At 63.2% G+C, this 56947-nt stretch overlaps 2 protein-coding genes across 2 annotated transcripts; one reads left to right on the forward strand and one right to left on the reverse strand.

Annotated features, from left to right (window-relative positions):
* The first annotated feature begins 8516 nt into the window (after positions 1-8516).
* On the forward strand, positions 8517-12583 carry CCDC201 (coiled-coil domain containing 201). Its single transcript, XM_087820884.1, has 3 exons — positions 8517-8612; positions 10561-11022; positions 12497-12583. The coding sequence occupies exons 1-3, from the start codon at positions 8517-8519 to the stop codon at positions 12581-12583; spliced, it is 645 nt and encodes a 214-aa protein (XP_087677010.1).
* Positions 12584-19752: 7169 nt separating this feature from the next.
* ADCY1 (adenylate cyclase 1) lies at positions 19753-52180 on the reverse strand. The gene is made up of 20 exons (XM_087821452.1): positions 51548-52180; positions 47032-47181; positions 41928-42046; positions 41599-41710; positions 37527-37654; positions 36076-36234; positions 35152-35293; positions 34553-34705; positions 32539-32733; positions 32332-32429; positions 31849-31933; positions 30612-30701; positions 30005-30261; positions 29631-29757; positions 24975-25091; positions 24181-24327; positions 23064-23162; positions 21510-21624; positions 20361-20485; positions 19753-20091 (listed from the first exon to the last, which is right to left on the reverse strand). Exons 1-20 carry the CDS (start codon positions 52178-52180, stop codon positions 19753-19755), a joined length of 3390 nt encoding a protein of 1129 aa, XP_087677578.1.
* Between the last annotated feature and the right edge of the window lie 4767 nt (positions 52181-56947).

The following is a 56947-nucleotide window of genomic DNA, read 5'->3' on the forward strand; positions in this document are numbered from 1 at the left end:
GGCGGCGGGCGGGGCGGGGACCGGGCGGAGGGTGCCCGCTGGGCGCCGCGCGGCCCTTTTGAAGGGCTCGGGGGCCGGGCCACGCGCCCTCCGAGGCCAGCGATTGGCGAGCTGCGCGCCCGCCGCCCGCGTTCAAAGTAAGTTTGTTTTTCTCGTGCGCTCGGCCCCGCGCCAAGTGAGGGCGGAGGGAGAGTGGCCGGAGAGTGACCGCCCGGCTCGGCCCCCCCCCCCCCCCCGTCTCCCCCGGGGGCAGGTCTCACCTGGGCGCGCGGCTTGTTTGGTCCAAGCGCAGCCCCGGCCGAGCCAAGGAGGCCCCGAGAGGTCGGCGGGCACGGCCAGCCCCCCGCGTTTCCAAAGGGGAGCCGAGGCCCGGGAGAGGAGGGGGCGCCGCTCAGGACCCAGGCGTCCGGGGCCTGGCTGCTTCTCAGTGGCCAAGCCCAGAAGCGCAGGATGGGACCCCCCCGAGGGACTGAGGGAGGGACTGACCGACGGGGGTCTGTCCCAGGGGAGGCCTCCCAGTCTCACCACAAGCCAGAGACCGGCCTTGCTAATGCGCCTCCAAAGAGCAGGGAGCTGGGGGCGCAGGGCCGCAGGGCGGCCCCCAGACCCCAGGCCGCCTCTGACCTTCTGGCTCAGACCGAATGTTTATCAAGAATCATACCAAGGCCGCCTCTTTATTAAAATTCCTACTTTGTGCACATTCTCTTGGGTTGCAAGAAAAATGTGACCGTGCCTTCAGCGACCGTGAGGAACGGCCCCTCGGTCCTGCAGGAGCCGCAGGTGTTCCCCCCGGAGCCTGGTCCCCGGCACCCGGCAGCTCCTGTCCACTGATGGAGAAAAGCCTCCAAGTCAAGGATGCAGGTTAAGTAAAATTTCCGAGTGAAGCCAGAATGAGAAGGAATCGGATGTGCCCTTGGCCCAGCCCGTGTGGCTCAGCGGTTGAGGGTCGGCCCATGAACCAGGCGGTCAGGGTTCGATTCCCGGTCAGGGCACAGGCCCGGGTTGTGGGCTGGATCCCCATCGGGGGGTGTGCAGGAGGCAGCCGACCTGTGACTCTCGTCAGTGACGTTTCTCTCTCTCCCTCTCCCTTCCTCCCTCTGAAGTCAGGGGCCTATTTAAAATATAGAAACATGTGCCCTTGCGTGTGTGCAGTGAGCCGTGTGAGTAGCCGGGTCCCTCTCGCTCTGATGGATTAAACTCTTAAGAAGAACTTGTAGGAAGCTGATACCAGGGCCTGCGGGGAGGGGGGTCAGGAGACTGGGGGAGCCCCCGGCGTCCCCTGCGCAGGCCTCTCCTGGTTCACGGCGCCCGGTCCCTCCTCCGTCCCTACACTCAGGGACCCACACGACCCGTCGCAAGAACAGCACGATTAAAGCTGACGGACGTGCTGACCCCCCTTCTGGCCCTTGCCCTCAGGGCCTCGGGCACGTCCACTGTGGGTCACGGTCTCGCCCAGCAACCATCAAAATAAGGTCGTGAAAAGGAAGTTCAGGGTCACGTTTGTCATTATTTTTCCAGGACAAAGTTCAGTGTCGGTTTAGGAGCAAACGGATGCGTGTCCCCCCCCCCCCCCCCCCCCCCGGTCAACACTAGTTTGATGTTGTTTTGATGAAATCCTCCACGATTTCATGCCCAGAAGCATGTGTGCTCTGAGCACCCCCCCCCGTTAATTCCTCAGTGCACCTCCAGGAATGTTTTCTTAACAACAAGGAAAGATCATCAGGAAGAACCTGGGCCCGCCCACCGCGTGCCCACAGTCTGTGTCCTTGCCCGGGACGTTGCCCCCTCCCTGAGGTCTCGCCTGTTCCCTCACGTAGTGGACGTTCTTGTCCAGGGGTCGATGTCCCAACGTCTCTACCACTTGCCTCAAACAGCAGCAAAGCAAAAGGCCTCCAAACCCGACCCTGCTGTCCTCTCCTCTCGCCCCAGAGGCTGTGGGCCACCTGTCCACCTGTCCTGGGGAGCAAGTGGCCACAAGCCGAGTCACAGGGAGGTGGCTGTGCTTGTGGTCATTTCTGGGAGCATCCTGAACCCAGGCCCCTTGGCCCCTGGGGGTCTGACTCCCAGCTGCCCGATAGGGGGAGGGGCGCTCCCTGGGGTCACCCTCCTCCCCTCATCCCAGCCCTTTGGACTCCGCTCAACATCCGGCCTTAGGGTCCCCTCTCCATCCCAGAAAAAAGTTGTCACTTCTCCATGACTTTCCCCTCACTGTCCCCCATGTTCCAATTCTCATCACCCCACTACATACATCAGCCTGTCACCTACACCTGTCACCCACGTCTCCCTGTCACCCACATCTCTCCATCACCTCTGTTCTCATTCTTATAAGGCTCCATCCCGGTCCCCTTCCCATGTCCCCCCTCGGAGCCAAGGGCCCCAGCCCCAGCACCGTGCAGGGCCGGGCTCTGTCTGCACCGTCCTCCCCTCATCAGAGGACAGGCAGAGGGACCAAGCGGGCCCCTCAGGTTGGTGCAGGTGCAGAGCTAGGTGTGGGGGGTATGGGGGGTCCGGCGATGCCCAAACTGGTCACAGCGCCGTGTCGGGGAACACGCTCCATCCGGGGCTCGTTATAAGCTGGTCCTTATGGGAAGCGCTTCAGGAGAGGGTTTAGGGTGCGGCCGGGACCAGCAGGAACCAGGCACCAGCCCTGCCTGGCGCTTCCCAGGGAATTTGCAACCAAGGAAGCCGCAGACGGGGCCCAGTGTGCGGGGCAGACGGCCGCGGGAAGGCAGGGGCTGGGAAGAGGGTGGTGTGTTCGGGGAATGACCAGGAGTTCCTGCCGGGAAGCTGGAGGAAAGGGCCCAGGTGTAGGCGGAGGGGTTTGGGCTCATCACGTAGGCAGCCAGTCGCCACCAGACGGGTGCAGGCTGGGCTGAGAGTCAGCGGCCAGGAGGGAGCCCCAAAAAGATTCCTGGGCAACTTTGGAGGCCGGAGACCAGTTAGGAGACCCTGCACTCCGATGACCCTCAGGCCAGGCACTGACCTTGTCCAGACATCAGACACGGCCCAGAGCAGAGTCACCTGCCCGCAAAGATCCAGGACAAGAAAAACTAGGAGCAAGTACTTTAGGGAGGGAAGGCGACTTGTGATACCTGCGGAGGAAGGGGAGGCAGGGACAGGGGCAGGGGCAGGGCCAGCAGAGGTCGGTGGAGGTCCAGGCACAGCTGGAGTGGAGACAGGGGCCGCAGAGCATCTCAGAGGTGGCCCTGCCCCTACAGGCCCCTTCCTGAGGCTCCGCCACATCCTCACGCCTTCGGGATACTCAGGGCTCTCTTCTGCCCCTCTGACCCCTCAGGACCCATCCTCTCTCTGAGAAGCCTTCCCGCTGGCTCCCAGGTAGACTGAGGCCCTCCGTGTCCCCGAAGCCTGTGACTGCCTGGGTTAGAGCCGCACTGAAGAGCCGCATAAGCCTGTGTTGTCCTGTGTCTCTTGCCAGGCTGGGTGGGCTCGCAGATGCCCCTGCCCAGCACCGTGCCCAGGACACTGGTGAGCACCCTGCCCACGTGACCGGCCACTGGAACCCAAGAGCCGGGTGCCCTGGACCCAGGGGTGGAGAGCAGGGGTGGCGGGGACAGGGGACCCAGGGGATCCCAGGCTCCCTCTCGGGAGGCAGGCGAGCACACCAGCCCTTTCCAAATCCAAGCCCGTGTGCATCTGAGGTGGGGTCAGGGTGCCCTGGGGGCAGGGTTGAGAGGTATTTGGGGCCCATAGGGGACGTTTTCCTTGAGGCCACATATGGCCTCTGTTGTATCAACTGAGCTACACTGGAGCTGCAGAGCTGAGCAGATGGTCCCCCTCCCCTGTGGGGAAGCCAAGCAGGGCACACCCCCAGGCAGCCCCAGTGCCACCCCAGGGGGCGCCGCATGGGTAGGGCCCCACTTAGTGTCAGCCAGTCCTTTCAGGACACTTCCCAGCATGCCCGCCCTGGGTGGTGGCACCTGTGGGGTACAGGGTCTCCCCCTGAGCGAGGAGCTGGCTCCAGAATGTGAGTCCCAGGGGTGGGTCCCCGGGAGCAGTGGACCGTGACCCCCACCCAGCAAGACCACCTGGGCTGTCACCTGGGTTTCCACACCCTGGCCCATTATTAAACCTCCCCGGCCTCAGTTTCCTCGCCTGCGGAGTGGGGGTGGGGCGGTCCTGGCACAGTCAGCCCTGAGCGCGTGTGAGCGCCCGCGGCTCTCAGCGAGGCGGGGGGCTCGCTGGGTGATGAAACCGAGCAGGGGCCTTTCATCAGTCACCCAGTTTCCAGCTCTGCCTCCGCACAGCCCGCTGCTTACTCACCGGCAGCAGAAAATTGAGCAATCGGTGTCCCTGCTCTGAAAAACAATGCGGGGTCAAGGGCAAAGCCGAACTCTCAAAGGGAGGGGACGCCGCAGCCCAGGGGACCCTCAAAGGGAAGTTGTTTTTAACCTGGGGAAAAACAAAAGTGTTTTGCTGTGCTCCCGGGCTGATGGATTGACGGGGGAATGATGTCAATTCCAGCCAAGGCCGGAAGGGCGCCGCTCCCCAAACTGACGGCCCGCCCACCTGCGCACCTCTCTCCTGTCCCGTCAGCACAGCCCAGACCCCTGACCTGTCCACCGGCCCAGCAGCCCCTCCAACATCAAGCCCCTCGCCACGAGCCCTGGCAGCGGGACCCCTCCCACCCACAGGCGGCAGGTGCTGACCTGGGCAAAGAGCAAGGGCCTGGCACAAAAAGGGAGGACAGCCTCCTACATTAAGGGGGGACAGCCTCCTACATTAAGGGAGGACAGCCTCCTACATTAAGGGGGGACTGTCTCCTACATTAAGGGGGGACAGCCTCCTACATTAAAGGGGGACAGCCTCCTACATTAAGGGGGGACTGTCTCCTACATTAAGGGGGGACTGTCTCCTACATTAAGGGGGGACAGCCTCCTACATTAAGGGGACAGCCTCCTACATTAAGGGGGGACAGCCTCTTACATTAAAGGAGGACTGTCTCCTACATTAAGGGGGGACTGTCTCCTACATTAAGGGGGGACAGCCTCCTACATTAAGGGGGGACAGCCTCCTACATTAAGGGGGGACTGTCTCCTACATTAAGGGGACAGCCTCCTACATTAAGGGGGGACAGCCTCCTACATTAAGGGGGGACTGTCTCCTACATTAAGGGGACAGCCTCCTACATTAAGGGGACAGCCTCCTACATTAAGGGGGGACAGCCTCTTACATTAAAGGGGGACTGTCTCCTACATTAAGGGGGGACTGTCTCCTACATTAAGGGGGGACTGTCTCCTACATTAAGGGGGGACAGCCTCCTACATTAAGGGGACAGCCTCCTGTGTTACAGTCTCTAGTCCTTGGTGGGGGATCTTGCCCACATCAGTGTGCATTTGTGGGGTGCAGCCGCCACGAAGGCAGGAGAGTCCCTTGGCCCCACCTGCAGGGTTTGAGTTGGAGGCTGCAGGCGGGCGGTTCCCAGCGTTACTCCATCTCTGTTTTCACTCGCGCTTCCCCGACGGCACGCGACGCGAAGCTCTTCCCAAGCGCTGTTTGCCGTCTGTGCTTCTCTGGGGATGTGTCTGTTCAGGCCTTTGCTCGTGTATCAGTCAGGTTGTGGGATTCCTTGTTATATTTATACACAAGCATTTCATTTTGGGGAGTGCTGGTGTCAATGGTCTTCGGGCTTTTTTGTTTTTGTTTTTGTTTTTTTAATCCTTCCCTGAGGATATTTTTTCCATTGCTTTTCAGAGAGAATGGAAGTGTGTGTGGGGGGGAGAAGCGTCAACGTGAGAGAGACACACTCATTGGTTGCCTCCCGCACGTGCCCCAACCAGGGCCCGGGATCGAGCCTGCAACTGAGGTCCATGCCCTTGGCCTGAATCAAACCCAGGACCCTTCAGTCTGCAGGTTGACACTCTGACCACCGAGCCGAACCAGCTAGGGCGATGGTCTTATGTTCTTATGTCAAGTTCCACTTGCTCATTGCTGGTATATTCAAAGGGGTTGACTTTTGTGTACTAATCTTGCATCCTGCAAACTCGCTGTAATAGCTCAGTTCCAGGAGGGTTTTTTGTTTTGTTTTTTCAATTCTTCCAGACTTTTTACATGGACTGTCATGTTATCTGCAAAGAAACAGAATTTTAATTCTCTCTTCCCAATCCGTATACCTTTTATTTCCTTTTCTTGTCTCACGGCATCAGCTAGGACTTGCCGTACAATGTTGAAAAGGGGTGTAGCAGGGTCAGCCCTGCCTCATTCCCGATCTTAGCGGGAAAGCGTCCAGCTTCCCACCGTTGAGTATGACTTAACTGTAGGTTTCTTGTAGATGTTCTTTATCAAGCTTTTGAGGAACTTACCCTATATTCCTAGTTTTCTGAGAGTTTTGATCATAAGTGGATATTGGATTTTTTTAATGCTTGTTCTACATCTATCGATGTGATCATGTGATATTTCCTTAGCCTTTTGATGTGATGGATCACATTAATTGAGTGTGGAACCAGCCTTGGACACCTGCTGTAAGTCCCACTTAGTCGTGGTGTATAATTATTTTCACACCTTGTTAGATTCGATTTGCTAATATTTTTGTTGAAGGTTTTTGCATCTATGCTAGTGAGAGATATCGGTCTGTGGTTTTTCATTTTTGTAATGTCTTCATTTGGCTTGGGTATTAGGGTCATGCTGGCCTCATAGAGTGAGTTAGGAAGTGTTCCCTCTGCTTCTATGTTCTGGAAGATTAAGAGAATTGGTATAATTTCTTCCTTAAATGTTCAGTAGGGTGTGGGGCCAGCTTCTGCCACAGGCCAAGCCTGGAGCCCCTGCAGGGCCTGCGTCCAGACCCTGACCTTCTCCCCAGAGGGCTGCCCAATGCGGTGGGGAAGGGCCCTGGTTACAGGTGACTCTGTGTGACAGGCAGATGTGACGCGAGACACACACTGTACCTTTCACAATGTTTTCATTCACAAACACAAACACAAACAAAAGAGCCTCACTGTCCTAAAAGCAGGGTGCTTGTGTGCCAGGAGGTCAGGGCACCCTGGGGTGGCCTGGTGCAGTGAGAAAACAGGACACCGGGACGGTGTCCAGCAGCCCCCACATGGCGGGCTCTGGGACTTTGGACAAACTGCCCCTCTGCGGCCCACAGTTTCCCCACCTGGAAAATGAGGGACTGTGCCAGGTGAGCTCCATTTTCTTAATTACTCTTTACTAACTACACGTTCTTTTCAGAAAAAGTGAAATGGATTTAAGTGATGTTAAAATTTGCCTATAATCCCACCGCCTAGATATTACCAATGTTACCATTTCCTTCTGGTCTCTTTCTGGCTGTGTGCGCACATGTGTGGTGTGTGACATGTGTGTGCTGTATGTACGTGTGTGTGATTTTTGAAATGGCATCACACTAGCTGTCAGTTGCATAGCCTTTCTCATGTTACATGCCATGGACATCTGCCTGTAGGTGTGCATCTGCATGCCCATGCTCACATACATGTACATGCAAGCACACACACACACACACACACACACACGCAGGGCTCACACACAGCTTCCTGGCTGCAGAGTGTTCCTGCCCTTGGATGGGCCTAATTTATTGAACCCACGTGCTTGTCCTGGCTCTGCACACTGTCCCTAGAGGGCTCTTAAAGACGGTGCCCCCTCCCTGACAGCCGAGACAGGAAGAGAGAGACGGCTGGGCTGGTCACCTCCTGATATTCCTGTGAGTGGGACCCCTCCTGCCTCAAACGTTTGCCCCCCATGACTTGCAGTCAGGAGGGCTGTGTCCCCCGGGGGCCCCAGCAGCAGGGAGAGGAGGCGCCTTGCCCCTGCTCCAGGCCAGTTGGGCTGGGATGGGCTGTGCTAAGTGGGCAGGATGGTCTGTGGAGAGCCCCTGCCTCTGATGACCACCTTCCACGCTCCCAAGCCTTCACCAGCACCCGGGTTCAGGGATCTCAAAGGATTGGGATCGTGCCTCAGATCTCACCTGAGTTTACAGAGAAAGGGGAGAAAAGGTGCCAAAATCCCTCTGCCCCCCAAAGCTCGCTGTGGCCAAGTGCTGGCATCGGGTTGCTTTTTCCAGCACTAGAGAGGGGCCGGGGCCAGGAGCACGGACCGTGGGGTCAGACGGTCCCCCTGCTCAGCCTGGTTGGCCAGGAACCACCAACGGCCTTGAGCAGCCCCCCACCCCACCCCCGGGGCTCAGTCTTCCCCTCGCTGAAATGGGTACAACAGCCGCGGTTGGGCGGAGGGGAGAGGACGCGTGGGAGCGATTCACAGACGGACGCCGCCGCTGCGGGCCTCTCACCGCAGCCCCCCCCCCCCCGGGCGCTGCAGGGGGACCCCCCCCGGGCGGCACTGAGATGCCAGTTAGGGGTCCCCAGCGCGACCCGCAGGTCCGTCAGCTGGCGCCGGGGCCCCCGAAGGACAAAGAAGGACCCGGCCGCAGGGCTGGGCGCCGTGGTCAGCGCAGCCCCGCCTCTGACGCTGCACGTGGAACGTCGCGGCCTCGGTTGCCTTGGAGACCGAGCTGGGGCGATGGCCCCCCAGTCCTTGGGGGTCGGATGGTGCCTGGACTACGGGGTGCACAGTGGGGCGGCGGTGCCCGGCTGCAGCCAGTCCGCAGGCCCCTGACCCGGGGACTCGGGGCGCACCTGCGGGTAAGAGGGGGCGCCAGGTGCAGACCCTCGGGGCTCGCGGCGCCGCCCGCGCCTCCTGCGCCTGCGCGGCCACGGGGTCGGCAGGTGAAAGCCGCGCCCAGGTGAGCACCTGCCCACCTGCCCACCTGCCCACCTGCCGGGCTGTGCCCCGCGGGGCCTCGGGAGCGGATGGAGCCCGGGGAGCAGGTGCGCCCGGCGGGGGCGGGGGGCGCGCTGGGGGAGGCCGACCCGCCTGGGCTCGGGTCGGGGGCCCCCCCGAGCTGGCACCGGGCCTCTGGGTCCCCCGGAGTCGCTACCCGACCCCGTCCCGAGACCCCTGCCCACCCCCCTGGGCCGCCCCCACCTCCCCCCGGGTGCCTGGGCCCCAACCCCGGGGGGCCGGCTCAGCACCTTCCGGGGAGCCGGCCGGGGCCCGGGGGCAGCACCCCCACCCCCTCCTGCGGCTGGTCGCTGTCCGGGGCTGGGCCTCCCTGGGAGGCAGGTGCGGAGCTGGGCCCCAGGGGACGGTCACGCCTGACCTCTAACCCCGTGCTTCGGCCGCCCAGGCCCCGCTGGAGGGACCCTCAGCCACCCGCGCCGGTCCCCTCGCCGGGCCCAGGGGCTCTTGTCTCCTCTCACCTGTGACCAGGTGAGCGGCAGGCGCCAGGTGAGCGGCAGGCGAGCCGCAGGCCCCTGACCCCTGACCCCGGCCCTCCGCGCGCCCCCACCGCAAGGAAACATGTTGTTTAGCTGCTTCTAGAACTTCTCCAGACTCTTATCTTTCCTCGGTTTTCACATAAAAACTCCACCCAAAACGTGGAGCTCTTTTCTTATCCGCATATATTTTTAAAACTTTCGCAGATAGGAAACTGTTAAGGCCTCTGTGCGTGTATCCGTCAGGCGGTGGCTTTTTCCTGGTTTATCCTGTCTCTTAGTACGTGGCACCCTTTCTTTTTTATTTTTTATTTTTTATTTATTTTAATTTTTGCTTCACAGAAGGTTTTAAAATTATATGTAGTGCTCAGCCTTTGCTTTCCTGGCCTCTGTGTTGAGTAATCATCAGAAAGCCGGCTCCTGACAGTTTACACAGGACTCGCCTGTATTTCCTTCCAACACTTTTATGCCTTTGTTTTTTACATTTGAATCTTACATCCATTCGGAATTTTCTTGGAAAACGATTGACGTAAGATTTTGTAAATTCCTTTTTTCTGAGTAATCTAATGGCTTTTTAAAGAGTACAGTTGCAACCCCTTGTCACGTATGTTAGGGCGAGGCACGAGGTGGGGACCTGGTGGTTCTGGGTTTTTTCCAAATGACCAACCAGCCAGAACAGCACGAAATGAGAAAAAACCGCTTCCCTGCTGGTGTGAAACCGTCTCTCCCGGGAGATGCTCCCAGCCTGTGCCTGGGTCCTCTGTTCTGAGGCTGTATTTGTAAAAACACTAAACTGCTTTACCTGTGAGTGCTCAGTGTGTTACAATATAATTCTGTCAAATAATAGAGGGAGGGCGTCCCCAACAATGTATCCACACTGTAACAGCTGATGTCTCAACTTTGAAAATGTATTTTAATAAACACTGCCTTTATAATTATTCAAAGTGTGTGTGTATACATTTTTGGGGGACATGCTATATGTCAAATTACCAACATGTGATCATCGGTCTTAGTTCACGTGTGTGACTTCTGAAGGCAGGTCCCAGACCTTCGGCCTCCACGATGCCCTGGGCTATCACCTGCAGGCCACTCGACCCGCGCACGTGACTTCACTTGTGTGCAAACACCTGTAGTGTGTGTCAACGGTTTTGCTTTTTTACGTTGAGGTTAAATATTAAGCTGATTTCATTGATGTTACGTTTGTACTTTCTTCCAAAAAAAAAATTATTTTTACAACAACACAGCCTGTTTTCCGATCCTGTCCTTAGGGGTTCAGTGACCGTCCCTTAGCTCACCTGGGCTCTGTTTTTGACAGGTTTCTGGGTGGAGCTTCTCTGAGGACAAGGGCCCGCCTTCCGTGCGGAGATCCTCGGGGACCGTCCCAAAGCACAGCACCCCTGCCGAAGGCTTTCTTCACCGCAGCAGGAGCCCGCTGGGCCGTGTCTCCTACCGCCGGGGAGGGGGCCCTGCTGATGGGTCCCCACTGCCTGCGCGCTTCTCCCGGGACCTGCTGTCCCCCATCCGAGAGAGGCAGCTTTCTACCAGCTGGGCCTCTGAGGGGTCCAGTGTGCAGTTAGAGCCTGAGGTGGACCCCTGGGCTCCCGAGGAAGAGCCGCCCGTGCCAGCCGAGGTCGCCCAGAAGCAGCGTCGGCAACGGCGACAGCGAAAGGCCCAGCAGGGAGAGTCCCCAGGGAGCTGGATGGGAAACAAGGGGCTCCCTGGGATCTCAAACACTGCCGGGCGGAGGCACCGGGACCTGAAGAAGTTCGCGGCTGTGGTAGGTCCTGACCCCAGCCCGTCCCTGTCCCCTGGGAGCTCTGGGTCCCCCAGGAGGTGGCCTGTGATTTGGGAGCAAGAGCACAGCTGTTCCTCACTAAAGGAACCTTGGCCCAGGCACGGCGAGGTCACAGGCTGGGGAGGCTGGGGGACTGGCCTTTTTAACGTCCAGGCCCCTCTTTGGGGGTTCCCCTGCCTCCAGGGGAAGGACCTTCGCTTGTGCCATTAAAATATGTGCCCCAGAGTCCCCTCGTTCCCCAGACTCCTCGGCACACTGCTGTAGACCTTCCCGTGCTCTGGGGACAAGGCAGGATGACATAGGAGCCCTGGGAAGCCGCTCACTGTCCTGTGTCCCCTGTGGCCACCCCCTCAGCTCCCACTCTGGCTGGCACCGAGCGTCCCAATGTCCTCACCAGTCGGTGGGAGGGCCCCGGGCCCGTCGTGCTCTGAGCTCTGCTTGCAGCCCCTCAGTGTCCCTCTGACCTCCTGGTGCAGAGGTTCCTGAGAAGGGGCTGCTGGGGAGACTGCTCCCCCCTCCCGCAGGTCAGCAGCTGAGACCCCTCAGGGTCCCCAGCCCTGGGGTCCCCGGGCTCTGGATGCCCTCGCCCCGACAGCCCTAGGAAACCTTGACCGGCTCCTCTGCAGCCTCTGAGCCCTGCTCTGCCCTGTCCTCTCAAGTCCTGGGCAGCGGGTGCCCCACACCTGGTGGCCTCTTTCCATCCTGTTCTGACCTCTCTGGTGCTTCCCACTCCGCCTCGGAGGGTGGTTGGCTTCTGCCTCCCCAGGTGACTGCAGGCGCAGTCACTTTGCCCGAGGCCCCCATCGCAGCTGCTCGGCCCCTCCCCACTCTGCCTGACCCACTGTCCACGTCCCAGCTGGTGTCAGCTTTTCCTGCCCCTATTTTGTGCCCCCCCAGTTTTCACACTTCAGGGTATTTGGACCCTGACCTGCAGGGGCCCCCTTCCCCCTTCCTGCCCCAAGCCCGCTCCCTGCAGTCCAGCCGGGCACACTCGCTGGGGCGGGCTGAGCCTCTGTCTCGCCTGGCAGCAGGGGCCGGCCTGCCGTGTCGTCCCCACGCTGTCCTGGGGCCTCTCTCCTGCTGCGGCGCCAGGAAGAGGGGCGTGTGGGAAGCAGGGGGAACAGGCTGTCTGCACAGCCACCCAGACGCTGGGTCTGCAGGTGACCACACGCTGGCCCCTCTGTCCCGCCCCCTCCCCAGCCATCTCTGTGCCCTAGTCAGGCCCAGCTCCGTGGGCCCTGACCCTGCCTGTCCCACGGCCGTCCTCAGCCCTCTCCAGGGGTGGGTGCGGCCTGAGTGGGGACGGTGCGGGCTGGCCACGCCCCTCTGGCTCACGGCCCAGATGGTGCCCAGCGCTGACTGGTGGGCTGTCTGCAGGGTGGGTGCGCATTGCTTTTCCTACCAGCAAAAGCCAGGGTCCCACAGTCACCCCTCAGAGAGCCCGTTGCTCCCACAGATGGAGCGGGTCCGGCAGTGGGAGGCCCGCCAGCTCCAGAGCATCGAGGAGGCCACCCAGCACGACCTCACGGTGCAGGATGAGTGACCTCGCGGGACCAGGGAGAGGGGCTCAGAGCCTGCCTTGGTCTGACTCTCATCCTTCTGTCCACCTGTCCTGCCCGTCTGTCCATCCCTCCAGCCAGCTGCCTGTAAGCCCCACGCCCTCCTCAGGACTTGCAGGTCCACCCTTGACACCCTGCCCCCCCCCATACACTGTGCCACTCGGGTGGGGTGGGGCCTGTGGATAAACTTCTTGTTACTCAGATCCAAGTGTGGTCTTGAGGGGCCACCTGAGATGAGGGAGCAGGTGGGGGGGGCAGGGGAGGCGGGGGGGGGGGGGCAGGGGAGGCGGGGGGGGGGGGTGCCCCAGACCCTGCTTCCCCGAGTCCAGGATGACTTGGTGTAGGGTCAGTGACATTTTACAGGTAAAGACCAGGGACCTCTGGGACCCGCCGGCCGGGGGAAGGCAGGGGCATCTGACATTGTGGGCTCAGAGGGTCACCCCAGGAGAAGCCTGGAACACGGGCTCTCAGCCTGAGGGCCTCTGGGACCTGCGGAGTTTCTTTCGTTCAGTGGTGGGCAGAGGAAGTTGCCGTCCTGCCCATGCCCCCAGCACTGAGCTCTACGGGCCAGACGGAGGGGCCGTTGCTGACCCTCACGCTGTGGGGAAGAAAGGGAGCCCCTGAGCTTGTCTCACAGAAACCCGGCTCAAACCCCAACGTGAGGCACCCTAAAATGGGGCACCCCAACACGGGGAACATGAGGCATCCTAAAATAAGACTCCCTGACAGGGAACCCCAATATGAGGAACCCTGAAATGGGGCACCCCAAACAGACTCTAAGGCTGGGTGGAGAGGGTGGGACACGTAGGTGCCACGGGCGAGCAAGGCCAGGGTTTCTGAGGGCAGGGACGTACCTGAGCTTTGGGGGGGCAGATGGCAAACCTGGTCTCCCTGGAAGTGCCACATCCCTTTCAAGGTCCCCAACACGGAAGGAGCGATGACAGTCCTCCCAGGAGGGGATGGTCATTGGCTGTCATCGCAGACGCCCCGTGAGTGTGGTGAGATTGCATCCCCTGAGTGGCGTTTCAATGTGTGTTTCCTGAGCTAGTCCCTCCTTTATAAGCCAACTCTTCAGCTGGTTCACTTTTTCCTTTGTTATAACGATTATCAGATTATAAAACGACGTTTATTAATTTTTCAAATAAGACATGAAAGTGGAAAGAATCGGGAACTAAATACCTTGGTGAAAGTAAGTCCTTCCCGTCGTCGTGATTAAAAGTAAAGTTTCTCGTGAAACCGTGGCCGCAGTCTGTGGGATGCACACTCTGGCTTCTATCTCTTCCTCGGCTCCATACTCGGAAAAACCCAGAAACGTGCTCACACCCCAACCGTGCTCTCGTGGTCCCCTGGGTGAGGCCCCAGCCGCCCCCTCAGACCCCTTCCTTCCCCTCCAGGATGCTGGGGTCCCGGCGTCAACCCTGCTGCTCTTGATCCTGACGCAGGGATAGGACAAGCATTCGCTGTGTCCCGGTCACCACAGCCAGTGGCAAACCCTCCCCCAACCACTCACTCCGGCCAGGCTCCTTAGGGCCCCTCCCCCGCTAGGCCCGACCTTGGCCCGACCTTGGCCTGCGGAGTCCGGTTCTCGCCAACAATCCCACTAAGCCTGCTGATGGAGGGCCCCCCGCCCCCAGCAGCTGGTCTAGTTCCTCAGCACCCGCCGCGATGTCCAACTCCCTGGCCCTCCGACCTCACTCTGCTGAGTCTCCACACTTTCCTTACGGCCCCAGCGTCTCACCCACAGCTCCACCCGCCACACACGGGCTTTGTCGTCACAGGAGGGCAGAGCCAGCCAGGGTCCGAGAAGGGGGGGGGATTTTAGGAGATCACAGTGTCTCAGGCGGCAGTGTCTGAACAACATGCACTTGTTTTTCCATGAAAATGGCCACAGCCCTGGTCGGCGTGGCTCAGAGGTTGAGCATCGTTCCAGGGACCAGGAGGTCACAGTTCGATTCCCAGTCAGGGCACACACCCGGGTCGTGAGCTCGGTCCCCAGGAGGGGCGTGCAGGAGGCAGCCCACCCGTGTTTCTCTTTCCCTCGCCCTTCCTCTCTCTCTAAAATCAATAAAAACCTATTTTACTTAAATAAAAACCACCACAGGTTTAGTCAAGCAATGTCTTCCTTTACTTCTGTTAAGTAAGATTCCAGAAAGTGTAGTGCAAACACTCGGTAGAAAAGTTGCGATTAAGAAACGTACATTCACATCTAACGTCTGTCCGTTCACTGGTTTTTTTTTTCAAATAAAAATAGGACAGATTATTCAATGACTCGTCTCGGTGTAACAATCTTGGAAAAGACTGGGAGGTCTCTACAGTGTCCAGTTGGCGTAAAAATAGACCCGTGTTGACCATACAAATCTGTCATGAGAAGGTGACGTCGAGGTGTCGGCCTGTGCTCGCGCTGGATGAAGCATGCTCACCGAGCTGTCCCGGTGGGAGACCCTGCCCCGTGCCCCTGCGTGCCCTGCAGGGACAGCCCTACCGCGGGGGACGCCGGCGGGCGCGGGCCTCTGCTCACGTTCCCACGGAGGACAGACAGCCCGCGGCGGGCGGGGCTCTACCTAAATGGGAATGGGGCCTACCGCTGAGAGGTTACATTCCGTGTCTCCGCTGCGCGATCCGTGTGAGTGGGGCGGGCGGGCGAGTGCGGGAGCCAGGGCTCGGGCTCCGGGGCCCGCCCTGTCGGGGACACCCTGTCGGGGACGCTCTGCGGCCAGCCGGCAGATGGCCCAAGGCGGGCTGCCCCCTTGCTGTGCATGCTGCGTGACTCCAGACTCAGACTACATCCACACGGTCAGGGACTTCACGCATGCAACCCCGCGTGCGAATGGCTTGGGTGTCCACGGTGTTTACGGGGATGAAGGCAAAACCGCTCCCCTCTGCAGGACGGAGCTGGGAGTGTGGCTCCTGCTGGGTGGCGGGGGCCGCGGGGCTCCCTCGGGGCTCCCAGGACACGAGGGGACGGTGCCCTGAGACGTGTGCTTCGTGCTGGGGTGCGTGGGGGTTGCTGGTGGGAGGCGAGAGACAGGTTCCGGCTGCCGGCAGGCCACGGGCCCAGTGCTCACGCAGGAGCCCAGACAGCGCCCGGGGGGCTGTGACCACAGAGCACACCCACGGCTATTAAGCCCTAGGGGCCGGGCGGATCTCCTGGAGGTGAGTCCAAGTCACCCCCTCCGTTTAAACACCGTCTCTCAGTAAGCGCCTGTTTGGAAACCAAAACACTGAAGCCTGAGCTGCCAGCGCCGTGGGACTCAGGCTCTGTACTCAGTGTCCCCAGTTCCTCACCACCTGCCGTAACCCCCATGAGTATGTTGTTGGACGTCCGCTGATCCCCAGGAAGGGACACTGACCACCTACCCCAGGCCAGCAGGCTGACAGGGACACTGGGTGGCTCTGACCAGGAGTTGGGAGCTGGGCAGGGTCCAGGTAACTGGAGAGGTGTGTGTGGTTTGGGGGTGCCTGGGGTCCCCCTTCTGCTGTATCCAATGCCAAAGGGGCCTTACAGACAGGGACAGGGCAGTCGCCCTCCTTGCAGAAGGACAGTCTGCTTCCTTAGGGGGGACAGGTTGTGCCTCGAGATGTAGTTCAGGACAGAAGGTGGGACCAGGCACAGTAGGGTTTCCCAGGCTGAACAGTTTATGTCCTGAGGGATCAGTCGCTAAAGGAGAGACAGGGCTCAGCCCAGAGGACACAGCCGACCTCATCTCAACGTGGGGTCTGGGTGAGATGATTCCTGCCTGGGAACACCCAGGGTGGGCCATGGGGACCCCCCGCCACGTGGGCACCTGTGCGCAGATGAGCCCAAAGCTTCCCTCTGTGGATGGCTGGCTGGGGCTGTGCCCTCAAGGTCCTGACACTCTCAGAGGGAAAACCTAAGTCGGGTCGGGGCTGCTGGGGCTGGGCCATGGCCGGCCTGAGCAGCTGCCCTGCTGGCCACACCAGCCCGTCCAGTCTGCTCCAGGTGCCCCTCGCGCCCAACACCCGTCCCCCCACGTGGGGCCCACACTGTCTCAGCCACCTCCAGCCCTGCCACCAGCTCGCCAGAATCACAGCCGCCCGCCGCCTGCCGAGCTCCGGCCTGGGAGCCACACGCCCGCACACCTTGGGCCCTCGCTCAGCCGAAAGACCCAGAAGCCCCGTGAGGAAGCGTCACACCTCCCGTCACCCACCTGCTGCAGAACCCGCAGTTTTAAATAAAATGGGGGGGCCACTGGCTGAGGATCAGCGTGACCCCCTGAAGCCACTGACCGCCAGCTGCCAGCCCCACAGCCGGCTCCTTGTCTACAGCAAACAGATATTTTCAAACCAACTGCCTCTGGGAAGGTTGATTTTCTTTTGAGTTTTTTAACTGAAGCCATCACAAAACAGGGGGAGTCCGTTTCTGGGGGCCACTGTATATAGAGAGCCTACGGGTCTGCATGTTTTCAGAACCAAAAGTACCAAAGCGGCCCGGCTGGTGTGGCTCAGTGGCTGAGCATCGACCTGTGAGCCAGGCGGTCACGGTTCGATTCCTGGTCAGGACACACGTGCAGGAGGCGGCCGATCAGTGACTCTCTCATCACTGATGTTTCTCTCTCTCCCCCGCTCCCTTCCTCTCTCTGAAATCAATAAAAACATATATTTTTTAAAAGTACCAAAGAGGCTCTGGGCCCCGTCCGCTCGGTGACGGCGCAGGTGTGAGCTCGTCCCTGCGACAGGCGCCCGCAGCAGCACACGCACTCCTGCTTCGCGAGCTGCGGGCGCCTCGGGCAGGGCCTGACACGTGGCACGGACCCGCAGGACCCCGCGGCTCGGGGTCACGGGGACACGCGGTGCAGAAGAGCAGATGGGCTGACCCAACCTTCCTTCCAGAGTGACCATAAAAGCAGGGCCTAGATGCTGTTTCCAGGTGGCAGCACCGTATTCCTATCAGGGGGGCACACACGTGGTGTCTGGAGGCTGGCAGTGCCCCAGCCCAGCCCAGAGCCCACGGCAGCCTGTTTCCCACGGGAGACGGGCGTCCCGGTGGAGGGACAGCCCAGAGGACAAGCTGACAAGTCCACGCTGGGCCTCCGCTCCGAGCCTCAGCGGACAGCCAGCCCCACCAGGGGGCTGTCAAGCTGGGTCTGCAGGCAGGGCTGTGCGGCTGGGGTGTCAGCTCCACGGCGCCCTAAGTTCGGGCAAACACATGCACGTGGCGTGTCTCTGACTCAGCAACCGGCCCAGGACCAGACGTGTCCCTGCATTTGGTTAGTTATTGCTTCCGGTTCACCAGGTATCTGGAAGCCCCGGTGGCTTTGGAGACATGGACACAGTAGGTCCAGGTGGCTGGGTCTGCAGGGGCGTGTACCCCGCAGGGTGAAGACGCCGGGGAGCGGGCCAGCGAGGCTGGTGGCCCGTGGAAGCATCTGGAAGTTCGGGCTGTGGTCTGCGCTACTGGGGTCGGGCACGGACATGCGAGGGTCATGCAGGGACACACAGGTCACGTGGGACAAGCAGGGGTGTGATGCGTCAGAAACCCCACCCGTCGGGATGGCCGTCCTTGTTGGAGGGAGGGGCGGGTGCCGCAAGCACCCGGCATGCTATTTACAGAGCTTCCGAAATCAGGGAATCCCACTCAAAGGCCCTAACGTTTGTGCATGAAAATTGTACAAGTTAAAAAATAAATAAGGCAACACAACAGTCTTATCACAAACGGGGAGGAAGTGCGTTCCCCACCCCAGGGGACATATGGCTGCGGCTCCTGGGTCCCGGGGAGCAGGCGCATTCGGAACTGCCGGCGGCTGAGGCGCAGCTCCGGGGGGACCTCGGGGTGCGGAGCAGTCGCCCGAACCAACCACTGCGGCTGGGCACTGGCTCTGTGGACAGAGGTCCTGCCCTGCGAGGTGACGGGTGAGAGTCTCAGGGGCACCTGGTGTGTCCAGGTGGACTGTCCCCTGGGTCCACCTGCCCCCCCACAGGAGCAGATGCCAAGTTCAGCGCCTGAGGCTGTGGGGTGACCGCGGCGCCCTCGATCAGGGTGGATGGGGCACCCTCACCCCCACGGGCTGCAGCCACTCATCTCTGGATCACCCTGGCAATCCTGCCCCTCCTTCACGTCTAGGGGACACGAGGTCACACGAGCCCCCGGCTTACACCGCGCCCGTAATTCCCTGCGTTGTGCGATGGCGTATCCACCACTGGGGCCGGGTCCTGCCCCCCACCCGCCTCTGAACAGAGCGATGGCCTGGCCGGCCCGACACAGAGGGGTCCTCAGGAGGGAGGCACAGCTCATCGGGGAGAGGCCGTCCGGTCCTGCTCGCCGCCCACCCACTGGGCCTGGTTCCATCCTGCTGGACGGGGTCACGCAGGGCCCCTGAGCGGGAGGCCACATCTCAGGCCTGCAGACCCACCTGCAGTCTCCGTCCCTGCCAACCGCAGTGGGGACCCCTGGATCCAAGACCGTAAAACTCCAAAACACACATCCAGGGAGGTCCCGCCAGGGAAACAAACTGCCTTCGGCCCAGGAAGCTTCTCGTGGCTGTGAGCACCGCTCGTCTTCAAAGTCAGCGAAGCCTGGGGCTGCCGCCCAGGGCGCCGAAATCCAAGGGGCCACTCGGGAAGGAAGGGCCGCGCCGACCCACACACAGACCGACGGCTGGGACGGAGCAGGGCGCCCGGGTTTCCGATGGGCCGGGAGCCCGCGCAGGAGCGAACTCATCGGTCACAATGCGGAGACGTGGCTTCCGGGCCACCGCCCTCCAGCTCCTCAGTTCTCCCCAAACTGTCCGTCCAGGGCTCTGGTCCCAGCCCTCACCCGCGGCCCTATAACAAGGCCTGACTGCTAATCTGGCCCCCGCGGGCCTGCTCCTGACCAGCCAGCCAGACCTGGCGCTGCTGCGAGCCTGCGGCCCTGTGGGTGTTCTGAAGGTCCTGACGCCCATGCTGACCTGGCCGCCGGCCCGGGCAGCCCCTCCGCCGCCGAGGACAGGATGGAGCAGTCACTGCATGTCCCTGTCGGCGGGTTCACCCCTCCCCAGTCACTGCCCGGCTGCTTCGGGTCCTGCCTGGACAGCGCCCCTTCCCCAGCCCAGCCGACGGCCCAGCCCCGCTCTGCTGGCCGGGCTGGTCCTGACGGAGTGACCGAAGCGCTGAGCATTCTGCCCTGTGCCCCCAGCGGCCAGCACGGGCTCCGTTAAGCCTCCTTCCCAGCGGCTCCTGGGGGTGGGGGCGGGTCGGGGGGCCTGGGGGCGAGCCCTGAGCCCTGCGGAGCCCCCTGCCCAGCTCCTGCCGGGAGGCCGGCCATGGGGGAAACCGGGGGGTGGCCCGTGGCCAGTCTGGCCTGGAGGCCAGCCCTCCTGTAAGGACACATTTTCCGCTCCGAGCTCAGGGACCTGGGGTGCGAGCCAGTTCCGTTGGCCCTGCCTTCCAGGAAGTAGGTCAGCATCTCGCCCTTGCCCTTGACGCTGACCTTGCCCCGGCACAGGAAGTGGTACCCGCCCGGCCTCAGCAGCCGCTGCACCTCCTCGGTCACCTGCAGGGAGGAGGGTGGGCGTGACTCTCGCGGAAACTCAAGTAACTGCAGCACCTTAGGGCCTGCGCGGCTCCGGGGACGGGGCCCGACGTGAGCATCTGGGTGCTGACCGCGTGCCCCGCCACAGAAAGGGGAAGGGCCCCCTTGTTCCTGGAATTCCTGTGGCCGCTGGTCAGCGAGGCCCTGCCGCCCGGCTGCCCCAGCCTCCTGGCCGGCGTCTCCGCCTGCACGAGGCCACCGGTGGCTGGGAGGCTTGGGACTGAACTGACCTGGATTCTGCCCGGAACCCCAGTGCTGTCCATCCGACTGGCCACGTTGACCGTGTTCCCCCAAATGTCGTACTGCGGCCGGCGAGCCCCGATCACCCCGGCCACCACGGGGCCAACGTTTATGCCTGGAAGACAACCAACCGCCATGTGGGGCTCGTGGGGACGCTTCCAGGGACAGTGCTCCCCTTCCCGGTGGAGAATCCCTGGGGTGTCCTAGTGCAACGCCCCTAAGACAGGACCCACCCGCCTGCGGGCCGGCGCCATCCCGACCCCCAGAACAGCATCCCTTGCTGAGTCCTGCCAGGAGGGGCCACACTCTCCACCTGTGGGATCACCATGTGCCCCGGGAGCGGCTCCTGTGTTTCCCTGGGTGGGACCCCGGGGCTGTTTTGGGTGCAGGCCCAGAACTGGCCACAGCATCTCAGGACGCTCCGAGGGGGAATGGAGGCCCCTTCTCTTTATGGGGCTCAGGTCCACTGCCCGGGAGAAACACGAGGTGCCAATGCCCCTGCGACCATCTCCCTGTTCCCTTCTCTGCTTAACCAAGGGCGTCAGTAACGTTTTGGACACTGGGCTGGTCAGTGCCCCAGAGCCTGGGCAGTGGGGTTGGGGTGCTGGCGAGGGGCAGGGGAAGGCCGGGGCGCAGAACTCAGTGGTGTGAGCTCCACCACAGACAGGTGGATGTGGGAGCCTGAGAGGAGCCCCAAGGTGACCACTTCGTACATGGCTGGGGGGACACTGAGAACCCCCACCGCCAACCGGATGCCCTGGTCCATGTGGGCGAGACTGAGTCAGGGCCCCCCCCCCCCGCCTGTGACCAGCCATCGGGCTTGTTCGTGGGTCCCTGTGGGAGAGAAAGTAACGGAATTTCCCGGACGGACCCTCAGATCCGTTTCCTGTCACCACCTGGATTAGTCAGAGCACCTCCCAGGGGACGAGACCTGGACGCCGCAGGGAGGCCCCCGGGGCCCACAGGCAGGGAAGCAGAGACGGGTAGATCCAAGTTCACCGGGACTCCGTCCCCAAGCTGCCCCTCTGGTCGTGTCCTTCCACCTTCGAGACGGGGGCCTTGCCAGCGGACCCCGTTCCCAGAGGGAGGGCCTGGCCCCAGCCCCTGGCGCGGGTGCGGGGAGGCGGAGCGCCACCTACCCACGCGGAGCACGAAGTCATTGTAGGACTGGTAGTTGATCTCGTCCAGGACGTCAAACATCTCGATGGCAAAATCCGCCAGGGTGCTGAGGTGGGAGGAGATGGACTTCCTCGCCTGACGGGAGCAGACAGGGGCGTCGGGGGGGGAACAAGGGCCGAGGGGCAGGGATGCCCGGCAGACCAGCTGCTGGGGGTGGGCCCAGCCCGTAGCCCCGGTGGGACCAGGGACCCACGTGAACAAGGTGGCCCCCCGAGGGCCAGGGACCCACGTGAACAAGGCGGCCCCCCGAGTGCCGGCCATATTGTGGTTTTGTTTGTTTGTTTGTTTGAATCTTCACTGGAGGATATTTTTTCCACTGCTTTTCAGAGAGAGCGGACGAGTCTGCAACCGAGATACGTGCCCTTGGCGGGAATTGAACCCGGGACCCTTCAGTCCAAGGGCCGGCGCTCTAACCACGGAGCCACGCCGGCCGGGCCATACTGTGTTTTTAATTTCAAATTCCACGTGTTCATTCCCGGCAGACAGGACAGCTGCTGGCTTTCGTGTATCAACCTCATGTCCTGCAGCCCGGCTGCAGCTGCTTCTCAGCCCCCGGCCCTGCCCAGCGCCGACCACCACCCACACGGTGGGTTCAGCGGCTTCTCCGGGCACGTCTTCCGGTTGTTCCTCCGTGTTCTGACTCTCCGTGAAGTGCGAACACGCGAAAGATTGTTGCGACTTTCCCTGGCCGGTGTGGCTCAGAGTGTTGGCCTGAGCACCAAGGGTCATGGGTTCGATTCCCGCTCAAGGGCACAAACCTGGGTTGTGGGTGTGAGCAGGAGGCAACCGATCGGTGTGTCTCTCTCGTCGATGTTTCTCTCCCCCCCCCCCCACTCTCTCTGAAAAGCAATGGAAAAAATATCGTCCAGGGAGAATCTAAAAAAAAAAAGCTCGTTAGGTCCTGGGGAAGTGACCCGCTATCATCAGGCAACGGCCCTTCACTGCTGTCTGAGGGCTTTCCCTGACCTGAGGTTCGCTGTCTGAAGCTAAGGCGGCTGCGAGAGCGGTTTCCATTCTGCCGGCGCCGAGTGTCTGCGCGTCACTTACATTCGAAGCGCGTTTCCTGTGGAACAGCTGGGGGGCCTGTGGGTCTGTCTTCCCATCGGCGCCGTTTAAAGCGACACTGAGGCAGCTGGGCTCGTGTCTGCTTCCCACTCACTGAGTTTTCACATAATTTCTTTTCTGTTTTGTTTTGTGTGTGTTTTTTCTTAGGGACAACCTGCTGCTTTATTCTCAAGTCTGTGTCGGGAAAGGGGACACTCAGTGGTGCTGGGCTGGCGGGAAAGGGCGGGCCGGCTGCGGCTGGAGGAAGCCCTGTGACCGGCCCCCAGGGCCGACTCTCAGCAGGAGACTGTGTCCGGAGAGGGCCGGTCACTGACGAGGTCACCGCACAGGCCGCTGCCCTGACCCCGTGCAGAGGGCAGACAGAGGTCCCGAGCGGGGAGCCCGTCCGGGGCCCCGGGCGGCTGGGGCAGGGCTGGGACAGGCCCGGGGGCTCCCTGGACAGCACTCACCTTGGCCCCGGCCGTGGGCGCCAGCCCCACGGCCGCCATGTAGGTGCTCCCGATGGTCTTGATCTTCTCCAGGTCCTTGTAAAAGTCTTTGTCCATGAGCTTTGTTGGAAACACAGAACTGTTAAACGTTACATTACGTCTTAGACAAGTCACTGTGACGATCGACGCCAGGAGCCAGCGCTGAGCCGGCGAGCGCGTCTGGAAGGAGCACGGTGTCTCCTCTGCTCCGGGACCAGGCAAGGTCTGGCTGAGCTGAGACACGCAGGCCCGGGGGCTCCCGAAAAGGCCTTAGGGAAGCGGGGGGCAGGGGGCTGGCCGGTGTGGCTCAGGGGTGGAGCATCAGCCCAAGTACCAAAGGCTCACGGGTTCGATTCCCGTCAAGGGCACGTACCTGGGTTGCAGGTTCGCTCCCGACCTGTGGGAGCAGCTAATCGGTGTGTCTCCCTCTCTCCCCCCCCCCCCCGTCCACTCTCTCTAAAGTCAACGGGAAAATATCCTGGGGTAAAGATTAACAGGGAGGGAGGGAGGGAGGGAGGGAGGGAGGAAAAAGAAAGAAGAAAGAAAGAAAGAGAGAGAGAGAGAGAAAGAAAGAGAAAGGAAGGAAGGAAGGAAGGAAGGAAGGAAGGAAGGAAAGAAAGAAAGAAAGAAAGAAAGAAAGAAAGAAAGAAAGAAAGAAAGAAAGAAAGAAAGAAAGAAAGAAAGAAAGAAAAAGGAAGGAAGGAAGGAAGGAAGAAAGAAAAAGGAAGGAAGGAAGGAAGGAAGGAAGGAAGGAAGGAAGGAAGGAAGGAAGGAAGGAAGGAAGGAAGGAAGGAAGGAAGAAAGGGGGGCGCGGGGGGGACAGGGACCCATGGCTCAGCTCAGGGCCACCCGGATGGGAACAGGGACCCGGGGGTGGGACGCAGGCCTGGCTGACACAAGTCACCTGCGGCCGAACCTACAGATGAGGCCCCAGCCCGGGCCTGGCGCTTACAAGCCAGGGGCGGACTCAGCGCAGCTGGTGCCCACCCAGCCGCCCCTCCCCGCCCCGTCCTGTCCGGACCCGAGGAGACCGACCGTCCAGGCCCTCGGGGCACGTGCCCGCTGTGGGAGGGGTCCCGTCGCCGCCTGGCGCCCTCACCTCGTCGAAGTCAGCGATGATCTCGTTGAGCAGCCGCAGGCACTCCACCCCCATGTTGTTGCCGTCCAGCTCGATGTAGAAGTCGTTGAAGTTGGGGATGGAGGCGAACATGACACCCACCTGGGAGTACGACTGGTAGTACAGGTCCTGGGGGTCGAAGGCCGGGTCAGCCTAAGGCCAGGGCCGGGCGGGGGGGGGGGCTGTGCTGCAGCTGGGGGGCCCGAGGGCGCCGGGTCCCCCTCCACTGGTCAGCTCACGGCCGGCGCAGAGCCTGCTGGCTTCGGGGGGGGGGGCAGCAAGAGGGCTCTGCCGGCCCTCGGACCCCTGGGAGCTGTTCCGGGCCAAGCCGGTCAAGCTGACCCTCGGGCCTTGTGCCTTCGGAGCTAAACAGCTGGCCCGGCCTCTTTCCTCGTGAGTCAGCCCTGCTCTGAGGCTCCGGCGGCCGCGGGAAGTTCTGACCAGGCCAGACGGGCTGCTGAAGCCGCTTCCTCCCTCGCGGGGACCACGGCCCCGACCTCTCCCAGGATCAAAGGGAGACACTGGCCCAGGTGCCTGGTCCTCCGTCCTGTCCCAGAAGCCTCCCGACAGCCCAGGCCCTCCCTGCCCTGGGGGTGGCAGAGGGGACCCCCCCCCCCCCGCGAGACTACAAGCAGACAAGTAACGGGAGGGCCACTGGGTCGGGCCCCAGCCTGGGACCTGGGACCCCCCCCCCACCGCACCAGCCCCGCCCAGCCGGCCCGGTGGGTCTCAGGGGGTCTCAGAGCCGGTAAGCAGGTGCCGGGCCCCCTGCTCACCATGTTCCGGGGGTTGGACAGGAGGAAGTGCTGGGCCACGTGGGCCGGGAGCAGGTTGAAGAGGATCCTCCTGTTGTCCAGCTTCACTCTCTCCATGTCGGCACGCTCCTCCTCGGCCTGCGGCGGACGCCGGACCTCACTCAGCGCCCGGCGCCCAGGCCCTGACCCTCTCCCACCTGGGCCAGGGCGTGGGGCGCCCCTGCCCAGTGCTGAGCAGCCCCCGTCCTTGATGCCCGACCGCCAGGCATCCCCACCACCTGCTGACCTCAGACCCCCGGCGTGTCCCCCCCCTGCCCTGACGGCTCCTCTTTTGCTGCTGATTCTTGCCTGAGGGTGATTTTTCCAGAGAGCGGAAGGGAGGGAGGTGGGGGGAGAAACATGTGAGGGAGACACATCGACTGGTTGCCCCCTGAATGCACCCCGACTGGGGCTGGGGATCGAACCTGCAACCCAGGCACGTGCCCTTGACCGGGAATTGAACCCGAGACCCTCTGACGCTCCAGCGGACACTCTAACCACTGAGCAACCCTGGCCAGGGCCAATGTCTCCCCCTTTTCCCTCTGGCTGCCCCACCTGCCCCTGGGCTGAACCCCTCATCCTGTGTGTGGGGCTGGGCCCCATCCCCCTCCGCCGCAGTGGCCCCCACACCGTCGCATCCGCCCTGAACGCCGTCCCCTCGCCACCGTTAACGAGAATCGCGAACCTTTACTGACGTCCCGAACGCACGCGTCTGTCTCGTCCAAACAACTCCAAGGGCCCCGGGGCCCCGCAGGCCTGGCCCAGCCCCCACCCGGTCAAGGACCCACGACCCCTGGGAAAGCCACCGCCTGGTCTGCTGGCGCTTTCACAGGACAAGGGGGAGCTTCGCCCCACGTCCAGGCTCCGTCGCTGCCCCCGGAGGGCCAGGTGTCGCAGAGGCCTCCCCACAGCACAAGCCCACATCCCGTTCAGGCCGCCGCCTGCCTCGCTCGCCGGGAATGCCTGCGCCTCCTTCCCAAGCTCCTGCTTCCTCGAGGCTCTCTCCAGCTCCACCAAAACGCCCGTCCCCCCGGCTGAGACACGCAGGGAGCTGCGGGCCCAGACGGGCAGGTCCAGCACCCAGGCAGCTCAGCAGGGCCAACTCCCTGGAGCAGGTCTGACGAGAGGGACCCGCCGAGTCCCAGCCGGTGGCCCCAGCGCAGAGACGAAAGCAGCCAACTGCGATGGCCCACCCCCCAGCCCGGTGAGGGCTCCCGGGGCGCTGCTGGCCACGTGCCGGCGGCAGCCACTGGTGGGGCTCCAGCCACGGCAACGGAAGCTGCCAGGATCCCGCAGGTCACTCGCCCCAGCGCCCCGCCGGGCACAGCGCCCAACCGGAAACCCTCCAGGTGCGCAGCAGCGCCTCGGGCACCACGCTCCCGGCTGTGGCAGTCACCGGGCGTGACGCCTCAGTGGCCGTGCCCTGGTGGCCCGTGGCCTGGCCATCAAGAGCTGAGGCTTGAAGGCCACACGCCTTGGCTGGAGTCACCTGGCCAGGCAACGTGCTCATTTCCTCTTCGTTCGACCACTGGGTGTAGAACCCCGTTTTCAAAGACAGCGTCCCGCCTGTCACTCGGTTAGTCGGAGGGCACGAGCTGCCCAGAACGCCTGGCCGGCACCTCCGAGGCGTCACCATCAGCACGGCTGAGCCGGCCGGTCACACGCTGCCACGGCCCGTGTCGTGATTCTGCGGTTAGAAGCGTGGTGATCCCCAGCGGCAGCCACGGGGAGGCCTCGGGCGCGGGAGCCTCTGACCACAGGGGGCAGAGAGGCCAGGACGAGCCGGGCCCAGAGCCCCTGGGCCTCCTTCTGGGCATTTCCTGGGAGAGCAGACGCGTGAGGTTCCCCGGAGCCGTTAGTTGTCACGCAGCTGACGACACGTCTCCTCTTGCTCCTTAAAGCAGGTGACAGGCAGCAGGCGAGGCGAGGAGGAGGATCCAGCTCGGGGCAGGCCGTGCGGCCGGAGGGGATCGGCCGCGTGGACGGAGCAGGCCCGGCAGGGACCGGACCCCTCCGAGGACATTACAACTCGCCACCTGCTCGCGGGTGTCACCAACGCACAGGAGAACGTGTTTTAAGGGTGAGAGAAAGAGGAAGTAACATTTTTTAAAATAACACTTCGCTTTATTAACGGCACAAAAGTTTTGCTCTCTCCAAAATACCATCATTGATGTTGATAATATTTTAATGAAAGCAACACAGCTGAAGGTGCTTCAGCTTTTTAAAAAGAACCTCGGTCTCTCTCCTCGGGATGAGCCGCTTTGGTTCTAAGTTCCGTTTATTTCTATTTATTCACGATTTAGATTTATGAGCTATCAGATTAGCTGTCTCCCTAGATCATCAACTTTTAAAATATGCTTTTATTGATTTTTAGAGAGAGAGGAAGAGAGATGGAGAGAGAGAAATATCAACACTGATCGGCTGCCTCCTCAGGCCCCTACTGGGCAGGCGCCCTGACCGGGGATCGGACAGCGGCCTCTGGTTCGTGGGACGGACGCTCAACCCCCGGGCCACGCCGGTCGGGCTCACCATCCATTTTTTAATCCATCCACAGATGCAAAAGTTTCCGTTGAAATGCCGTGTGTCCATCTCCGTAGATATTCAGCAGGAGAACCTGCATGTCGACCCCCTTGATCCGCTGATCCGAGGTCCAGGGTTTCAGTTACTCGAAGTCGACCACCACCCGACACACTAAGTGGAAACTCCACAAACACAGTCCGTACGTTTTAAACCGGGTGCCGTCCTGGGGAGCGCGATGAAGCCCTCTCTGCCCCGCTCCATCCGCCCGGGACGCGACTGTCCCTCTGACCGGCGTCCAGCCCGCTAGCGACTCAGTCGGCATCTCCCGTGTCAGGTCGACCGTCCCCGCGTCGCAGCGCTCGTGTCCAGGTCACCCGGGTTTTACTCCACGATGCTCCGGAGGAGGGCGCGGTGATGCCGGCACTCGGATGCGTCAGCGCGGAGCCGGGAGCTCCTTCCTCAAGCGAGAAGGAAAATGGAGCTGCGGCTTGTGTGGTGTGAGGTCCCCCACCCTGGGCTGAGTCACTGGTGTGAGAACCGAGGCTTGAGAAGGCCGGGGAGGGGGGCGGAGGCGCAGCTAGCACAGGGGCACCCCCGAGCTCCGCGTCGGGCCCGCGGGGCCTCGGCACAGGCGTCCCGGGTAGAGCCCAGTTGCCATCATCGGTCGTCACCGCCGCCGGGATCATCTCCTGAGCCCGAGAGAAAGTCGCACTCGAGCAAGAGCGTCCGATGGCCATCGGCGAGGGTGGAGGAGTCGTCAGGGGGAAAAGCCTGTCTGTTTACGTGGGTTCAGGCGGCCAGCTGGTCTCAGTAAATAATTAACCCCGGTCCTTGCCTGGCCACTTGGAAAGGCTCGAGGACTCCGACATCTGCACAGTAACAGGCTCGGATGTCCAAGGACAGGCGCACAGTCTAGAAGTGTCCTTGTTCCCTGGGTTTACGGGAAAGTGGGGGGAGTTCTCGTTCTGTACCCTTGGAAACCAGCGTCCCTGTGCCCCGCGGGGGCCCCCGGGACGCACGAGGGGCTCTGCTGCACAGAACCCCGGGAGGGCTCACCTCACGGGGCCGGCGCGGCGAGGGCGTCACTGGCGGGGAGCCCGGAACAGGGCTGGTCGACTCTCGTATTGAACGACATTCAAAGGGACACTGACACCAGGAAAAGCCCCTGCCGACCCAGGTGACAGAAACTCCTGCCCTGGTGTCCCCCTGGGCGTCCCTGGCCGGGAGAGCCACGGCCGGGGCCTCAGTCCACTCTGCAAGCCTGTCCGCAAGCTGGATCCCAGGCCACACCCCCAGGCCAGGTCTCCCCGCTCACCCCGAGCTCTGAGTAGCTTCATAACTAAAGGGTCTGAAGGCAGAGGGGCTGGCTGAGGGTGGGGCGGACGCATCTCAGGGACCAGCAGCCTGGTCCCCACGGAGAGCCAGCACGGCCCCCCGCGCGCGGCCGTCCCCCACCGAGGCCAGGCCTGTCTGGGGCCTGGTGTGTGCCGGCGTCTGCTCCCGCCCGCAGGACCTACCAACGGGTCCCCTCGCCACCTGCTTCCTATCGGGCACGGCCAGCAGGAGCCCTGGGGGTGAGGGACGAGACCGCCCGGCTCGGTCACTCCCGGCACGGTCACTGCGGGCTGGCCGTGTCCTGCGGCCGAAGGCTGTGAATGCTGCCTGGTGGCCCGCCCTGTCCCAGGTTCTGGGATCCAGCCCCCGCCCACCTGGAATCCTGCATCCAGGTGTGAAGACGGTGCTGGGCCAAAGCCCCCTGAGAGTCAGTGGTCCCCCCACAAGGCCTGGCTCAGGGCCCCAGCCACACACAGTGAACAGGTGGAAGAATCAATGAAACAGGCAAGTTTTCAGGGACAGACAGTAGACCAGTGTTGCTGGAATGCCTGTGGGGACGGGGAACTCACTACTCACAAAACCACCACCCTCTGGCCCTCGGGCCCATGGAGCTGTCCCTCTCGCCTCCCTGTGCTGTTCCCCCCCCCCCCGGCCCCTCCTCACCCTGGGCAGTGGCCTCCCTCACCGCCGGCTGGTGTCCAGCCCGGTCCGCCCACCCGACGCCCCCTCCCAGGGGCCCCCTCACCGCCGCCCTCCCGAGGAAGCAGGAAGGGCTCATCTTGCCTGCGCGGCCCAGAGGTAGTCCAGCCGCAGCTTGACGTCCACCTGCCGGGCGTGCAGGGCCAGCGTGCACGAGAACAGCAGGATCGCCACGATCGGCTCGAAGCTGCGCCTGGAGGCGGCGTCGGCCCTTCGGCAAGAGGAGGGAGCCCAGTCAGTGCCCAGGCTTGGTCATCGAACGGCGGCCGTGGCCAAAGAGCACCCCGAAGGCTCGACACCCCCAGCGGCACCAGGCACAGCCGCGTGTCCCCGGGGCCCGAGGCCCCCCCAAACCTGGGGGGGGTGGAGAAGCCACCAAAGACTTTCCCAACCAGCGGCCAGCGCACGCAGCCTCGGGCGGACATCGCGACCGAGCGGGCCCGTCGGGGGGCACCTACCCCGCGGCCTTGGTGTACCCGCTGAGCTCCAGGACCAGGATGTAGGACGTGCTGAGCACGCACAGCAGGATCATTTTGGGCAAGGAGGAGACCCGCAGGAAGATGGCCAGGGGGAGGGTGCCCACGAGGCCGCAGAGCAGGGCGTGGGGCGCGGACTCGCAGGGCGGGGCGGGCGGCACCGGGCTCTGGCCTCCGGGCGACAGCACCACCAGGGACCCGTTGGGGCTGGAGCTCCAGGCCCAGGGCAGGCAGCCCACCTGGGGGGAGACGGGCACGCGGCCGGAGGGGCTCACTCGGGACAGAGCCGGCTGCCACCTCCGCGCCTGCGAGGGCCACCGGCTTCGTTCCTGCCCCAGCTCGGCCCTGCCCCCCTCCCACCTCCGTCCTACTTCTCTGCCCTCTGTTCACCATAAAGGGGCCGGTTTCGCTGAACCAGGAGAAGCCTGCGTTTCTTCTGCTGGATCAAGCGCCCCTGCCCTGGCTTCCCGGGCACCCCCAGGCCTGTCTGAGCCCCCCCGGCTCCCTCGTGACTCTCCTCAGGTGCCCCCTCGTCCCCGAACCTCGCCGCTCCCCACGCCCTGCGCTGCGGGGAGTCAGAGATGCTCACCACACATCCTTGGGCCACGGAGTAGATCAAGACCACGATGAAAATGCACAGGATGGTGCGAATCTGGATGGTCAGGCAGCCCGGGAGACACTGAACCACACAGGATCGTTTTTAGAAACCGTGTCGTAATCCAAAGGGACTCACGTCCGCAGTAAACACCTCACAGCAGGGACGGTCCGGTGACCTCAGTGCGGCCGGAGTCCCGCCCACGGCTCATCTCCCACAACCATCTCTTGGCCGTTTTCTTATATTTAATGTCCCAGGCGAAAAACTTGCCAAAAAACCTGGTGTCTTTCAATTAAAAAGAGCGACACCTCCCCCTCCCCCTGCACTGTGACGCTGGCACTGAAGTCGACTGAACAGATTAACCTTCGTAACGCCGCGTCCCTCCGGCTCACGAACGGTGAGAGTTCCCACGTACTGGGGTCTTCACGCTTAAGTTTTATCATTTTCTTCAGACGGGTTTTGTATAATTTTTGTTATTGATGTTTTATTTTAAATCTATTTGTTTTAAATACATTTTTTAATATTCAACAATTTCATACATAGAAGTCAGAGTTCTTTTTGGACTCACGCTCTTGAAATAGAAATAAAAATGCAAACAGAGACCACACTGTGGACAGTCGGTCCTAACGTGGCCGATGCTCTGCCGGGTGACAGCCCGGTGCCCAACCACGGGCTGCAGGGTTTGCACAATTCAGGCGAACGGGAGGAGTAACCGACCGCCGCCGGCCCTCAGCCACCGAGCCCCCGCTTCTCCTCTGCCCCGTGAGGCTCTAGGCCCCAGCAGCACAGGCCACGGCCAGCTCCAGGGGGGGCAGGAAGCCCACGGCGGGGCCCACGGCGGGACCCCCGCTCTCACCTCCCTGCTTCACTCAGCACCACAGAGATGGAGCCACGGTGCGGACGTGGGTCTACGCCCCAAACGCACGACAAACCAGCGCTCGAAGCCCGTCCCCGAGGGACTCTCCGTTCCAGGAGAACATCGAACCCTGTGCTCATTTATTCAGCCGCTGGCTGTCACCCACCCCCGGGGCCACGACCTCTGAGCAGCGCCCAGCTCCTGCTACTCGGGCAACACTTTCTACTGCGAGGAGGGCGGACGAGTGGACCAGTGTCTCCACGACCCACCTGTCCTGCCTGGAGGGCAGGTGGAGACCAAGAATGCACCTGTCCAGGTGCCCAGACACAGGACACGTACCTGGACCCGTGTGACATGCAGGTACAGGACACGTACCTGGACCCGTGTGACATGCAGGTACAGGACACAGGCCACCAGGAAACAGATGCAAAACACCAGCAGGAGCAGGAGAGCCACGCTCCTAGGACAGAGCCATGTGGTCACTTCGGGGGGGCCTGGGAGGTATGCCCGAGAGGCGCCTGGGAATCTGCCCCCCAACCCCAGCTGTCCCCCTGCCCCCGGGAAGCAGCAGGAGTCCCTGGGGACTCGCAAAGGCTGGTTCCCTTCCAGGACAGGGTCCCTGGGAGACCCAACCTCTCCCCCAGAATCTCCCAAGTCCTGAGTTTGCGAGAGGCCCCCCCCATGAGGAAGGGGGAGCTGAGCGGACTTGGCTGCCTGGCGCTGGCTCTTCTAGGAAAGCCTGAGCCCCAGGTGGGGCCGCTCAGGGGACACAATGTGCTCACAGTGCTTGCGGGGGGCGGGGGGGCACGCACGGGCCTTCTGGAAACTCAGAGATATCCAGGCGGGAGCCACACTCACTGCGGGATTATCAGCAGGTAGACGAGGCCGAACAGGGCGGCCAGGACCAGGGCGAGCCCCACGGCGCTGGTGAAGTGTTCGTCCTGCAGCTGGTGGTACTGCGGACGGAGCCCCCGGTCAGGCCTGGCGTCCCCGGGAGGCACGCGGGGGCCGCCGGGAGCCACGGGGCGTCGAGAAGGCCGCCGCCCGCCTGGGCCCGGCACCCACCTTCCGCTCCCGCTCGGCCTGCTTGTACTTGAGGGTGACGAAGTTCAGGTCCGCCAGCTCCAGCTCCGTCTGCCGGGCTTCCAGGAGGCGGCCGATGTACCGGTTGACGCGGGTGCCTGGGGTGGTGTAGACGACGTTGGTCGAGAAAGACAAGCGGTTTCTGAGTTTTTCGGAGGCTGTTCTCAGCGCCCTGCGCTGCGGCCGGAAAGAAAGGGCTGTCGTCAAATCTCCGCGAACGGGAGGCAGGCACTCACCCCGCCTGCCCCGGCGCACGGCCGGCCCGCTGGTGGGTCTGGGACCCGAGACGCGATCGTGGCTGCACCACCTGCTGGCGGTGACGCCCCAGGGGGGTTACCTCGTCCTCAGGGGTGGGGGTTCCGCGTCTGTAAGTGGGGTTACGCGGCAACTACGTGGCAGCCCCGCGAGGAAGGTTACAGGACCCCCCGCGAGCGCAGGAGGGGACAGTGCCCAGCACAGAGCAACGAAACAAGCTGGGTCTTTGAAAATATCAATAAAATCGACAAATCAGCCAGCTGGTGTGACAAAGAAAAAGACACAAACTCCAGACGGAAACGTGGCCTCAGGCCCCACAGGCATCCGGAGGGGTCCGAGCAAACCCAGGAACAAGGCTGCACACGGAAATCTGACAACTCAGACCCACGAGCCCGCCCTCGAAACACATAAGTGTCTGCAAGTCGCCCGCTGTGCGGGGCCATCCGAGCAACCTTGGAGTTGCTGGAGAAGCTGAAGTCACAGTTTCAAATTCCTGAAGAAGGGCCCTCCAGGCTGGGACGGCGTCACTGCAGAATCCACCCAACACCCAGGGCAGAATGAGCCCCGACTCCACAGGCTCACCCAGAAAACAGAAGGGGGGGAGCTGCTCCCACACGACCCAGACAAAGGCCGCACAAGGGAAGGACCCCTGCAGGCCGCCTTCTCTCGCGGATACAGATGAAAACTTCTTAGCACGATACAAGCAAACAGGAGTCCGCAGACTCCCTGGAAGCAGACCCCACGCCCACCTCTAGAGACGCGGGGCTGTTTGAACATTTCAACGTCAACGCAACCCACCCGGTTAACAGGTTACAGAGGAAAACTCCCACGATCACATCCCTGATGCAGAGAAAGCTTTCGATGGGACTCGACACCCATTCGGGATATAACTGGTCAGAAAGCTGGGAATGGAGGGGACCCTCCCCGACGAGGTGAACAGCACCTACAGCTAACATCACAGTCGGGGGAGGGACTCCCTGCTCCCGCCGTCCTCAGTGAGGCAGGGAGGGGCCGCCTCCCCTTCCCGTTCACCGGGTGCTAGAATCGCCGGCCAAAGCAATAAGGCAAGAAAAGGAAACACGGGGCAAACAGGTCGGAACAGAAGCCGGCCCTGGCCAGTGTGCTCAGTGGTTAGAGCTCAGCCTGCAGACTGAAGGCTCCTGGGTTTGATTCCGGCCAAGGGCACGCACCTCAGTTACAGGCTCGACCCCCTGCCGTGGTCGGGGTGCATACAGGACGCAACCAATCACTGTGTGTGTGTCTCTCTCTCCCTTCCGCTCTCTCTGAAAAGCAATGGAAAAAACATCCTCAGGTGAGATTTAAAAAAAAAACAGAAAGAAACAAAGGGAGGGAAAGAAACGAGGAACTGTCCCTATTTGCAAAGGATAGGAAGGTCTACGTACAAAACCCCAAGGAACATACAAAATAAAACTCCTGGAACAGGCAACTGGATTCCACTTGATTCCTTTTAAGAAAAACGAGCTATTCTAGTCTCTTTTCCTTTTCCGTTAACATTTAGAACAAGCTTGTCCACCTGAGACCCGGCTGAGACCCAGGACACGCCTGCACACGCATGTACTGCCCGGGACATCGAGAAACCGCAGCCGAGCTCGCGGCGTGAGCTCCCCGAGCGCCGTGTGGGATGCCGGCCCGCGAAGCGGCGCTGGCCAGCTGAGGCCTCTGCGGCAGGGCCCCGCGGCCGAGCGCGGAGCGGCGTGCGTGCGGGCGGGCGGCCACCCACCTTGTCGTCCTGGCAGGTCATGACGCTGGAGAAGGGGATCTCCGCCTTGAACATCTTGCGGCACTGCATGAGCTGCACCAGCAGGTAGCACACCGTCTTGAACTTCATCCGTTTGGCCGGCTTGATGTCCGAGAGGATCAGCCCCGGGAAGATCTGGGGGGACACGCGGCCGAGAGGCACGTGAGCAGACGCGCCCCGACTCCAGGCCGCAGCGTGGCTGTCGCAGGCCAGGGCGTCTGCGCCCCAGGCCTCGGGGAGGTGCCGGGACCGGCCGGCAACGTGGTTGCAAACTCGCTCCCGACGGCACCTGCTGCCAACCAGAGCGACAGCCGGGGTCCCGGGCTGAGCGGACGGCTGTGGGGCCCGGGGAAGGTCGGCAGGCGGCTGGTCAGTGTCACCACGGCCCCGGGGCCCCCCGGCCGACCTCCCGCCTGCGCCTCCGGAGGCTCCTACAGAGGGGCTCAGATCCACCCACGCCCAGGCCAGCCCCGGGCAGGGTGCGGAGGGGCCCCGGGTGCCGGGAGGAGGGGCCCCGGGTGCCGGGAGGAGGGGCCCCAGGTGCCGGGAGGAGACCAGCGGGGCCGGGGGCTCGGGCCCACCTTGCGCCGGTGGGAAGGCACAATGAAGAAAGTCTCGATGTTGTGAGCTCTCAGGAAGCTGTTCCTCTCCTGCCCGTGGCCGGGCTCCACCTCGTAGTCGCCGTTCAGGCACGTCAGGGTCGTCTTGGTGATGTGGACCTTCCTGCGGACAGGAGCAGACGGGGGCCGAGCGTGACGCCCGCAGCTCAGGGCGCCGCGGAGCCTCGGGGGAGCAGCCGTGCGCGGGCGTCTCCCTCGCTGTCACCCGGAGGCCACAGCCGGGGGCGTCCCGGCCACCCTCCCACAGGGGGAAGCGGGTGGAGCCTCGCGGCACCCCTGCAGCCGGCCGCCGCGCGAGGAGAGGGCCCCTCCCGCCCCGCTCTCGGGGGGATTTTTATGGGGCACCGAGCCTTGGCCCTGTGGACGGTTTGAAACACATTAGGCCAAGGCAGGCGGCCGTTAGAGAGGGTGTGACGTGAGGGACCCGGCCTAGAGGGGGCCCGACCCGGGCTCCAACCCCAGCACCTTCCTCGGGGAAGGAAAGAATCACACGGAGCCAGAGTCAGCACCTGGGGCAGGGCCGAGCCTCCCGGCCTCCCGCCAGCCCTTCCCCGCCCGGGGCCCATCCACTTTCCTTCTGAATATGTTTTTGATTTTTTAGAGAGAGAGGAAGAAACATGGGTGAGAGAAGCATCGACTGTCCGCCTCCTTCACACACACCCCTGGGGGTCGAGCCTACAACCCGGGCATGTGCCCCGCCTGGGAATGAAACCGGCGGCCTCTCAGAGCAGGGACGAGGCCCAATCCGCTGAGCCACACCGGCCGGGCCCCTGTCCACTTTCTGAGGCTGCACCTGAGACGACCGGGGGCCCCTCCCACACTGGGGGCAGCTGGGGGGACGGGCTCCCAGCCCCCGCAGCACCCTCGCTCAGGGCCCGGACGCACCCGGGCAGGCCTGCAGTCTCCATGACGTTGGCCAGAGTCACATCGTTGGACCAGACGTCGTATTGCCACTTGCGCAGGCCCAGGACGCCACAGAGGACCCTGCCGGTGTGCAGCCCCACGCGCATGTTCAGGTCGACCTCGGTGGCCTCGGCCACAGACCTGCAACACGGACACGGGCCGAAGCCGTGAACTCAGGGTCCCGCCCTTGCATGTCACGGCTGCAGGGCCTTTGTGGTGCCCGGGCTGGCAGGAGCACAGGGGCCCCTAAGCTATTCAGCCCAAGCCCCGAGCCACGGCCCCAGGTCGGTCCCCCGCTCCCTGGGCACTCGCCACGTCACACAGCCTCACGCCCGGGCGGCCCAGGGGGAAATGACCCTGCTCTGTGTCCTGCGACCCAGTCGGGGGCTGCGGCCAGCGCTACGACCGTGGGACCACCTGACAGTGTCCACGGCCCAGGAGCCCGGAGAACGGTCCCGTTTGACCCCAAGCTCTGTGACTCGGGGGGGGGGCAGCTGCAGAGTGACCTGTGGGGAGGCCCAGGGCTCCACAGGCCACATCAAACTACAGGCAGATTTTACGGGATGTTAAGTTGTGACTCTGTCCACCGATAAAAACAAAACAACTAAATGTGTGGACACCGAGATCAGACCAAAAGGTCAGGCGTCCTCGCCCCCTCCCAGCCAGTGACAGACGAACCAAACTCAACTCCAGCCAGGCTGAGGGACACGGGACAGTGAGGCCCCGAGGCCCTGGGGGAGACGACCCACAGAGGCTGGGACAGTGTCAGGGGTTCCGGGCAGGCGCAGGGATGGGCCTCCCCCAGGGTCATGTCCTGAATCCACAGAAGTCCGATGAGCAGGACAGAAACGGGAGGGCAGGACCGGGCGGCACCGGGAGGGCCAGAGCCACACGGGAAGCCAGGTGTCAGAGCCGGGCCTCCCCTAACGAGACGGAGGCTCTGAACTCCGTCCCGTTGCTGGCAAGGACCAGGACCCAGCAAGCCTGGCCAAGAAACAGCAGGCCAGGGCCACGGTTCAGGAGCACGCCCCGCAGGGAGCACCTGCGCCCCGTCACCTGCCCCAGGAAGACGGGTGCACATGGCTCCCCCTCGAGGGGACTCGGCTGGGTTTATACCCACTCTCGCCGGTCGTCTCCCTGCCCGTCTCGTCCAGCCACGCTCTGGAGGTCATTTCTTCCCATATAACTAAAGCCCACCTGGCCGTGCCTGGGACCACCGCAGACAAAGAAACGCAGACAAAGTTCCCAGGGGGCGGCCATGGAGACCACAGATCGGGTGGGATTCCTCACCCAGCCCCTCTCCCGGCGGGTGGGCTCCCTGCAGCCCTGGCACAGGTGACGGACTGGCCAGGACGGCACAGGCCTGCAGGGGCTCCTGGGCAGCATGGGGCCCAGCGTCCGAGCTGATGCGACCGGTCCCCGGGGGCACTCACGTGATGGTGTCGATCATGTCCAGGCCCATCTCCACGCAGCAGTGGGCGTGGTCGGTCTTGGGCTGGGTGAGGCCGGACACGCAGTAGTAACAGTCCCCCAGGATCTTGATGCGACGGCAGTGGTTCTCCTTTGGGAAAGCGGCACGTTGGTGACGCGCTGGGGCCGGCACCTGCCCCTTCCAGACCACCAGGTGCTGGAGGCCGCAGGCCATGGGGCACGACTCGCACCAGGGCCCCAGCCCCCTCCCAGGGAACTCCCCGCGGGCAGGACGGCCTCAGGAAGGGGGGCGGCCCCCGTGGCTGTGATCAGGATCCCCCTGGAGCACCCACGCTCCACGCACACCTGCACCCAGGCCTCCTCCAGGCAGGGGCCCATCTGCCCGCCCCTCAGCCCACCAGCCAACCCCACAGACCCTGCCCGAGGCCGGGAGCCAGCTCCTCTCCCGAGGTGGGGCCGGGAACACACAACAGAGCGACAGGCTCTCGCTGGAAACAGCCCTGAAGGGTGAGGTTATGACCAGAGCCAAGGACGGGTTCCTACCGCCTGTCACCCTGAGTAGCTGGGCCGGGACCGTCCAGGAGGCCCGTTGACAGAGGCCAAGCCGGGGCCGTCTCCGCGGCCGGCACACAGAGCACTCTCCACGCCGCTCCATGGCCTCCTGGACCAGTGACGAGACATCCGCCCTGTCCAGCTAGTTCATTTCCCGCTTAAAAAACTGGCACCCAGCCTGGCCCGGCTCCAGGTTGTGGAGCACGATCGAGCCCCAGACGGGCGTTGTCCCATCAATTCAAAGGGACATGACCAGCTTCCAAAACACATACGGTGTCCCCCAAAAAACGTGTGGACACTTAACAGCTGGTAGCTCAATTGACGTTCCTTTCTGTTCTGATTTAACCCATTGGAATTAATAATTATTCAAAGCGTGTGTACATTTTGGGGGGACACCCCGTAGGCGGACGTCACGGCAAACGCGGATCTAAAACGGAGCCAAGTGGGGGAAAGGTCAGCGATCCGCGCACACCTGCAGCCGCCAGCCACGGATACGGGACAAACACCGCCCGCCGCCCTGGGCACCAAGGCAAACACGCTCCCTGTTTGTCTAAGGGCCGCGGGCCTCGGGAGCAGCCGCGCCCGCCCGCAGCTGTGTGTACTTTTCCAAGCGCACACGCGTGATGCCCCACGTCCTGCACACCGGGCACGGGGACCGCACAGCACGGCGAGGAAAACACGCCCCACGCGCCCCTCGCTCAGGATTCGAGACGTATTTAAAATACGCACGACACCATCCAGGCACAAAGGAGCGAAGGGAGGAGCAGTTAGCAAGGGAAGGAGGCGCTTTCGCTGGGGCTTCCTCGCAATGACCTCGACACGGGGGACAACCCAACGGAGCCCCGGCCCGTGTGGCTCAGCCAGCTGGGTGTCGCCGGTGCACCCAAAGGTCTCTGGTTCGATTCCCAGGCAGGGCACCTGCCTGAGCTGTGGGCTCGGCCCCCAGCCGGGGCCGTGCAGGAGGCAGCCCATCGATGTTTCTCTCTCTCTCTCCCTTCCTCCCTCTCTCACATCAAATTTTTAAAAACATTTTTTTAAAAAAAGATCTGAATTGAACTGGTGGAGGGGAGGCTGCAGTGTCTGCGTGGACGTCGCACAGACGGGGGTCGAGGGGCTCGCAGGAGAGAAGAAGGGGGGGGGGGCCTCAGGGCCCAGCAGCAGAAACTGTCCAAGTGAAACAGAAACAAAAAAGGTCCAAAAGGCCACAAGGACCAGCTGAGCTGTGGGGCCCCCGGTGTCCCTGAAGGAGCAGGAAGGGGCATAAAAATATTCTGAACAGAATAAAAATAAAGACATAGCCCAGCACCGCGGGGGGAAGGGGGCTGCGAAAGCTGGGCGTCGGGGGAAGTTCGCGGCTGAATGTTTAGATCACAAGAGAGAAAAAAATCTCAAATCAGCAGCCTCAGTTTCTACCTTAAGAAACGACATTAAGAAGAGCAGCTTAAAACCAAGACAAGCCAAAGAAACAAAATAATACACATCGGACAGGAATTTACCCAAACGGGAGAACAGAGAAATCAATGAAACCAAAGCAACTCCTTTAAGAAAATCAGTAACATTGACCCACCTTCGCCCAGGATGGGAGACAAATTTCCAAAATCAGAAACGGGAGGGGAGGCATCTCCACGGACTCGACGGAGCACTTAGGGTGGCGGGAGACACTGCGAACAACTCGACCGTAGGGACTTTGACAACTCAGATGAAAGGGGCAGGTCCCGGCCCGGCCGGTGCGGCTCCGCGGCTGAGCTTCGGCCCTGAGCCTACAGGCCTCTGGCTCGGTCCCAGGTCAGGACGACCCCGGGGACCCCAGCAGGGGTGGGCAGGAGGCCGCCGACCGCGTTCCCAGCCCTCTTCCTCTCCCTCCTCTTTCTCTAACATCAGTATATTTATTTTTTTTAAGCAAATAAATAGGTTCCTTGGAAAATAAAATAACAACAAATCAAAGCTTCTTCAGGAAAGAAAAAAAATGCAGGTAACCCGAGGGGTCCTATTTGAAGTTAAATACGTAGTTAATTTGTAGTTAAAAACGTCCACAAACAGAGCCCCTTGCCCAGGTGCACCCCCTACGCTCGATGACACACGCGAGAGAGAAACGACACCAGTTCTGCGCAGACTCCCCCAGAAAACCGCGCAGAGGAAACACCCCCGAGCTCCTCTGTGGGACGAGCAGCAGTTACCCCGACATCACAGACACACAGGAAGCCCGGGAACAGCGTCCCTCAGGGGCACAGACGAGAAAATCCTAAATAAAATCTCAGCGAATCAAAGCCGACGATGCATCAACACGACCCACACCCGCCGCGCCGGGCCGTCCGGGGAAGCGAGGTCGTCCTCACACCCTTCAGACGTCAGGCAGCTCGCAGCAGCGCCGCCTAAAACGGAAAAACCTCGCGACCGTCCCAACAGACGCAACCAAACGCTGGACAAGAGCCAACATCCGTTTCCGACAGAAACGCCGCAAAACCGGAATAAAAGGAAACGTCCTCAACTTGTTAAAAAGTATCCAAAACACGGCGGCGCTGAGGTCACGCCGAGTGAGGACTGACGCTCTCCAGCGAGGATCATGACGGGACAGAAGGGCCGGCTCAGGCCGGCACCACCAGGGGCCGTGAGGACCCGTGACGTCTGCGGCGGGCGTCCGACAGCCAGATGGGTTCCCGAGGCCCCACCGCACCGGCTGGGCCGGCACAGGGGGTTCCTCGTCTGCAAACCCAGCACTCGGCCCCGGGAAACCAGCCAGAGAACAGCGCACCGGCGGGGGGACTTGGCTAGCCCACGTCTGTCTGTCTGGGCCACAGCCCCCGTGGGCCCCGAGTCTGTCTGTCCGGGCCACAGCCCCCGTGGGCCCCGAGTCTGTCTGTCCGGGCCGCAGCCCCCGTGGGCCCCGAGTCTGTCTGTCCGGGCCGCAGCCCCCGTGGGCCCCGAGTCTGTCTGTCCGGGCCGCAGCCCCGGGTGGGGCCCCAGAGTCTGTCTGTCCGGGCCGCAGCCCCCGTGGGCCCCGAGTCTGTCTGTCCGGGCCGCAGCCCCCGTGGGCCCAGAGTCTGTCTGTCCGGGCCGCAGCCCCCGTGGGCCCCGAGTCTGTCTGTCCGGGCCGCAGCCCCCGTGGGCCCAGAGTCTGTCTGTCCGGGCCGCAGCCCCCGTGGGCCCCGAGTCTGTCTGTCCGGGCCGCAGCCCCCGTGGGCCCCGAGTCTGTCTGTCCGGGCCGCAGCCCCCGTGGGCCCAGAGTCTGCCTGTCCGGGCCGCAGCCCCCGTGGGCCCAGAGTCTGTCTGTCCGGGCCGCAGCCCCCGTGGGCCCCGAGTCTGTCTGTCCGGGCCGCAGCCCCCGTGGGCCCCGAGTCTGTCTGTCCGGGCCGCAGCCCCCGTGGTCCCAGAGTCTGCCTGTCTGGGCCGCAGCCCCCGGGGGCCCAGAGTCTGTCTGTCCGGGCCACAGCCCCGGGTGGGGCCCCGAGTCTGTCTGTCCGGGCCGCAGCCCCCCGGGGGCCCCGACCCTGACCCAGCGGCGTCGGCCGGGCCAGCGCTTACCGTGGCCAGCTCGTCAAACTTGCCGAAGAGCTCGTTGAGCAGCTTCACCAGCTCCTGGGCCGTGCACTGTGACGCCAGGCCCGTGAAGCCCACGATGTCCGCAAAGAGGATGCTGCAAGACACGGGCCGCTCACTGCCTGTCCCCGCGCAGCCTCGGGGCCCAGCCCTGCCGCTCGCGATCCCCCCCCCGTGGGACCTGCCCCCCGGGGGCTGCCCCGCACCTGCCCCCCTGCCTTCGAGGTGGGGCCTCTGCCCCCGCAGCCAGGGCCTCCCCCCCGTCGCCCCTCCCCGGCCACCGCGGCCCCTCCGCTCCCAGGCCCGGCCCCCACCTCACGTTGTCATGCCGCTGGATGTAAATCTTGTGGAAGATCCTCTCTGGGGGCTTCAGGAAGTCCTCCTTCATCTCCATGGCCACGTTCCGGGGCAGGAGGCTCATGAGCAGCCGCTCCTGGGCGGGGGAGACAGGCGCTGGGCTACGGGCCCCCCGTGCGTCCCCGAGGCCTCCGCCCGGGCGAGGGGCTGCGCACCCTCCTCGCTCGCGGCTGCCGCCCGGCCCAGAGCCCCAGCGGGCGGTGCCCAGGCCCGGACGGTCACTGCGCAGGTCGCTCGGTCCCAGGGCGCGGGGCAGGTGCCTCCAGAACATCCGGCCGCTCACAGAGCCCCCACCTGTCCCCGGCCCCCCCACCGTGCACCCGGCTTCTCCAGGCAGCGGTCGCAGGAAGGGCCCCCGGCCACCCCGCCCGGTTCCTGTCTCACTGCCGACACTGAGGGCCCTCGAGCTGGGCCAGGGGGTCCCTGTCCCCGAGACAGACGGGGCCCCTGTTCTCGCGGGATAAGCGGCTCTGGAGACAACGTGGCCGTTTCTCCCTGGTCTCTGGGGATCAGACAGACATTCTTCCCCCAAGAGGACAGGACAGACGACTGGGCTCCTCCACAGAAGCACCACCCTGGGGACCCCGCTGCCCTCCTGGGCCTCAGCTTCCTCACCCAGGCCGCGCCCCTCCCCCTCCCAGGGCCCCCCGACCCGGCTCTGCCGCCCGACCGTCCAGCCGCACAGCCTGGGGTCCACTGCTCCCCGGCCTCTCCCACCCCCCTCCGCCCGCTTTGGGAAGAAAACCAAAGAACAGAGTTTAGATCCCATGTGGAATCTGGGGGGTCATCCTACTGAGGGGGGTGCATCCGGGCCGGGGGGCGAAGAAACCTGACCCCCTGGTTCACGGGCCGACCCCCAACCCCTGAGCCACACCCGCCGGGCTCGTGGTAGCTCTTCAGACACGAACTTGACAGTTTAGAAGAAAAACACCAGTTCCTCGAAAAACACAAAGTACAACTCACCGAATATGAAATAAACACTGAGTAAAGCACTCGCGCAGCTCCGTATCCATTACGGAAATGACATTCTTAATTCTAAAACCCGTAAGAAAGACGTCCCGAGCCGGGTGGTTTTACTGGGCGTGGGTACCACGCACTTAAAGATCTAACACTAATTCCACACTGAATCTTCCATAAACGGCCAGGGAACCCCTCCCAACTCTCCGTACAACGTCGACATTATCTGACACCAAAATCATACGCAGGCAAATAGAGAAAACGCCAGACCAACGTCCCTGAAGGACACAGGTGTAAAATCCTCTGACACGATTCACGTTTCAGCAACACAGGAAGACCGGGCTCGGGGGCGCCCGGCCGGGCCACAGCCAGCTCGGCACCGAGACGCCGGCCGATGTCACACACGCCGGGGGGACGGCAACGAGAATCACGTAGCAACTGACACAGAAAAGCACCGGCCGCCCTGCCTGGTGCTGCTCAGTGGTCGGAGCGTCAGCCGAGGACCGAAGTGACCGGGTTCGATTCCGGCCAAGGGCACGCGCCTCGGCTTCAGGCTCGACCCCGGCCCCGGTCGGGGCCCGTGCGGGAGGCAGCCCATCGATGCCTCTCTCCCCCTAACTCCCACTCTCTCTAAAAACCAACGGGAAAATATCCTCGGGTGGTGATTAACAAAAAATAAAAATTGGTAAAGCCCGGCCGGCGGGGCTCAGTGGCTGAGCGTCAAACCAGGATCCAGGAGATGCAGGTTCGATTCCCGTCAGGGCCCACGCAGGGTTTCGGGCGCCATCCCGCGGGGCCTGCAGGAGGCGGCCGGTCAGTGACTCTCATCACTGATGTTTCTCTCTCTCCCTCTCCCTTCCTCTGAAATCAACAAAGATTTTTTTTTTTAATGGTGAAATTCAACATCCATTTGTGACGAAGCCTCGGGAAATTAGGAGGAGAGGGGAATTTCGTCCGGATAAGGTGCTTCCAGAGAGGGGACCACTAACCCTTCCGCACCCAGGCCGCAGGCCCCTGGGAGGTCCCCTCCGTGCCGAAGAGAAACGGAGAGGAAACGAAATTAAAACCACAGCGACACGTCCCCACACACCTGTCGGAACTGTTACAACCAAAGACAGCGAGGCTGCCTCACGCGGACGCGGACGCCGACGGGCGGGATCTGCTGGGATGAGAAACGTGAGTCACCCTGGAAACGGCCACAGCTTCTCGACGAGCCCCAGCCCCGCTCCCGCCCGGACGCGCACGCCCGGAACGAAGACTCGAGTTCGCACAGACGCTGCTCCTGAACGCTCACGGCGACTTCGTGGCGATGGGCCCAGGGCGGAGCCCACCCAGGTCCTTCAGTGGGCGAGGGGTTGGCAGAGGGCGGCCCGGCTGACCACCACACGGACCGCGGCGAAGGCCACCCCACAAACCTGCATCCCAGCCCGGCCGGTGCGGCTCAGTAGTTAGAGCGTCGGCCCACGGACGGAAGGGCCAAAGGTTTAATTCCCAATCAGGGCACAAAGCTGGGTGGCGGGTTCAGTCCCTCACCTCCGTCAGCCTGGGTGCAGGAGGCAACCGGTCAACGTCTCTCTCACATCAGTGTTTCTCTCTCTCTGTCTCTCCCTCCCAGTCTCTCTAAAAATCAATGGAAAAAATACCCTCAGGTGAGGCTTAACCAAAAAAAAACCTCTGCATCCTGTGCGATTCTGCCCCAGCAGGTCCCGGCGCGAGGCTGTTTGCCCTGGCGGCTCATCCGCGAAGCCCGGACCCGGGGCTCCCTTCCCCGCCAGCTTCCCGGGGCCCAGTCGGCGTTTTAACGGCCGCAGGCTGTGCCAGGCCTTCCTCCCCTCTCGCATCGGCGGGGAGAGACGGCTCTGGGAACCGGTCCACTGTGCCGAGCTCTCCAGCACGCTGGCAGCGGGTCCCTCCCAGTAGCTCCCTGGGATCTATTTTTAACCCGCCTTTACCTGTGGCCTCCCTCGCCCGTCCCCGGGACGCTTTGATCTGCCGGCTCTTCCTTCTTGATCCAGGGCGCCAAGGCTTTTCTATGTCAAAGAGCCGGTCGTGGCATCCGGTTCAGACACTGCGAGTGGCCTCCACAGCCTCTGCTACGCTTCCCCGGGGTGTCCTTCAACCCAGAGCCCGGCATGAGCCTTTTAGGGGGAGGAGTCCTGGCCTGTGGACCTGGGCTCCGGCCTCCCGGTCCCCCTCTGCCACCGGCCACTTTGTCACTCGCTCCACTCTCCTTCCCGAGTCAGTAAAACTCCCCAGCCAGGCCCTCTTTTCAGATCACAGGACAGAGCCCGGTTCCTCCACACTCGGGGGTGAAGCACAGGCCTGGGTCAGCTCAGAGCCCAGAGCCCAGGCGGACACCTTCTGTCCTGCCCGGACCCTGTCCTGCAGCCTGACAGCCAGGAAGAGGGGTCACCTCAGCATCTCCAAGGCCCTCTCAGGGGGTCGGCCTCGGGACACTGACGACTGAGACGGAGAACCTTCTGGAGGTAAAGTGTCCAGTGAGCAACAAGCCCCCGACCGTCCCTCCCCGGCCCCTCTGGGTCCGTGGGCCACCCCGAGGACACAGTTATTCCAACGTTCCCACCTGTGGGGAGGCCTTGCTGTCTGAGACTCAGGGAGGCCGTGCCTGGCTGCGCCCAAAGGGAGCAGGGCAGCAGACCACTCAAAACTCAGATTTTGCATCAAAGCGTTCGAACTTTCTCTTAAAATGACCTCCCTCGGCAGGGCTCTTAGATCCAAACCATAAAGGGGAGGGGGCGGTGCTCCTGGCACCGCAGCAAATGTCACCTTCCTCCCAGGGTCGCCACAGACTCAGCCAGGACCGGCCCAGACACTCAGGATGACCCCGGCAAGGCCGCTGAATCCTGTCCCTGCAGCTGGGACAGACGCAGGGTTCGACGCTGGGTGTCTGCATTTCAGAGCGGGTCCCTTATTTCCCCTCCCACAGACCCTGGTGGCATAAGCACAGACCTGTCCTGCAAAACCCCTGCTTCGTGCACCAAAGCCTCCGACCTCCACGCCTCCGAGTAGACACAACACACCGGCCATCGGCCTCTCCTAGTGCGTCTGCCAGTCCACCTGCCTGCCTGCAAATTCGGCCCGCGAGTCCTCACCTCCACGCTGACCTCACCCTGTGCTGACCCCTCCCACGGTGCGAGGCCCCGACTCACTCTCAACTTCTCCTGGCTCCTTCCATGGGGGCCACAACAAGTCAACGGCCTCCACTTCACCACACGCACACCCCCAGGCACCCCAGCTCCTGCTCCCGCTCCTGCTCCCCCAGCTCCACTGAGCAAGGACCCCATTCCCAGCCCCACAGCCCCAGCCCGGCACCTCCTGCTATGGGGGCACCCCTACCCAGCACCTCTCCCAGAACTGGGTGCATCCCTCTACATCCCCTCCCAGAACTGGGTGTGTCCCCGGGACCCCTCCCATCACCCAGGACTGGGGTGCCCTCACTGGGTCAGGCTGGAAAAGACTCCAACAGGGGCTACTGATCGAACTGCTCTGTGAATGAGCTGAAACATGAAGACAGATCCTGACGACCCCCACACGGTCAGAGCACCCCTCACCTAACTCGGGGACTGCGGTTTTCACACTGACACAGTGCAGGGCTGTACAGAGCTGCCTCGGCCACCTCCAGGCTACCCTGGACCTTCCAGGTGGCCCCCGGGGAGCCTCAGCCGTGCCTGCCGGTGCCTAAGAGCCCGAGAGGCAGCCCAGCCCCATCCAAGCCTGAGTGCCCCCCTCCACCATCCCAGAGAGGCAGGGCTCCCTGGGCCCGCGAGGCAAGGGGGGGACCTGAGTGCCGGCGACAAGGGACAAGGCTGCCCAGGGAAGCAGCTGTCCCCGTGACTGACCCGCAGGCTGCCCCTCCGTCAGTGGGGGAGTCCGGCAGGTCCCGACGCCAATGGCCCTCGCTCAGGATGGGCCGTGACATCAGGGGAAACGACCGGCCCACGCACCCCATCTCCTTCCCGAACGGTGCCGCTGTGAAGCCACGGGGCGACCACCGAGGAAAACGAGCCACAGGTTTGGAACCATGAAACACTGTCACCCAGGGAGAAGCAAAGCCGGAGGGACGGCCCTCGGCCAGCCACCCACCTGCTTCTCATTTTCGTCCTCGAGCCGCAGCCGGTCCTCGATGCAGGTCCGCGCCTGCAGGAAGGCCCTCCGCTGGGAGCGCTCGGCCAGGACCCTCACGAACACGCCGTACATGTTCACGCTCAGGAAGAGCAGGGCGTTGGCGCAGAGCTGAAAGGGAGAGGACAGCCGGTGGGAGGGGCCCCTGGGTCCCGGGAAAGAGCCACAGCCCGGCCTCTGCTCCACACGTCTGTCCCGGTCGCTGTGGAAATGGCAGGTGCCAGGGCCAGCGCTCCTGGGTTATATGCCCATAAATATGCCCCAGACAGGACGGCCCGCGGCTCACAATCACGCAGCACAAGACAAGCACAGTGCCCGCCCGCGAGCCGCAGGCCGTGGTCGTGGGGCTCCTGCCAGAGACCAGGCATTGAGGGCAGGGCAGCCGCGGGATGAGCTGCAGACAAGGAGAGGAGAGACGGGGTCCACCTGGGCAGGGACCGGGGGCGGGGTGGGGAGCAGCGGGAGGAGACAGCGGGCGTGGAGGGCTGCAGCCTTCAGGCGACTGTCACAGCCTCAAACACATGCCCTCGAGGGGGTTTACAGACACGGCTGCAGCTGGCAGTGACTTCCATCTAGAGATGTTAGGGCTGTTCACAGGAGGTGACGGGAGACAGGCCGAGGGACATGAGTCTATAAACCCCAGCACCCAACTGGCATCTCCAAAAAACAAGAGTGAACTCGTGCCAACAATATGAACGGAGCCGGAGCTGCCATCCCAGAGGAACTGCCTGGCTCGTCTCATTCCTCAACATGGATGTTCAAACGGGGCAAAGTAACCTCTGCACCGGGCCTAAAGCAACATTGTTTCCTAAAGAACTGTTTGCAAGGATCACAAGAAAGAGATCTGATGACTCCCGGGCTGAAAATTAGAAACATTGTTTAGAATCAGTCACTGTTGCATTCTCTGCACCAACAGCAACGCCTCCTGCGGTGGATGGAGCTGTTTCCCTTCCACTTCTCCTAAATACCCATCACCTTTGACTCCTAATCAGGACATTATTTGGGCTCCTGCCTGAATCAGTGTTTCCAGAATCGCTGTTCTTATTGATCACAAATACATGCTTGTTGCCTCTGACTTTCAAAGGCCTGTTACTTGGGGGGTTAACAGTCATCAGCAAGCTGGAAGGGCCAACTCGGTCTCACGTACACCTGCCAGGGTAGGTGCACACACCTGCACATCTCAGACAGACAGGAGGGGAAACACTCCCCCTGGAGACCACTGCACAACACCCTCTGCCAGCCAGAGAGAGGGCCGGCTCTCCCCTGCGACGGGCATACAGGAATGGCTGCAAGTCCTCTAAAAACAGTGCCCACTTTGACCCTGAACAACCCCATGTGGCCCTGGTCATCTCTGCCTGACCCTGGTCATCCTCCCTGTGACCTTGGACATCTCTAGTCCCTCTAAACCTGGGGACTGTCTCCTAGTTGGACGTGAACCAGGGGTAGGTTTGGAACCAGGGGCAAGTTTGTTTCTGTGCGGCCCGTGTCTGGTGCTTCCTGCCAGGTTGGGTGGCTGTGCCCGGGGGCCTGGGCTGGGTCCCAGCGACCAGGGAGGTTTTCTGTCCTCTAACAGACCATCTGTTGTATTTGGGCATATGCTCGTGCCAGTCTGTTTACAAAGGCACTGGAAGCAGTTGGAAGACCAGTAAACACGAAACAATAAAGTGCATTTTTGTAGAGTCAATATTTAAACTGCACTGAGCATGTTTAACATGCCCACGGGCACAGTAGGGGCACGTGCACTGCACAAAGCACATCTTCCCAGGAGACGCATAATCATTTTGGCTCCCAGCCTCAATTTAATGTCTTAAACATGCAGAACATATGACACATGGGACATCCATCCTCCCAGGAGACAGCAGCGACCCCTCCCAAGGTGCCATTGCCAATAGCACCCCAGTCTCCAAGGGCCCCTGCGATGGAGCCCTCAGCTGTCATCTCCTTCAGGATGGGCACAGTTGGTGGAGGAAAAGGGGCCCAGGTCAGCCCAGCGCAGCCCAGCGCAGGGGTTCAGGAGGCCAAAGGTCTGCCCATGGGCCAGGCAGACGTGGCTTTTCCAGAGAGCAAGACCTCAGCTGGCCGGGGAGCAGGGATGGGGGAAGGCAGGTGTCCCCACTGAGGTAAGGGTGGGACAGAGGGGCTGAGAGACAGGCCGGGTGGGGGCACAAGGGCCAGGGGAGGCAGGACAGTTTGGCCAAGGGGCAAATCGCTAGTAGAACAGGGGACGGTCACCCGGAGCCCTACCTTGTCACACCTCCACGCCCACCTTCTTTACACCTTCCCTCTACTCCGGCCACGAGGAGGCCCCACCTGGTGGCCACCGGGCACCTGGCTGACCTCCCGACCTGTTTTCCCGCCTCCTTCACTCACACACCTCCGCCATCAGGGGCCTCAACAGGGATGAGAGTGACCGAGCCAAGGGAAGCGAGCCCAGACGAGGTCACCTGCCAGCAGGTGTGGCGAAGACGAGGTGCTGGGTCGCTGGCAGCAAAACAGGCTGGGGGGCCCCCGCTCCAGGAGGGGCGCTGTCGGCAGGTGAGTGCAGTGCGGACGGCAGGTCGCACTGGGGCAGGAGAAGCAGGGGACCTGCTTTGTAAAAGCGGGTGCTGTCTTCACCTCTCACCTCAGGACAGCCATCCAGTCCCCTCACGGTGCCGCTCAGCACCCACCCCCACCGACCCGTCACTGTCACCAGCGCCCGCATCCACTGCGAACCTGAACGCATTCTAAAGCAGCAGCTGTGATGCCCTTCATACAGGCGGGGAAACCGAGGCTCAGTGAGGGAAGGGCACAGCCAGGAGCAGCGACCCCCAGGCAGTTAGTCCCCAAGAACCCGCTCCCAGTGTGGGGTCCGTCCCCCTAGAGCCCAGGGCTCCCTCCTCCTGGGGGCAGGGCAGGGCTCTGTGCCCAAGGCTCCCTGACACACTGCTTCCTCTCTCCTTTAACCTTTTAATTCTTCAAAAGACATGACCGGAGTCTGTACAGAACATTCTTTACGGGAAAAGGGGCAGCTGACAGCTTGCCCGTCACAGAACCAGCTATACCCTTGACCCACCAGCACTCACAGCAGCCCCTCCTCGCCCGCGGCTGCTGCCTGGGCTCCGGGCTCCCTTCTCATCTCCTGGGGAGGCTGACCTGGCGGGGGGCTGGGGAGAGCTGGCTGTGGGGGCCAAACGCACAACAGATGGGAAGGTTGTGGGGGGAGGGCTCTAGGAGTAACCACCCCCCAGAAGATCAAGCGAGGCCAGGTGCAGCCCACAGGAGGCAAGCTGGAGGCCTGTTGGGGAACAGGGCCTCTGAGCCGAACCCTAACCCTGCCTGCCCCCATCTTCCCCCTTCCCTCCCGTCCCCCTCCCTGGGGCTAGCAGACCTTCCCCCTTCCCTTCTCTCTGCCTTCACCCCTGTTTCTCTTCCTCTCCTGGCCCCCAATCCCGCCAGGTACTCCCTCCTCCTGCCCTCCCAGCCCCGCCCCCTTTCCCGCCCTGGGGTGAGGTCCAGAATTGTCCCTCCAGTGGGTCCTGTGGTTCCTCCCACCACATGAGTCCAGGCATGAAGTCTGGGGGTGCCTCGCTCTCTCCTCCCCCTCCCAGCTGCCTGACCCCCATCCCCCACCCGTGTCTGGTCCATCCAGCTTCCCCCTCGCCCCCTTCCCCCATCTCCTCCACCTGCTGCCTTCTCGCCCTTCTCTCCCTGACCCCTCTGGCTCCCACCACCCTCTGGCCAAAGTGCAGCCCAAGGCAGAAGGGGGGATGGGCTGCACCCGTGGAAAAGCCAGAGAAGCTCCGAAAGCTCCTCTTGGCAAAGGAGGAGCCCCCGGGGAGGGCTTGCGGGTCCTGGTCCCCGCCACCATCTCGCCGGCCGGGCCCAGACAGACAAAGTTCGGTCTTACGATTGAGGTCGGAGCCCTGGAGGACCAGGGGCGGTAGGACCAGAGCTCTGGGCGACCTTGGCAAACCCAGTCCTTCTGGACCAGAGAGGGGTCCACCCCGGGCACCAGGGTGACTAGAAGGGGCAAAAGTCCTTCCCCCTCCGCGCTGGGCAGGGGGCTCCAGGCTGGGAGGGGCTCTGTCAGCCTCCCGCGCCCAGGTGCACACAGGAGGGGAGCCCCAGGCTGTGCGCGCCCGGGGGGAACCCTGCCCTGGGCAGCTCCCAGCCCACTCCCCGTCCCTCCCGCGAGGACGGGCGCACCCAGAGCCCGCCGGCTGGTCACCGGCTGCCTGACCTTGGCGCAACCCTTGCCTTCGCCACGCGGTCCCCGGTCTCCACACTCCACACCCGGAGGCGCGCTGTGGACTGTGCCCCCGAAAAGCGCCCAGCCCCGGGGGGCCAGCCCACTCGTCCCCGGCTTGCTGAGTGACCTTGAACGGTCCCCCAAATCGAGGCCTCGGTTTCCCCACCCGCCCAGGAGGCAGCCGCGCCTCGTTCCCAGCGCCCCCAGCCCCTCCCGGGCAGGTGCGTGCCGCGCCCCGGCACTTACCGTCCTCCAGAGGCGTGGGCGTTCGGCGGGGACCAGGGTGGCCGTGACCAGCAGGTGCGAGGCGGCCACCGCGACCCCGAAGCCCACGGCCAGCGGGCTGCGCACGGGCAGCAGCGCGTAGGACACGAAGGTGACCAGGAGGAGCTGCCAGACGCCCTGGTCCGCGGCCGCCCCGGCGGGGAAGCCGGCGCCGCCGAGCGCGAAGGGACAGCAGAGCAGCGCGAAGGTGAAGCTGAGGAGCAGCGCCAGCCGCCCGACCTGCTGCAGCTGCCGCACCTGCAGCGCGCGGACGTTGGTGACCACGAGCAGCGCCAGGAACAGCACGAAGTGCACGGGGGGCGAGCCCCGCGCCAGGCCGGACCCGGGCCCCGGCGCGCCCAGCAGCTCGGCCAGCGCCAGCGCGCCCGCCAGCAGGCTGAGCACCGAGAGCGCCTTCAGCGCGGCCGCCTGCTCCAGCCGCAGCGTGTAGCCGCGGAACAGCGCCTCCAGCTCGGGGCACGCGAACTCCTGGGCGCACGACCGCGGCCCGCGCCGGCCGCCCGGCTCGGCCGCCCGCTCCGCGCCCCCGGGCTCGCCCGCGCCGCCGCCGCCTCCGCCGCCGCCTCCGCCTCGGCCGCGCGGCGCCCCCGCCATCCCAGCGCCATGCAGCGGGCGCGCCCCTCGCCGGCCGGGGCGCCGGGGCGGGCGGGCGGCGAGGCGCCGGGCGGGCGGGCCGACTTGGGGCGCCGGCTGCCCCGCGCGCGCGCCCCGAGCGCGTCCCCTCCCCGGCGCGCCTGCGCACTGGCGCCGCCCGCGCCCCCGCCCCGGCGCCCCGGCGACCGCGCTGCGACAGCCGAGCCCCGAGCCGCCCGCATCCCGCCCCCGCGACCCCCGCCCGCGCGGCCTCGGTTTCCCGCCCGCGCGCGGTGCGGCCCCGGTACCGTCTCCCGGGCGGTACCGTGCTGAGTCCCGCGCTGCCCGGGGGTTAATCCCGCCAAGGGTGTGCTTCCCCCCGGGGCGCCAGGCCCTCGGGGCCAGAGGGGCTCGAGGCGCCACCCGCACCCGAGGCCGGGTCCTGCGAGAGGCCGGAGCAGCGCCCGGGACCCCGCGCCCCTCCCCGCGCGGACCCCCGGCTCCTCCAAACCCGGAGCGCGCGCGGGGCGCGGGCGCGGGCGGTGCCCCCTGGGTGCCCGCGAGCAGAGGCGGTCGGGAAGCAGGGTGCGGGGCGAGGCTGGTGCCGTTTGCCCCAAGGGAGCTGGAGCCCGCAGGGCAGCACCGTCCGCAGGGTGTCCGGTGTTAGGCGCCTTCCCTGGATCCTCTGGTTACCGGTGGGCTGTGCGTTATGTCCTCGTGATCTCATCAAAGGGAAACAGAAATTCCCAAAACCTGATCCAACGACCTGGGACCAAAGGCCGGAGGGTGAAGCGACGGGTGAAAGGCACAGGCTGGGTCACACCTGCGGGGCTGTGTGGGGGCTGGTGTCTCAGGCCTCCCCGCTGGCCTCAGGCAGCTCAGGGCCCCGGGGCCAGTGAGGTCACCCTCGCGGCCCCCCCTGCTGCTCAGGGCGCCCTGGACCCGAGGCGACCCCTCCTTTCATGGACAGGAAGCAGAGCCACAGGAAGGAGGAGCCACAGCCCGGTGGGAACTCAGCCTCGGGCGCCAGCCAGCCCCGTGGTTAACCCGAGGGCCCACCCGTCCGCGGGTGGGCTTGTCCTCTGACCCCTTCATCTCCGTTTGCTGCGTTGGACGTAGACGGCCCCCAAGGGCAGTCCGCAGCCTGGGATGAAGGGGACGTCACCCGAGAGGCAGTGACATGCACACACCCTGAGCATCACCGGGTGCAGTTGCGTCCCCCCAAGTTCATGTGCTGAGGTCCTCGCCCCCAGGACCTCAGAATGTGACCTTGCTGGGAAACAAGGTCGTGGCAGGTGTAGGTAAGACGCGGCTGCACTGGAGCAGGGTGGGCCCCAGTCCCCCGTGACTGTCCTCCTAGGAGACAGGCCGCACCCAAGGAGGAGGCTGTGAGGCCTGAGTGACGCTGCCACAAGCAGGTCCTTCTTGGCGCCTCTGCCCACGCCTGGGTCCCCCGTCCGGCCTCCAGGGCCCTGAGAGAAGCGTCTGTGGTTTCAGCCCTGGCGGCCCCAGCAGCCTGGGCACCTGACGCCTGCTCTGTCCCCGATGACTTCCTGGTAACAGACGGTGACTACTGACCAACAGCGAAGGGCCGTGTCCCCTCCCCTGACCGAGAGCCTGGACGGCTGATTCAGGACCAGACGCAGCCACAAGTGGCCGTAGCCTCAGGCCCAGGGCTGGGAGGCCTGGGGAGGCCGCCTGGGGGAAGGTGCCTCACTCCTGGAACCAGAGTGGGGGCCCCAGCCCAGATGACTGGGACCCAGGGCGAGGGGGTCCTCGAGCCAAAGCCACGGTCACAGCTGGATGAGTGGATGGATGGTCACTGGACAGATGACCAGGGCGCCTCTGAGCCCCACAGCAGAGGCGCGGATCGGACTCACCTTTGCGGTCCCTCCAGGGGCAGAGGGGAAGACTGATGGGATAAGCAGGTGTCCACCACTGGGGCAGTGGCTCCCCCAAAAGGCCTGCAGCTGGAAAGAGTGCTCAGGCCACACTGGCTCTGCAGCTACATAAGGCCCAGAGCCACCTTGCCACCCAGACTAGGGGCAAAGGCACAGCTGGGTGGGGCCACCTCCTCCAACACCAAGCCAGGGTCCCTGGGAGGTTTCTGTGTCATCTGGTGGGACAACAAGTGGCCTCAGGAGGCATGGACACCGCCTGTGGGCAGAAGGGTGCAGGTGATCCCGGGAAGGAGGCCATGGTGGACGCTGTCGGGCAGAGACCCCACGGCCACAGGGTCAGGAAGAGCCCCCTCCCTGATATAACTACACATCCGTCCCTCTGGGAGCGAAAGTAATTCCACCCCCTTCTTGTTTTCTCTAAATTGCTATTTCTTTCTACTAAATTCAGAAGAAATTAGATTCTGGGCAGGTGTGCTTGGGTATTTCCGAGAGGAGGGAACTCCGTGCCCAGCGGTGGACATTGGACCAGGTGCCCGGTTCAGAAGTGGCTCTGCCCTGCCCTGCGTGTGGAGACCTCGCTGTCCGTGGGAACCGTGCTGGTTCCCGTCTGTGCCACGCTGTGGAGGGCACAGCTCTTCCTTGGGGAGATCAGCCACTGAATAGTGTCCCTGGACAGGTCTTCACTTGTCTCTGGTTATCCCCGGGTGACGGCGGCCTCGCGAGTGGTACAGTGGCCACGTGTCTTCATCTGGGTGTGACCTCAGCCGTGGCCTCAGCCATGGCCGGGATGTGGGAAGGGCAAGGGTGAGGCGTGGGGAGGGACAGGCAGATGTCCAGGCCCCAGGCCTGGCTGAGCACCACCCGAGCGCACGTTGGGGCGGAGCTGTGACTATCATGCTCCCCGAGCACCCCAAGCACCCCTCGCTCAGTCTAGAGCCACGTCCACACAACTGTCTCAGGAAGGACCCTGAGTGGTCACTTTTGGAATCGGCAGGACTGAGGAGCTGGGCCTGAAAGGAACCAGAGAGGGTGACCAAAACTGGGCTGAGGTCTGTCCGTAGGAAACTGAGGTTAGGAATGACTCCACCCAGACTCGAGGCTAAAGGGGTGGGTGTGAGCTGACCACCCTCTTGTTCCTGGGAGGGTGGGAAGGGGGCAGAGCCTTCCAGAAGAGGCCCAGGGGACAGGCCTGCTGGGCAGGGATGCTGAGGGTGGAGACTGAGTGAGGATCAGGGGACGGGGCAGGAAGTCGGCGCTTTGTTCTCTCCCTGCGTCCCTGTGGGCCTGTCCTTCCTCTCCTGGCTTTAAGGACAAGGGGTTGGGCTTTCCTGGCCTCCGGTCCCCGTGATGACCTGCTGAGCAAGACCCTAGGGACACACTTAGTACCTGCTCTCCCAGGGGACAGTCCACAACGGGGACAAAGACAGCGCCCCAAAGCTGGCCAAGGCCTCAGTTATTTATAGTGACACAGGGGACCTAAGCTCACCGGCATTAAATGGATTTGTGCAAACCCTCCTGGGGGGCGGGGCCAGAGGTGGGGGCTCACCCTGCTGGACCAGGTGCGCTGAGAATAGTTCCGCCGGGGAAAGTCGGCTGTGACAGCCGCCGAGAGGCAGGGAGCTTCAGCCGGAGGATTTGTGCTAAAAATAGAATCGCTGGCTTGTGGGTAGAGAATTTGACCCAATTAGAGATAACCAGTTTCAGGAATTACTGGAAAAGAAATCTCATTAAACTGGTTAAATATAGGCGCCAGGGACGGAAAGGCCTGTGCAGTTAGAAGGAAAACCCAAGTCCAGAGCACTGACCGCACGTCCTGCACCTGCCCGGGGAGGGACCCTGGAGACACACCTGGGACAGGCTGCAGGCCGGCGGCCGGGCAGGAGCAGCTGTGGTCTGGCTAGGCCGGCCCCGCCCCCAGCAGGAGCCTCCGCTCTGGGTGGCGCTGTTCTCCGCCACAGCGCCCAGGGGTGGCCGGCCTGCAGAAGCCTGAGCTGGGCAGCATCCAGCCCACCCAGAGCCTGGGTCGGCGGGCAGGGCCTCACCCACAGGGCCCGTCAGCCTCCCTGCCCGCCTCCCTCCCGCTCCCCACGTCCCACTCCCCATGTCCCCAAATGCAGGGAATCCGCCCAAAATAGCTCCCTCCGTTGCACCTGTGCTCAGCCCACTGGGGTGGCCTTCTGCCCAGACCCCTGGGCCCCCCGCCCCCCAGCCCAGGAGCCCTAACACAGGGGGCCCCGCCCATTCCTTACCGTAAAAGCAGCCCTCCTCCCCCTGCCGCCAAGCGTCCCCCGCCCCCAGCGTGTTTTCCCAGCTCACAGCCCAGGGGAATCCCTGGGAGGAATAGCCTGTGGGGTGTGGGGCGCCTGAGAGAGCACCCACCCCACCCTGCCCGTGTGCTGGTCACCCCGCTCCTACTAGTGACACCCCGCTGTCCCCTCTGTCCCCCGTCCAGCCTCCCCTCTGCGTTGGCCAGAAACCTTCCAGCTGAGGTCGAAGGAGCAAAAGCGTCTTGATGGCTCCTGAGGCCCTAACCAAGTCTTCCTGACCCAGCGGGAGTGACAGTGCAGGGAAGGTGCCCTGTGCCTCGGTCGTCCCCAGGTCAGCTCTGTCCACCTACCGGCCAGCACTGCCTGACTGCTGGGCCTCTCACGGTCCCCCCTGCATCCACCTGCAGTCTCTGCTGAGAGCCTTCCCGCTGAGCCAGGGCCCTGTGCTCACGCCTGGGACAGCCAGCCCGGAGCCGGGGTCCCCTCTCCCCCCAAAGGCACAGGGGAGTCAGGGAGACACGGGGGCCAGGTCACTGAGGGAGGCTGGGAGGCTGGCAAGATAAACGCAGTCATGGGATCCACCCTGTAGGGGCCAGCTGGGCTCCCTGCTCCTGGAAGCA

Source organism: Miniopterus natalensis, chromosome 10 (genome assembly GCF_054644295.1).
Source record: "Miniopterus natalensis isolate mMinNat1 chromosome 10, mMinNat1.hap1, whole genome shotgun sequence".
NCBI classification, from domain to species: Eukaryota; Metazoa; Chordata; class Mammalia; order Chiroptera; family Miniopteridae; genus Miniopterus; species Miniopterus natalensis.

Coding starts and splice junctions, on each gene's coding strand:
- CCDC201 (XM_087820884.1), top strand. CDS start 8,517: ATGGTGCCTGGACTACGGGGTGCACAGTGGGGCGGCGGTGCCCGGCTG. Junction 8,613..10,560: donor GACTCGGGGCGCACCTGCGG/GTAAGAGGGGGC, acceptor TGTTTTTGACAG/GTTTCTGGGTGGAGCTTCTC. Junction 11,023..12,496: donor TGAAGAAGTTCGCGGCTGTG/GTAGGTCCTGAC, acceptor TTGCTCCCACAG/ATGGAGCGGGTCCGGCAGTG.
- ADCY1 (XM_087821452.1), bottom strand. CDS start 52,180: ATGGCGGGGGCGCCGCGCGGCCGAGGCGGAGGCGGCGGCGGAGGCGGC. Junction 47,182..51,547: donor GCCCACGCCTCTGGAGGACG/GTAAGTGCCGGG, acceptor TCTCCCTTTCAG/CTCTGCGCCAACGCCCTGCT. Junction 42,047..47,031: donor AGGACGAAAATGAGAAGCAG/GTGGGTGGCTGG, acceptor TCCCCCGCCCAG/GAGCGGCTGCTCATGAGCCT.